This window comes from Jatropha curcas, chromosome 7 (genome assembly GCF_041381405.1).
Source record: "Jatropha curcas cultivar XTBG-Jc1 chromosome 7, XTBG_Jcur_1.0, whole genome shotgun sequence".
Classification (NCBI taxonomy): Eukaryota; Viridiplantae; Streptophyta; class Magnoliopsida; order Malpighiales; family Euphorbiaceae; genus Jatropha; species Jatropha curcas.
The window spans coordinates 15,263,602-15,318,908 of record NC_143157.1 but is presented as its reverse complement, the minus strand read 5'-3'; the positions used below and the strand labels follow the sequence as shown (position 1 = coordinate 15,318,908).

The 55,307-nt window shown below is 38.8% G+C and overlaps 2 protein-coding genes across 2 annotated transcripts; both read right to left on the bottom strand.

Moving 5' to 3' along the window:
• Window positions 1-8,472: 8,472 nt before the first annotated feature.
• On the bottom strand, window positions 8,473-10,331 carry LOC149494742 (uncharacterized). Its single transcript, XM_089724424.1, has 2 exons — window positions 9,907-10,331; window positions 8,473-8,476 (listed from the first exon to the last, which is right to left on the bottom strand). The coding sequence occupies exons 1-2, from the start codon at window positions 10,329-10,331 to the stop codon at window positions 8,473-8,475; spliced, it is 429 nt and encodes a 142-aa protein (XP_089580550.1).
• A 31,018-nt stretch (window positions 10,332-41,349) lies between these two features.
• On the bottom strand, window positions 41,350-43,216 carry LOC105644017 (exopolygalacturonase). The gene is made up of 5 exons (XM_089723661.1): window positions 42,978-43,216; window positions 42,581-42,889; window positions 42,205-42,494; window positions 41,885-42,101; window positions 41,350-41,801 (listed from the first exon to the last, which is right to left on the bottom strand). The coding sequence occupies exons 1-5, from the start codon at window positions 43,182-43,184 to the stop codon at window positions 41,559-41,561; spliced, it is 1,266 nt and encodes a 421-aa protein (XP_089579787.1). The 5' UTR covers window positions 43,185-43,216; the 3' UTR covers window positions 41,350-41,558.
• Window positions 43,217-55,307: the final 12,091 nt, after the last annotated feature.

The following is a 55,307-nucleotide window of genomic DNA, read 5'->3' as shown; positions in this document are numbered from 1 at the left end:
ATGTGTGAGTCGCCACCTTGTTTAATTATTTTAGGGTAAACTAGGAAAAAACCCTAAGTTGACTCCGATTTTAATTAACCTAATTACTAGATCAATTATCCCAATGTTCAAGGCATGGTCTTCGAACCCGAGGTGGATCCCGAGACTATGTCATGCTGATGAACTAACCTATGAGTGAATGCTTTGCAAGGCGAAAGATGATGTGATTTGGACCAATGAAAAATGTTTATGTGATTTTGACTTGCCGCTCGGGGTGAAATCCCAAACGTGCCTACGTACTTCCGTTTGAATGGAAGATCAAAGTCAACGTAGTTCGATAGGCCTCTTTTAGAGGGCTTTGAATGGGGATGCTTTATGCATGAGTGTGTGTATGCTTTGTGCATTTTGTTTAGGCTTTTTGCCAAAGATTGATTGATTTTTAGGCATTTGATGCCAAAAATGTTGATTGGGCAATTTATTGCCAAAATTGATGTTTGGGCTTATTCTTGCCAAAAGATGTTTTGTTGGGCGATTTGTCGCCAAAAATTGATGCTTGGGCTTATTCTTGCCAAAAGTGCTATTTGAAGGCTTTTAGCCAAAAGATTGATTTAGGCAATTTGTTGCCGAAAATTGATTGATTGGGCGTTTGTCGCCAAAATGATTAAGGCTTTTAGCCAAGAAAGAGAGTGATTTAGGCAATTGTTTGCCAAAAGGTGATTATTTAGGCGTTTGTCGCCAAAATGCTTGATTTTAAGGCTTTTAGCCAAAAGATTGATTAATTTGAAGGCTTTTAGCCAAAATGAGTTGATTTAGACAATTTATTGCCAAAAGTTGATGATTGGACGATTGTCGCCAAAATTGATTGACTTAAGGCAATTTATTTGCCAAAAGCAATTGTTTGAAGGCTTTTAGCCAAAAATTGTAATTTAAGCGATTTGTCGCTAAAAAGTAGTTAATATAATTTATAGGCAATTTGTTTGCCAAAAATTGATTGAACCGTGGGCAATTTGTTGCCAAAATGTGGTTGATTTAATTGTAGGCAATTTGTTGCCAACATGTGATTGATTAAGGCTTTTTAGCCACAATTATTGATTAATTGGACTTAAGCCAGACTGTTCGAAATAAAGGCAATTAACCGTAGTTATTGATTAACTAGGTCTTTTTAGGCCAATATTGTCGGATTTTAGGCTTTAATACCACGATTATTAATTAACCGGGCATTAGCCTAAATTTATTTATTGAGGCAGCTTATTTGCCTAATGATGACATGTAATGCATTTATGCAGTTGTAGAATTATTAGGAGTAGAAGAGAAGCATGCATGAAGTGCTAAAATTAAATAAGCAGAGTTTAGTTCATGTACCTGATTTAGTCGACGGCCACTTCTTAACTCCAGGTTAAGCTCCACGTTAAGGGAATTTTAATTAATTTAATTTTAGTGACCAAGTAACAAGGCAATAAAGCGATAAAATCTAAAATTAAAAATGCAGAAAAGCAATAAAGAATCGCAAGGAGCATAGGGGAGAAGGAGCGTCCGTCAACACAGACTGAGTGCCGAAAATAGGAGGCCCGGGGCTGCTATTTATAGCAAAAATCGGACTGTTTCGGCGGCTGGGCCTCCGGAGCTCGGCGGCTCGACCGCCGGTGGCCGGCGGCTGGCCCGCCGGGCCTCGGCGGCCCGACCGCCGGACCTCGGCGACTCGGTAGCTGGTGGCCGGCGGCTCGGCCGCCGGGTACGGTAGCCGGCCGCCGGCGATAGCGGCTACCACCGCCGTGAAGGGCGGCTGCTGCCACCGCCGCGGCCGGCGGACTTTCTAATTTTACATTCCGGAGGCTTTTTCGGGAGTTTCAGACCTCCAAAAAATATTCCGGGACCAGTTCCGCGATCTTCGCGACGTCCCGGACGTTTTAAGTACCATATTGGCATACTTCCGGTAAATTTCCAAAATGGCCTCCGGTCCGGCCGGACTATTTGCAGTCCGGGAAAACTGGCTTTTCGAGCCTCAAAATTTCAGTATTCACAACGCCCGGAAAACTGGCCTCTTTTAACCTACAATTTCTAATTTATTTTATTTTAGAAAAGCAAACTTATTTAATTAAACCCAACCCGAATAAATCGAATCGAGTTCCTATGTGGAAAATTAATTAATCGCCCCAAATACGTTCATTCATAGCATTCATAACCATTCATAATCATATCCATCATCCACCCATAGCAAAAATAATTAAAAGACCCGCTCTTGCCTTATGGTTAAAGGCAGGCCACAAACCGGGTTTAATAATACAATTTAAACAATATAAATAACAAATCCTAAAATCTCAAAATCATAGTAAATTAACTTGTTTGATTTGATTAGAACACAATCTGCCCATTATTGGTCATTTCTTGAATTAAAATTAAATATTTATTTAATGATATGAAATTAAAATAAAATAAATAGAAAAGATATTCTAGAACCTTAGAAAAGTTGCGTCACGCAGCTGTTCTATGAAGAACAATTGCGTGACGGAACTCCTAGCTGTGTGACGCATCTGTTCGTGACCTTATCAAAATTTCCAGTTTCATTAATTATTTACTTAAGACATAACATTAAATAAAAACATAAAAACAAAATAAAAGTTACGCCCACGAACAGTTCCGTCACGCAGGTGGTCCAAGCAAAGTCAAGTTCTTTTGGACATGAACAGTTGCGTCACGCAGGTAGTAGCTGCGTGACGCAGTTGCTCTGGTCTGTAACTACCTTTCAAACTACTCTTTTTACGTGTTCTTTTTATTAACAGATGTTTAATATAACTCAGAAATACTCAATAACAGGCAGAATGTTACTTAATCAACACCAAACTAACCAAACACTAAGAAAACAATATATTTAACAAATAAATAACTAAAAAATAAAGAGGAAGTTTAGATAGTTACCTAACCCTCAGATTCGAGGATTGCATACGGTTTAGATGATTCAAGAATAGAACTTCACGATTCTAGAAGTGTTTGTTACCAAGTTTTAACAATAAAAACTTTTCTTTTCTTCTTTTCTCTGTTTTTCTCTTTTTTGTGAGTTTTGGTTTTGTATTTTCAATCTATTATCCCTAATGGCTTGATCTTCTTTAAGGTAACTCACTGGAGTTCCTGGAGAAAACCCTAGCCACACTAAACTCTTAAAATCTCTAAGTCCAGATTATCAAAAGTCTAGAGAGAAAAAGTCCCGTTTAAAACACAAAAAGTTGTATTTATATGGGTAGGGCAACAGAACAGAGCTGCGTCACGCAACTAACAGCTGCGTGACGGACCCGCGAGCTGCGTGACGCAGCTTACTTTTCATACAGTTGCCGCGTATCCATACAAACAGTGCAGACCGTTACACGGGCCTGTCCAAATGATGTCGTCCTGGTCAGAGTTGCGTAACACAACTATGAGTGCCGTCACGCAGGTGGTAGCTGCGTGACATAACCCTAACACAGGTCAGACTCCTTGAACTGGTTTAAATCCAATTTTTGCTTTACAAACACTTCTGGTTGACCGTGATTCCTTATTCCGCATCCTTATATCCTCATCGGGTTAGGCGGGGACATAAAAACACGCGTCAACACTCAGAAACACTCAATAATGGGTAGAATACTACTTAACCAATATCAAACTACCCAAACACTAACAAAATAAGATATTTAATAAATCAACAACTAAAAATAAAAAGAGGAGTTTAAATGGTTACCTAACCCTCAGATTTGAGGATTGCATGCGATTTGGGTGCCTTAGGAATAGTTTTTCAGGATCCCAGAAATGCTCTTTGTCAAGTTTTAACAAGAAAAACTCTTTTTTCTTTTCTTTTCTCTCTTTTCTCTTTTTGGTGACTTTTTGTTTTCAATCTATTCAATCTCTAAGGCTTGATCTTCTTCAAGATAACTCAATGGAGTTCTTGCAGAAAACCCTAGCTGCAGCTTAGTTCTTAAGAATTTCTCTCAAAACTTAAAGAGTTCAAAAGTCCAAAAGTCCCGTTTTAGAGATAAAAATGCTGTATTTATATGGGTAGGGCAACAGAACAGAGCTGTGTCACGCAACTAACAGTTGCGTGATGGACCCGAGAGCTGCGTGACGCAGCTCACTTTTCGTACAGTTGTCGTGTATCCACACAAAAGCAAAACCGTTATACGGGCTTTTCAAGGTGACGTCAGCCTGGTTAGAGTTGCGTGATGCAACTACTACTACCGTCACGCAACTTATAGCTGTGTGACGCAACCCTAGCGCAGGTCAGACTCCTTGAACCCATTTGAATCAATTCTTGGTTTAAAGGCTTCTGGTTGACCCTGATTCCTTATTCCGCATCCTTATATCCTCATCGGGTTAGGTGGGGGCATAAAAACACGCGTCCACAAATGGCGAGGCCATTCCTCTCGATGCACGGTACCAGACAACTGCATTGGGGGCTGAGCTTGTCGGTACCTTACTTGGCGTTCCCACTCATACTAGGTACACTGCCCAAGGGTACGTCTCTTACGAGGTGGTCTACAAGTTTTGGGCTGAGCGGATTCGCACGAGATTGGCAGCATGGAGAGAGCTACCCACGGATGCCAGACCTACAACTCCTGCTTATACTAGAGAGGAGAGGGACCAGGCGGCGCGGTCCTTCGTTTTCTACATCATCTCATCTCAGCTCATATGCACCTCCCAGAATAAGGGAGATCCCGCTGTTCTGGCTTGCCTACGGGATTTGAGCTGTATCGGCTCATATGATTGGGCCTCTCTCGCATTGGCTTATCTCTACCATGGTCTAGATGTATGGACTAGGGGTAGCAGTGAGTCTAACTGACAGTTCCTTCGCCCGCTTGAGGTAAGTCACCTATCCTTCTGACTTTCTTACTTTATTTTTTCAATCACTCAAATTTACACTTAACTGTTGGACTCTTGTCACAGGTATGGGCCTATGAGTATCGGATCTATCCCGGTGGTCTGGAGGGTGATACTTCTACTGAGGCTCGGCGGATTCCTCGATACTTGGCGGATCGCCATCATACTTATTCGAGTTCTGACGATCCACATTACTGGAGGTGCTATCTTAACGATAGGGCCTTGGCTGATGTAAGTACAAGGAACCTTCTGAGTAGCATGTCTTCTTTTATTTTTTACTGCTGATTTACTGACTTTTCTGTTCTGTAGCTCTTTCTGACTCCTTGGGAGGGAGATGCTTGGGCGGCCTATCCTCCTCGTGCTCTAGCAGAGGCCCTTACCCGGTCCAGAGTCTTGCTTCAGGGCTATTAGGTGGACCGGTATTTCTTGGGAGAGAGGGTCCTCGAGATCCGTGTTGCCACGGCCCAGAGGCGAGTGCACGTTGCTCCCCCTCGCCACATGTGCATCTTGGAGGGGATGACTCCGGAGGACAAGTTGCTGGAGTATGATGGCTTCCTAGCCGATGACTATCTAATACCTGGCGATTTTGCCTTTTATCTGACCACCTGGCTGCAGGCCAGATTGCCAAAGGTCCGAGAGTACTCTCAGGTAACCCTTTTACCCTCAGTCTTGATTTTTCCAACACTCTGACCAAGTAATTTACTGCATTTGTTCTGACTTGTTGCAGGATAGGAGGAGACATCGGACCCCTGCATTTTATAGAGCGCAGGCGGAGGCTGATGTTCCTGCTTGTCCTCAGGGTGCCTTGTTGGGTGATGTCCCCTTCCCTCCGAGCATGGAGGTTGCTTTGGACCCCACTCTAGGCCTAGGACCGGCCATCGCTATTCCTGTTGACCTCAGACAGGCTCCGCCACAGCTACAGCTGGATCCTGAGCATGCCACACATGTGAGTAGAAAAATGAATTTATTAAGCCAGAGACATTTACTTGGAGGATTCTTTATTGAGTGCCTTTCTGCGTTTGCAGGTGCCTGCTCAGAGATATCAGGAGCTGTACCAGAGGTTCTGCTTCGCTCGGATTTACATTGCCAGGCTGTATCCAGAGCGCCACGATATGGTATGACTCCTTTACTCTTGACCTTTTACTTTGCATATTTCTTCTCACCCTTTTTCCCCTTTTTATTTCCACAGGAGTTAGAGATTGGCAGACTGCGGAGGCATCAATCCCGTCAGGCCGCCACTGTTTCTCGTCTCCAGATGGAGGTTGACAGGCTCCGGACTAGACTGGAGGTGGAGGGGATTCCTTTTGACTTCTCTGAGGAGGAGGATGATGATGATGATGGCTCTTCATCTAGCGATGCTCCGACACCTCCACCATCTTCTGTCAGGCAGGCGACAGCTGGTCCCAGTCGGAGGCGACGTTACCTGGCCCTCTCCATTTTTTACCATACTTTTTATGACATTTTGTAGCTCTTTGAAGCACATTTTCAGTGTTATTTACATTTCTTTCACGGTATTATTTACATTTCTTTTTATGACAGTATTATTTACATTTCTTTTATTACCGTATTATTTACATTTCTTTTATTATTTACAATTTTTGAGACTTCACTTTATTCCTGCATAATCAAAGCACAAAAACGCAAAAAGGAAGTACCCCACTTGCTTGCAGGAGTGGTCCATCTTGTTAATGTGGGCGTAAATGCCCAACTAACTTATTGCTAAATGGACAAAAGAAAATGAAATGAAAATTAATCGAAATCACAAAATTAAAAAGGCAATGTCTTACTCACCTGCCAAAGCAGTCTACCTTGTTAATACGGGCATGAATGTCCATCTACCTTATAATGAACAAAAAGCAATAACGAGATTTAAACAAAAACTGGAGAAAGAAAAAGGATACATCCCGCTCATTTGCAAGAGTGGTCCATCTTGGTTAATGCGGACATAAATTCTCAACCACCCTATTGCAGGAGCGATCCCTCTTATTAATGCAGGCATAAATGCCCAACTACCGGAGTGGTCTACGCACAAATGCCCATCTACCTTTCACTCGCAAAAGTGGTCCCCTGTTTTATGACGAATCCGTGCCCTATCACCATCGATAGTAGATACCATGCCAGCTGGTGATAGCATCACATTTACTGAAGCCTTTCCACTCCTATAAATAGAAGTCCCCTATTCGTTCTCTTCATTCCACAGCATTCGACTGTTCTAAAAAACGCTTTTTCTTTAATAACCCTTTTCCTCTATGGCTTTCAGAAATCAAGTCTCATCCTTTGTTCAATCCATTCCTGACGACCTGTGGCAGATTCACCCCATGAATCAACTGGCCTGGCTGAAATACTTCAAAGACTTGAAGCCTGATCATAGTTTCTTGTCTTGGCTCGTGGGGTACTTTAATCCCAACACCATGGTTTTTCGATTTGAAGATTCTGAGGTGACTCCAACCTACGAGGGGATGTGCGCCGTGATGGGTCATCACCCTGAACAAGATGAAGCTCCCACTTTGCCCCCAGGCCTGAGATATGATCTGGCTGAGATTACGGCTCTATGCCCGGTTTACCTTCCTGACGGAATAGACCCGGATCAAGGTCTTCCTTTAGAGCCTTTTCTGAATAGGGTTCTGTCCATGGATGCGAACCTCTCTTGGGCTTGGGCTTGTTGTTTCTTATTGCTTAATATGTATGCCATGAAGAACCGTCAACCTGGAATTGGAGATTTTCGACTGCTGACCGTTGTCCGAGACATGCAGGTGCATCGACGCACCGTCTTCATGATGATCATGGGAGAGACCATGTGCTAGGTAAGAGACATTACCCTTCATGTCTCCAATTTCAACATTCACCATCGAGGTTGCCCGATGTTATTGCAAGCCTGGGCTTTAAATAAGCTGAGCCTGATTCCTCCAGTCCCAGCTCGTTCAATTCCTACCTATGGCCCTGCCCACTTTCGCCCACGCTCCCGAGGACAGTTTGATTTTGGAGATAACCCCGTGATCCGATGGACTTGTCCTTGGTGGAGGATTAGACTTGTCACTGCTGGGAGCATGAATCTCAGTTATGTGCTATATGCTAGTCTTCATCGTTCCATGGCCTACTTCCCAGACAGGATCAACCGCCAATATGGTGTCGTTCAACGCATTCCCAGAATCCATAACTTCGAAAGTGGTCCCATGACGCAGAGTCTGTTGACCAATCTAGCCGATCATTGGCGAAACCGAAACACCTGGTACATGGGTCAAGGGGCGATGCAGGACACCGTGACACCCGAGTATATTGACTGGTTTTACTCCTAGTGATGAAACTAGGTCTTGAAGGGGTTGGCGTCTGATGATTCAACCGCTGGAATGAATGTTGTTGCTACTTTTCTTTCCTTCAGTTTCCTGTATTCCGGGGGCCATGAGCTCCCAATCAATGTATCCCTCTCTCTTTTTCAATGAATACTTTTAGTAGTTCCGTCTTTATTGATTTCTGCTTTCTGCACTTAAACAAAACAAAACAACAACAAATCTTTTCTCTCGAAACTATTTGCTGGATTAGCACTTGGGCCTTCTGCCCTTGGATTAAGAAAATGAAAGCACATAAAAGTGGATTATTCGAATAAAGACAGAGACTTACATCTGAAAATAAAAAGATGGGGTGACCATTTTATCACCTGCCACATTCAGAAAGAAATAACATATGCAATTCCCTTATGTATGCATGAACCTACTAAAGTGTTAAGGATTTTATCCATGGTTTTTTATCGATCCTTCCAAGGAAACCACTGAGAAAATAGCAACTGACCTCCTATCATCATCTAAAAGAATATGATACTCAGGAAGGATCAACAACCAACACATCTTTAAAACTAATGAGCAAATTCTGACCAAATAAGCAGAGAGGAAGGTCTTGTAATCGACAATCATACCCCAGAAACAAAAGGGAAAAATTTGAAACTTAAGCTCATTATTGATCCCACTTCTTTCAACATTATACAGAAGTAAAGAGAAACCATTTTAATACAATGGTCGTTTAGTCTAACTACTCATTCGCCTATTCTCCTTCTAGTCAGGTTGATGGCATTCAGCAACCAGTCGCAAGTTTGTCACTAACGCATGGCATAGATTTCACATTTAAACTGAGTACCATGCGTGAATTTCAACAGATTTTTTTATATATACTCTAACTTTTGCCTAGGCCGCCCTTTCGGGTTTTCCGACCTAACGAGCTCATTTCTTGCCTAGGTCGCCCTTTCGGGTTTTCAACCTAGCCCCCTTTTTTTTTTAAACCAAAATCATCATTTCAGACATAGAACCTTTTCATCTGATCTTGATTAACGATCCGATTAAAAGGCTTCCCTTCCATAGTGACCAATTCAGCAGCACCTTTGGCTAATAGCTTCTGAATTCTGAACGGTCCATGCCAGTTGGGTCTGAATTTTCCTCCAGGATGACTCTGGGACTCGTGGTCTAACAATATGACCAACACTAAGTCTCTGTTCTTCAAAGCTCTTGGATGTACCCGCTTATTGTAGAAACGAGCAATCCTTCTCTTTCTCATCTGATCCTAGAATCTAGCATTTAATCTTCTGCCATCCAACAGCGCCAGGTCTTCATATCTTTTCTTGACCCACTCTTCTTCGGTCAAACCAGTTTCCATAAGAACCCTGAGAGACTTCTTTTCAAGCTCTACTGGTAACACTGCCTCCATCCCATATACAAGCGCGAAAGGAGAAGCTCCATTCACTGATTTGAAAGTAGTTCGATGCCCCCAGATCGCAAAAGGAAGTTTCTCAGCCCAACCTCTATATCTCTACACATTTTAGATAGAATTCTCTTAATCTCCTTATTGGTGGCTTCTACTGCACCATTAGCTTGAGGCCGATAAGGAGAGGAATGATGATGCTCAACCTTATATTTGTATAACAACTGGCCGAAATCTACTTGGAAGTGAGAACCATTGTCTGTGACTATGTGATGGGGAATATCATAGCGACAGAAAATGTTCTGCTCAATAAATCTAGCCACTTGTTTGGAAGTCAAAGTTTTGTAGGATTGAGCTTCGATCCATCTAGAAAAATAGTCCACTGCGACCAAAATATACTGATGACCATTCGATGCTGCTGACGTGATCTTGCCAATGATGTCTATACCCCAAGCTGAAAAAGGCCAAGAAGAAGTTGTTGGGTGGAGTTCAATAGCAGGCAAGTGATTTTTATTATCGTGGTACTGGCAGGCTTTACAATGATGAACATAATTGACACAGTCACATTCCATCTGCACCCAAAAGTAACCTTGCCTCATAATTTTTCTGGCCAAGCTCATGCCACTCAGATGAGTACCACAAACTCCCTCATGGATCTTCTCCATTATCTCTTCTCCTTCCTTCTTGCCTACACATCTTAGGAGCATTCCATCCCAGGCTCTCCTATATAGTTCACCATCGGCTAGGACATAGTTCAAAGCCATCTTTCTTAGAACCGATTGGTCTTCTTTTATTGCATCATCAGAAAAAGTTCCATCTTTCATATACCGTAAAATATCTGTAAACCAAGGTTCTTCCTCTAACTCAACCTGGTTCACAAAATGTTCTTCATAGCATGGGATATTTGCTGCGGTAATGATAAATGGCTTCTTTGGGACTTTGCTGAAATCCTGCCATGCTGATGCTAGGTTTGCCAAGGCATCTGGGATTCTGTTATGAGTTCTTCCTATGTGAGTAAAAGTGATCTTGTCAAAGGGTGCTGCTTTCTTTAACAAGTACTCAACATAGGGCTTCAGCCTATCTTCCTCAACTTTCCATCTTTCATTGGCATGTTCAATAACCAACAAGGAATCTCCTATCACTTCAACCTCCTTAGCGCCTGCTGCAAGAAGAGACCCAATTCCCATGATACACGCTTCATATTCTGCCATATTGTTGGTGACTGGAAACAACAACCTTTTGCACATTGTTGTCACCTCGCCATTGGGTGCTTCTATCACAATACCAGCTCCAGCTCCATTCCTATTGGCTGATCCATCAAAGTATAGTTTCCAAACCCCTATTTCAATGCATTGCAAGTGTTCATCCAGAAATTCCACCTCCCATGTTTCATCATCTGCAATGGGATTCTCAGCCAGGAACTCTGCAACAACCCGATCTTTGACCGACTTCTTCGAGACAAACTCCGCATCTACATTGGACATCTGAATTAACCATTTGGACAGCCATCCTTCTAGAGTAGGTGTCTTCTGAAGATACTTCATAGGATCAATTTTAGAAACAAAAGTGACCCTGAAGGAATCAAAGTAAGGCCTCAATTTCTTGATCGACCACACAACTGCCATGCATGTCTTTTCTATCAAATTATACTTTTCCTCAATAGGCAGTAATTTCTTGTTGATATAATAAATGGCCTTTTCTACTCCAGCAGCGTCTGGCTGTACCAACATAGCTCCAACTCCTGCATCCTCTATAGACAAGTACAGAATCAGAGGCTCTCCCGGTCTAGGCGAACTCAACACTAGTGGATTCATTAAGTATTCCTTGATATGGTCAAAGGCTTTCTGATAATCCTCGTTCCATCTGACCGGCTGGTTCTTCCTGAGCAACTTGAAGATCGGAGCACAAGTGATAGATAATCTAGAAATGAATCTGCTGATATACTGGATCTTCCCCAAGTAGCTTCTCACCTGACGTTTTGTTTTAGGCGGTTCCATATCTTGAATGGCTTTTATTTTATCTGGGTCAACCTCAATCCCGTTAGGTCCTACAACAAAACCTAACAACTTCCCCTTCGTGACTCCAAATACGCACTTTTTGGGATTGAGTCTTAAATTGTACTGCTTGACCCGCGCGAAGAACTTTTCCAACATCTCCGTGTGTTCTTCTTGCGTTTTTGTCAGGATCACCATATTATCTACATATACCTCCAAACCTTTATGGATCATATCATGAAACAAGGTTGTAGCCATTCTCTGATATGTTGCTCCAGCATTCTTCAACCCAAACGGCATCACCCTAGAACAGAAGGTCCCAAAATCAGTAGTGAAGGCAGTCTTATGCTTGTCAACTAAAGCCATCAGGATTTGGTTGTATCCAGAGAATCTGTCCATAATGGAATAACATCCCATTCCTGCAACACTGTCGATCAAAACATCTATATATGGAAGTGGGAAGTCATCTTTGGGCGAGGCTTTGTTTAGATCCCTGTAGTCAACACAGACCCTTAGTCTCCCATCCTTTTTAAGTACAGGGACTATGTTTGCTAACCACTCAGGGTAATGTACTACTTCCAGGAAACCTGCATCTAGCTGCTTCTGAACCTCAGCCTTGATCTTGTCTTACCACTCTGGTCTGACCCATCTCCTTTTTTGCTTTACTGGCTTAATGTTCGGATCGGTAGGAATGAAATGTTCTACAATTGACCTGTCGATCCCCGGCATATCAGCATAACTCTAAGCGAAGACCTTTGAATTCCTTTTGATACATTCTTGGAGATCCTGTCTGAGTTCAAGCTTAAAGTCCGATCCGATTTCGATTATTTTGGGATCTTTGGTGGTGCTTAGGTTAAATGCAAAATGATGCAATGCATTTATGTCAAATATGGGTTATGTCAAATATGCGTGTGGTATAATCAATGCCATGAACATAACAATCAGGAAAACAAGAAAACAAGTAGTCAAAATTCACTTACATTGATTGAAACAATAAAGGGAATCCATCCAAATCGTTCTCAAAACAATAATTCGAAAAACAAAAGATAGGATTGATAGCCTGTTCAATACATTCATCATAACTGTCTTTGATGGTTTGAACCACTTCATCAGCATCCTGAGCATCCTCTGTTTCTGGGGCAGCTTTCTCTTCCTTCTCTTCGTGATCTGACATCTTCATCACCTTCCTCTCAGCTTCTTCTGCATCTTTCGCTGCTAGTATTGACTCGAGGATCCTTGCCTTGGACTTTTGCTCTTGCACCATCCTTGAAGCTTCGTCCCCAATCCTGAGAAAGTCTTCAAATTCTGGTATCTTCTGTGACCATTCTGTACCACTGTCCGATTGAATCATGCCAATCATGAATTGTGTGCCCTCTACCAGCTGCTCAAAGGAAGGCTCTGGAGACTTAATAAGCTGCTCCTGTGAATACTCAAATTTTGAGGCTCAAAAAGCCTATTTTCCCGGACTGCAAACAATCCGGCCGGACCAGAGGACGTTCGGAAAGTTCACCGAAAGTATGCCAATATGGTACTTGAAACGTCTGAAAAATTACGAGGATCGCGGAACTGGTCCCGGAATATTTTTCGGAGGTACGAAACTCCCGAAAAAGCCTTTGGAACGAAAGGCTAGCAAGTCCGCCGGCCGCGGCGGCGGCCGCCGTCCACGGTGGCAGCTGCCGCCCCGGCCGGCGGCCGCGGCCGCCCTCCAGCCCGATTTTTCCTATAAAAATAGCCCCGATGCGACTTTTTTACTCACTCAGTCTGTGTTGACGAACGCTCTCTTCTCCCCTACGCTCCTTGCGGTTCTTTTATTGCTTTTCTGCATTTAGTGTAGGCTTTTATTATTCTGCTGTTGTGATACTTGGTCACTTAATTAAATTAACTCTAATTAATATTCCCCAAACGAGGAGCTTAATCTGGAATTTTCAAGCTGAAGCTAAGAAGCGGCCACCGATTAACTCAGGTAATAACGAAAACCTGTCTATTTAATTTCAGCATTTTGTGCATATTCTCTTCTACTGCAATTATGCATTAAACTGCTACATAAATGCATTCACGTCATCAATTAGGCAAATAAACTGCCTCAATTAAATATGATTAAGCTTAAATGTCCGGTTAATTAATAATCGTGGTGTTAAAGCCTAAATCCGACAATATTGGCTAAAGTATCTGGTCAATTAAAGACTACGGTATAATCGCCTTTATTTCGAACAGTCCGGCTTAAGTCCAATTAATCAATAATTGTGGCTAAATAGCATTAATCAACCACGTTTCTTTTGGCAATAAATTGCCTATATTGCAATTCAATTGATCACTTTTGGCAAACAAATTGCCTATAAGTAAGATTAACCATCTTTCGCGACAAATCAATTAAAGCGAAGCTTTGGCAAAAAATGCCTTGAATTAATCAACCATTTTGGCAACAAAAAGCCCAAATATCAATTTTTGGCAATAAATTGCCCAATCAATTAATTTTGGCGACAATCGCCCAATCAACACTTTTGGCAAACATATTGCCTAAATCAACCCATTTTGGCTAAAAGCCTTCAAATAATCACTCTTGGCAAACCAATTGCCTAAATCACATTAACTTTTGGCAAACAAATTGCCTAAATCAATCTTTTTGGCTAAAAGCCTTAAATCAACACTTTTGGCAACAAACGCCTAATCAAATCAATCAATTCTTTGGCAAAATGCCTAAACAAAATGCACGAAGCATACACACACTCATGCATTAAGCATATCCATTCAAAGCCCTTTAAAAAAGGCCTATCGAACTACGTCGACTTTGATCTTCCATTCAAATGGAAGTACGTAGGCACGTTTGGGATTGAACCCCGAGCGGCAAGTCGAAATCATCAAAACACTTTATTGGTCCAATTACATCATTACCTTGCAAAGCATTCACACTTAGGTTAGTTCATCAACATGACATGGTCTCGGGATCCACCTCGGGTTCGCAAACTATGCCTTAAACATTGGGATAATTAATCTAGTAATTAGGTTAATTAAAATTGGAGTCAACTTAAGGTTTTTTCCTAGTTTACCCTAAAATAATTAAACAAGGTGGCGACTCACACATTCACGTGCATTTCTGCCCTTAGTCATATTCATTATATGCCTATTTTTGGGGGAGGGGTTCACAGTTTGGCGACTCTGCTGGGGAATTCATGTAATCGTTTTACATAAAGTGGACTACAATTGTTGTGTAAACTAACCTGCCCTTCTTTAGGGTATTATTTTACTATGCTTTGTTTTGCAGGGTACCCCAACAAAGATTAAGTATTCTTTCTTTAAGAATGCTTCTTAATAAGGAGAATTTGCACCTAATTGAAATTTACTTTAAATCACTTAAATTTGTTTATTTATTTGCACGAATTGAGAATCTTTTTTCTCCATTGCATAAAAAATGAATTTCAAATGAATTTCTTCTCTCTCTATTCAAACTTCTGAGTCTGGATAGCAAGTAGCGCTGATCGGCAGGTCTCCTTGATTATGTCGACGGACAGCCAAAGCGTCCTCCCTGTTATCGCAAACCATCCCTAATCCTTTTAGGGGTGGCCCATGAGTATGCGTATTGTCGGACCCACGCGAAACTCCTTATTTCACATGTGGTTAGGTATATCCATGCTCAAGGTTCAAGGGTCCCTTTATAAGCCTATTTTCTATTTGTGTCATAGCCTATAGTACCTATCCTTTAGGGCTGTATGTACCCAATGCTTGAAGCATCTCATTAAAACGGATTATGACGTGTTGTTGTGCGCATTCACGACATATCATAAACATTGAATAAACACAAAAAGAACACAAAACATTCTTTTGTTTTTTTTTAGTCATGCACAGTTGGACAAAGAGTCGATCTACTTCACATCAGCTACACTGATACACGAACCACTATACCCTAATCCAATTACCCTTATACTTACCCACTATTCAAGTGCCAACATCAGTGCCAGTCACACCTACGGTACCATCCCCAACATCACCAGCTTCACCAACCTCACCGGCTTCACCAACCTCACCAACTTCAACTGCACCAATGGCATCACTTACTGACATCCAAAATCTCATGGAACAACTCGAAGCCAGAATGGAGGCTAGAATGAATGAGGCATTGGCTGCCCAGAGAACTGCCCTAATAGCCGAACTAGGTAGTGGCAATGGAAATGGGGCTTCAGCTGGGGGAAGTGATCCCGCTGCCTCCAATCATGGACCTGGTGCTGCAGCGACGTCCTCAAACCCTGCCCTGGATGACATGCCCTCCAGAACTGCTTCTGAGCTAGAAGCTCAGAAGATGAGAGAAAAACTGGAATTGTTGGAAAGGTCTATTACTGCCCTTAAGACACACAAGGAAGTAGTGGACATGGACTCCTTGTCCTTGTTCTCCGAAGCAAGACTGCCAACAAAGTTCAAAATGCCCAACATGGACAAGTTTGATGGAACCACTTGTCCCAAAACGCACCTGAAAAATGTATGTGGGTGCCCTCAACCCGTTCGAACTGAATAGCGAGCTCCTTGCTCAGTTGTTTCAACAATCACTCACCGGTGCTGCTTTGAGGTGGTTTGTCAGCCTGGATCGGTCTAAAATGAAGACCTGGGAAGACATCTGTAATGCGTTTAATACGCAATATCATTATAACATAGAGGTGGACGTTACTTGGAGGGAGTTGGAGACCACCAAATAGTAAAGCAATGAACCCTTTTCCTCGTTCCTTACGAGGTGGAGGGCCAAGGCCGCCCAAATGATCAACCGGCCTTCTGAGCAAGAACAGGTAGACATAATCATCAAAAATCTGCTGCGTGTCTACCAACAACAACTGCAAACTCAGTACCTACCAACGTTTCAGTCGCTCATTGCTACTGCAACCAAGGTAGAGGATTTAATCCAAATGGGTCAACTGAAAGAAGACTCGGGTACCTCAAAATATAAGAAGCCTAGCAAGGCAAGCAAAGTTCACAAAGTGGCAAGTATCACCTCCACGAATCCTTTACGTGTGGGGAATATGAGAAATGGCAGCCAGTCGAGGAGGACTTACACTGATCTCGGGATGCCAATCCTTTTGGTATTCCAAGAGGCTGTCAAGGCAAACTACATCAAGCCTTTGGAAGCAAGGCCGCCACCCAACCCATTACCAAGGAACTACAGAGCTGACGAATACTGTGAGTAACATCAGGGTAACGGGCACAAGACTGAAGCGTGCTGGACGCTTAAGAACCGCATCCAAGACCTGGTGGACAACGGTTCAATTATTCCAAGGAATAAGCCAAACATTAGCACTAATCCTTCACCAAACCACAGGATAAATGCTATCGTTGCTGACTAGGAATTGATCGATCCTTTCGAACTATTCCTAAAAATGAATGACATCTGTGTCCTGGAAATATTTGCTGATGCCTGGGACAACAAGCCAGAGGCAATAACTGAACTGGAAGTGGAAGACTTCATGCAGCCCAGTGTCTTTGACGAGGTTGCGGTCATTACAGGAAATGATGGGAACCAAGACCTGCTGAGCCTGATCAAGCCGTACAAAGGGCCTCTCACCAACTGGTACGCCGAGGAGGAACGCGTTGCTGATAAACTCCCTCCCGAGTCAAACCTAGAGTCAAAGTCTGTAATCAAGTCCTGTACTGAGTCTGAGTCTGACCCCGAGTCTGAAACCGAGTCAGAGTCCAGTTCCAGTTCTGAGTCGTCTGTGTCGGATTTAGAAAATCCAGACTTCAAATTTGATGTAATTTTTGAGGACGATTCCGTCCTAATCAATAAGAGCTTGCAAATTATTGGCTACCCCGCGTGTCTATCTTTCCAAGCATTTCCAAGCAAAAATAATGAAAATCAAATAAACGAAACAAAAAATGAAAAAGAAAAAATAATAATTGGCAAAGAAGAAAATGAACATACATACATTGCATCTGACTGTGTGAACAGGGAACAGGTCATTGAATGCTTGAAGAAGTTTGCCAATTGCTTCATGTGGAAGGCAAGTGACATCACGGGAATTGACTCGGCAATAGCGGTGCACAAGATTCCAGTATACCCTGAGGCTAAGCCGGTAAAACAGAAGCTAAGAAGGCTAAAAACAGAATGGTCCTTGAAAATCAAGGAGGAAGTAGCCAAGCAACTGGAGAATAAGTTCATAGAACCCATTGCCTACCCAACATGGTTAGCGAATATTGTGCCGGTGTCGAAGAAAGATGGCAAAGTCAGAATGTGTGTGGATTACCGGGATTTGAATAAAGCATGTCCGAAGGACGACTTCCCCCTGTCGCATATTGACTTGTTGGTGGACCGAATGGCTGGACACGAGATGGTCTCCTTGACCGATCTTGTTGTTGGATACAATCAAATAATGATGCATTTGCCAGACAAAGAGAAAACGGCATTCATCATGGAGTGGGGAACCTACTGCTACAGGGTTATGCCTTTTGGGCACAAAAATGCCGGGGCAACCTATCAAAGAATGGCAATGACCATTTTCCATGACATGGTTCACAAAGAAGTAGAAGTGTATGTGGACGATATGGTTGTCAAATCAAAAACAGCTAAAGAACATACAACAGCACTTGAGAAGTTCTTCCTTAGACTTCGAAAGTACAATTTAAAGCTCAACCCGGCGAAATGTCTGTTTGGAGCTACATCCGGAGTATTTCTGGGGCATATGGTCAGTCGGAAGGGCATAGAGATTGACCCTTCAAAAGCCAAAGCCATTCTGGAAATGCCAGCACCGAAGACGAAAAAAGAAGTTCGGGGTTTCCTGGGAAGGCTACAGTACATCAGCCGGTTCATTAATCAATTGGCCGATACTTATGGTCCGATCTTCAAATTACTCAGGAAAGGGGTGTCCGTCAAATGGAATGAGGATTGTCAGAAAGCTTTTGACCGAGTCAAGCAATATCTATTATCCCCGCCAGTTTTACAGCCACCAAGGCTAGGAAAGCCTTTGCTATTGTACCTATCAGTGACAGAAGAAGCGATGGGTGCAATGCTAGTTCAACAAGCAGAAGATACAAGTGTAGAAAATGCCGTGTCTTACCTCAGCAAAAGGATGCTAGACTACGAGCTAAAATACAACAAGATAGAGAAGTTGTGTCTGGCTCTAGTTTGGGCTTGTACAAAGCTGCAGCACTACCTCTCGTCCTACACCACATACGTTATTTATGAATCGAACCCCTTGAAATTCCTAATGGAGAGGCCGGTTCTTGACAGTAAGATGGCTAAGTGAGTGTCGGTGCTCGCAGCCTATGATTTAAAATTTGTACAATGGAAGGCAGTGAAAAGCGTAGCCTTGGCGAATCAATTAGCAGAATTACCGGTCGAAGACGAAATGCCGGAGGTAGAATTTCCTGATGAGGACTTGTTGAGCTTGGAAAGTGAAGTCTGGGAGATGTACTTCGATGGAGCTTCAAACCACCATGGAAATGGGGTTGGAGTCGTATTCAAAACTCCTTGTGGAGAATACGTCCCAATCGCAGTCAAATTAGATTTTGACTGCACCAACAATGAAGCCGAGTATGAAGCTTGCATAAAGGGGTTAGAAGCAGCCCTGGAAAAGGAAATAAAGGTCCTCAAGGTTTTCGGGGATTCCAATTTAATAGTTGTGAATACTCAAATTTTGAGGCTCAAAAAGCCAGTTTTCCCGGACTGCAAACAGTCCGGTCGGACCGGAGGTCATTTTGGAAATTTATCGGAAGTATGCCAATATGGTACTTAAAACATCTGGGACATCGCGAGGATCGCGAAACTGGTCTCGGAATATTTTTTGGAGGTCCGGAACTCCCGAAAAAGCCGTCGGAACGAAAAAAACTGGCGAATGGACAGGATACGGCGGCAGTGGCCACCGTCCCCGGCGGCAGCTGTCGCCCTTCAGTCCGAATTTTGCCTATAAATATTGTCCCCGGCACTCCGTTTTGACTCACTCAGTCTGTGTTGACGGACGCTCCTTCTCCCTTATGCTCCTTGCGATTCTTTACTGCTTTTCTGCATTTAGCATAGGCTTTTATTATTGTGTTGTTGTGATAATTTGGTCACTTAAATTGAATTAAATTAATTAATATTCCCCAAACGAAGAGCTTAATCCGGAGTTTATCAAGCTGAAGCTAAGAAGCGGCCGTCGATTAAATCAGGTACATAAACGAAACTCTGCCTATTTAATTTTAGCACTTCATGCATGCTTCTCTTTTACTCCTAATTCTACAAACTGCATAAATGCATTCACGTCATCGTTAGGCAAATAAACTGCCTCAATTAAATAATTTTAGGCTAAATGCCCGGTTAATTAATAATCGTGGTATTAAAGCCTAAATCCGACAAAATCGGCTAAAGGTATCTAGTCAATTAATGACTATGTAATAATCGCCTTTATTTCGAACAGTCCGGCTTAAGTCCAATTAATCAATAATTGTGGCTAAAAGGTCTTAATTAAAACACGTTTTCTTGGCAATAAATTGCCTACATTGCAATTCAATTGATCTCTTTTGGCAAACAAATTGCTTATAAGTGAGATTAATCTTTTTTAGCGACAAATCGCTTAAAACAAAGTCTTGGCGAAATGCCTTTAATTAATCAATCTTTTGGCTAAAAGCCTTAAATCAGTCATTTTGGCGACAATCGCCCAATCAAACACTTTTGGCAAACTAATTGCCTAAATCAATCATTTTGGCTAAAAGCCTTCAAATAATCAATTTTGGCGACAATCGCCTAAATCATATCAATTTTTGGCAACAATTGCCTAAATCAATCTTTTGGCTAAAAACCTTAAATCAACATTTTTGGCAACAAATGCCTAAATCAAATCAATTAATTTTTGGCAGAATGCCTAAACAAAATGCACGAAGCATACACACACTCATACATAAAGCATACCCATTCAAAGCCCTTTTAAAAAGGCCTATCGAACTACGTTGACTTTGATCTTCCATTCAAACGGAAGTACGTAGGCACGTTTGGGATTTAACCCCGAGCGGCAAGTCGAAATCATTTAAACATTTCATTGGTCCAATTGCATCATTTACCCTGCAAAGCATTCATTCATCGGTTAGTTTATCAACATGACATGGTCTCGGGATCCACCTCGGGTTCGAAGATTGTGCCTTAAACATTGGGGTAATTAGCCTAGACTTAGGTTAATTAAAATTGGAGTCACTTAGGGTTTTTTCCTAGTTTACCCTAAAATAATTAAATAAGGTGGCGACTCATACATTCACGTGCATTTCTGCCCTTAGTCATATGCTTCATATGCCTGTGTTTTCGGGGGAGGGGTTCACAATAGTCTCCCAAGCTTTGAGAAAATGGAAAATTAAGGAAGAGCGTTTGGTTCCTTACCTACAACGCTTGGACGAATTGGCTCAGCAATTTGAGGATTTATCCTTCCACTACTTGCTGCGAGCCAAAAATCAGTTTTGCTGATGCTTTGGCTACTTTGGCCTCCATGGTTAATGTAGGGGGAGACCAAGTCATTCGACCTCTGACAGTTCGGCTACAGAAACAGCCAGCACATATCATGAATTTGGTGGATGACAAGCCTTGGTATTGGGATATACAGAATTATCTTCAGAATGAAGCCTACCCGGAGGGATCCACCAAGACTGATCAACGGACATTGAGACAGTTAGCATCCGGATATTTCCTTACTGGGGGAGTTTTGTATAAAAGAAGTTGGAATGGCCTGCACCTAAGGTGCGTTGATGAGGGAGAAGCTAAAACCATCATGGATTCCTTACATAATGGGGAGTCTGGTCCACACATGCACGGGATAGCCTTGGTTCAGAAAATCGTGAACCTGGGTTATTACTGGTCAACCATGAATGCAAATTGCGTGAGGCACGCGCAGAAGTGCCATGAGTGTCAAATTTTTACTAAGCTGCAAAGACGGCCTCCGGTCAATTTGAATCCTATTACTTCACCATGGCCTTTCGCAACTTGGGGCATAGACGTGATCGGAAAAATCCACCCAGAGGCTTCCAATGGTCATCAATTTATCCTGGTTGCTGTTGATTATTTCACTAAGTGGATTGAGGCAGCCTCCTATTCGATCTTGAATGCCAAGAAGGCAGCACAGTTCATTCGTACTAACATCCTTTGTCAGTACGGAACGCCATTCGAGATCATTACTGATAACGGGTCCCACTTTCAAAGTGAATTTTCTGACCTGCTGAAGCAAAAGAGAATCCAACATCATAAGTCCTCGCCCTATCGTCCACGAACAAATGGGGCTGTAGAGGCTGCAAATAAGGCTATAAAAGTTATTTTGCAGAAGACAGTTAGAAAGCACAAAGCTTGGCATGAACAGTTACCAAATGCCCTATGGGGATATAGGACTTCAATCAGAATGCCCACCGGAGCAACTCCATATTCCTTAGTATATGGTATGGAAGCAGTGTTGCCTATTGAGCTGGAAGTTCAGTCGGCCAGGATTATCCGGGAAAGCCAGATCAGCGAAGCAAATTGGGCTAAGAATTATCATTTGCAACTCTTGGGTATGGACGAAAAATGATTGCAAGCGATCCACCAAACTCAAGTTTACCAGAGAAGAATGGCACGACATTTTAATAAGAAGGTCAAAGACCGAAAACTGGAAGAAGGTTGTTTGGTCCTGAAGGAAATTAGACAGCCAATCATAGACCCATGTGGGAAGTTTCATCCTCATTGGGCTGGACCCTATGTGTTGAAGAAAATATTGTCCGGCGGAGCCGACATTTTGGCTGATTTGGATGGTTTGGAATTCACGAATCCATGTAATTTAGATCAGTTAAAAAGATATTTTGTATAATAAGCATTGCATAATGTAAAAAAGAACTGTGAATACCCAAATTTTGAGGCTCAGAAAGCCTGTTTTCCCGGACTGCAAACAGTCCGGCCGGACCGGAGGCTATTTCGGAAGTTCACCGAAAATATGTCAATATGGTACTTAAAACGTCCGGAATATCACGAGGATCGCGGAACAGGTCCCGGAATATTTTTCGGAGGTCCGGAACTCCCAAAAAGGCCCTCGGAACGAGGCACGGTGTCCACACCGGCCACGGCGGCGCCGGTAGCCGGGAACCGCGGCAGCAGCCGCCCAGCCTGGGCGGCAGCAGCCGCCCCACTTCCTGGGCAAGGCCTGCCGCCCAGCGCGGGCGAGGCCTGCCGCCCCGCGCGGGCGGGGCCTGCCGCCCAGCGCGCGCGGGGCCTGACGCCCCGCGCGGGCGGGGCCTGCCGCGCGCGAGCGGGGCCTGCCGCCCACCGCGCGCGCGCGAGGCCAGCCGCCCAGCGCGCGCGGGCGAGGCGTGCCGCCCAGCACGCGCGGGGCCTATCGCCCCGCGCAGGCGGGGCCTGGCCCCCCCACGCCCCTGGGCGGCACCTGCCGCCTAGCTTGGGCGACACCTGCCGCCCAGACCAGGCGGGGCCTGCCGCCCCACCGACTGGGCGGCAGCTGCCGCCCTCCCAGGCGGCACCCCCCGCCCAGCGTGGGCGGGGCCTGCCGCCCCACCGACAGGGCGGCAGCTGCCGCCCTCCTGGGCGGCACCTGCCGCCGAGCCAGGCGGCACCTGCCGCCCAGCCCCCCTGGGCAGCAGCTGCCGCCCTCCCGGCGGCACCTGCCGCCCGGGACCCGAAAATGGCCTATAAATAGGCCATTTTCAGCCATTTTCTGGTGCACCTCTGTCTGTTTTAACGGACGAATCCTTCTCCCTCTCACGCTCCTTGCGTTTTCTTTACCGCTTTTTGCATTTAATTTAATTTTTATTGCATTTTTATTGTGATATTTGGACATTAAAATTAAACAAATTAAAATTAATTAATATTTCCTAAGCGAGGAGCTTAATCCGGAGTTAAGAAGCGGTCGTCGATTAAATCAGGTATGTAAACAAAACTCTGCCTATTTAATTTTGGCACTTCATGCATATTTCTCTTCTACTCTTAATAATTCTACAATTGCATAAATGCATCCACGTCATTATTTTTGGTAAATAAACCGTCTTAAATTAATTTGATTAAGCTTAAATGCCCGGTTAATCAATAATCGTGGTATTAAAGTTTAAATCCGACAATATTGGCTAAAAGAGCCTAGTTAATTAATAACTACGGTTCAACTGCCTTATTTCGAACAAATCCGGCTTAAGTCCAATTAATCAATAATTGTGACTAAAAGCCTAAATCAACATTTTTTGGCAAAATGCCTACAAATCAACCTTTTTCGGCTAAAAGTCGTAAAACCGAACCATTTTGGCGAAACGCCTTAAAATCAATCTTTTTCGACTAAAAGTCGTAGAATTGAACCATTTTGGCCAAAGGCCTCAAAATCAACCATTTTGGCGACAATCGCCTAAATCGCACATTTTGGCAAACTAATTGCCTAAAACAACACCTTTTGGCCAAAGGCCTAAAATCAATCATTTTAGCGACAAATCGCTTAAAATCGACATTTTTGGCAAAATGCCTTTAAAATCAACCATTTTCGGCTCAAAGCCGTAAAATCGACATTTTTGGCAAAATGCCTTAAAATGAACCAATTTTCGGCCAAAGGCCTAAAATCAACCATTTTAGCGACAAATCGCTTAAATCGAACATTTTGGTAAATTAATTGCCTAAATCAACTCATTTTGGCCAAAGGCCTTAATTAAAATCAACCATTTTGGCGAAAATCGCCTAAAATCAACATTTTTGGCAACAATTGCCTAAATCAAATCATTTTGGCTAAAAGCCATTAAAATCAACATTTTTGGCAACATGCCTAAAAATCAATCAATTTTTGGCAAAACGCCTAAACTCATGCACAAAGCATACACACTCATGCACGAAGCATACGTGTCATGCATAAAGCATACACACAAAATGCACGAAGCATACACACAATCATGCATAAAGCATACATACAAAATGCACAAAGCATACACAAAAATGCACTAAGCATACACAAAATCATGCACTAAGCATACACACACCCATGCATTAAGCATATCATTCAAAGCCCTCTAAAAGAGGCCTATCGAACTACGTTGACTTTGATCTTCCATTCAAACGGAAGTACGTAGGCACGTTCGGGATTTCACCCCGGGTGGCAAGTCAAAATCACTCAAACATTTCATTAATCCATCATTTACCTTGCAAAGCATTCATTCATCGGTTAGTTTATCGGCATGACATAGTCTCGGGATCCATCTCGGGTTCGTAGATTGTGCCTTAATCATTGGGATAATTAATCTAGTAACTAGGTTAATTAAAAATGGAGTCACTTAGGGTTTTTTCCTAGTTTACCCTAAAATAATTAAACAAGGTGGCGACTCACACACATCACGTGTATTTCTTCTCATTCATCATATGCATCACATGCTTATGACATTTGGGGGAGGGGTTCACAAGAACTACATTAGACCTGGTTCTCTTCGGAAAAAAGAAATTATGTATCGGAGATATGTAGGCAACCCTCTTTGGGCGCGGTCTAAACATTAATGAGAAAATCATTTCATAATTCATTCTTCTTTGCCAAAAAAAAAAAGGAAAAGAAAAGAAAAAAAAAAAGAGAAAAACCCGCTAAGTTGAAAACCCGAAAGGGCGGCTTAGGCAAAAGTCGGGGCCCGCTAAGTTGAAAACCCAAAAAGGGCAGCTTAGGCAAAAAATGGGTAGCTCACTAAGTTGAAAACCCGAAAGGGCGGCTTAGGCAAAAATTAGAGCTTGAATAAATAAAGTTGGAAAATGCTTGGAAAGCTTAAAAGTCAAATGACATTCCCAATTAAAGCAATAAAGTCAAACAGTCCGAAGTCAAGCAGAAAGCAAAAGAGTCCAAGAAAAATAAATAAATAATGAAGTCTAAGTCCAAATCCAAAAAAAAAAAAAAAAAAAAAAAACATACATCCAAAATCCAAAGTCAAAGTCCCGAATAAAAAGTCAAAATAAGGGAAAAACAACAAAAGTCCAAAAGCCTATAAGAGTCTAGGTGTCCCGTCGCCTCCGTGGGGCAACATCCTCCGAGTCATCCCTAGCTGCTGAACTCTCTCCAACCTCGCCTATCCGAGGAGCCAACACATCCTCATCAGTCCCGTCAGCATCATCGATATCAACCTGAGCCCAACCCTCAAGTGCACTCAGCAGTGCAGTCCTCCTTGGCCTCTCAATCGGCCAAACAACGGCAATGAACCAGGTTCGATACTCAGGAGAAGTCTGAACACCGGCAGGATTAGGTAAAGGCCTAACCATGTGATGGTCTCTAACCCAAGCCCTAAGGACGGCTCGGGTAACGCCCGGAGTGATGGCTGAATCAGCTGAAGTGCCATCTACAATTGGAACAGTCTGGTCTATCCCCATCTGCCTCAAAACGCGCGAAGCGCAGTACCAAGTACAGTGTGTAAGGCCTAGCAGGTAAACTCGGGTATGGCGGAAGCTAACCTGGATAAAGCAAGTGATGTCATACCAGGAAATAGACCGTACCTCCCCAAATTGATCTTTTTCTACCTTGGAGAGACTCTTAGTCTAATTGTGCATGCTGTGTTATAAAACGGATTCATTTTTGAAAAAAATTGAAAATCGAAAATTGAAAGAAAATCCCGTTTTTTACAAGTCAAAGTGGATAATCATGCATACATATAAAATTTTTAGTACTAACCAAATGCAGGTACCAATAAAGTACAGTACAGAAAATACAGGCAAAGAAACGTTCACATTTTGGCCCCTAAGGCCCAAAAATTCTCAATTTGGCCCCAAAGGCCCAAAATGCCCAATTTGGCCACAAAGGCCCAGAAGTTCACATTTTGGCCCCTAAGGCCCAAAAATTCTCAATTTGGCCCCAAAGGCCCAAAAATGCCCAATTTGGCCACAAAGGCCCAAAAATTCTCAAATGGGCCCCAAAGGCTCAAAAATGCCCAATTTGGCCACAAAGGCCCAGAAATTCACATTTTGGCCCCTAAGGCCCAAAAATTCTCAATCTGGCCCCAAAGGCCCAAAAATAGCCAAAAGGCGGGTCTTCTGGATACGTCCAATTTTCGCCTTCAAAATTTATTTTTCAGATAACCACCGACTCCCATAAATCATTTTTATGGTTGCCGGTGGGAGGCAACTGTGAATACTCAAATTTTGAGGCTCAAAAAGCCTATTTTCCCGGACTACAAACATTCCGGCCGGACCGGAGGACGTTCAGAAAGTTCACCGAAAGTATGCCAATATGGTACTTGAAACGTCCGAAAAATTACGAGGATCGCAGAACTGGTCCCAGAATATTTTTCGGAGGTACGGAACTCCCGAAAAAGCCTTTGGAACGAAAGGCTAGCAAGTCCGCCGGCCGCGGCGGCCGCCGTCCACGGCAGCAGCTGCCGCCCCGGCCGGCGGCCGCAGTCGCCCTCCCCGACGGCAGCGGCTGCCCTCCAGCCCGGTTTTTCCTACAAAAACAGCCCCGATGCAACTTTTTTACTCACTCAGTCTGTGTTGACGGATGCTCTCTTCTCCCCTACGCTCCTTGCGGTTCTTTTACTGCTTTTCTGCATTTAGTGTAAGCTTTTATTATTCTATTGTTGTGATACTTGGTCACTTAATTAAATTAATTCTAATTAATATTCCCCAAACGAGGAGCTTAATCTGGAATTTTCAAGCTGAAGCTAAGAAGCGGCCGCCAATTAACTCAGGTAATAACGAAACCCTGTCTATTTAATTTCAGCATTTTGTGCATATTCTCTTCTACTCCAATTCTGAATTAAACTGATGCATAAATGCATTCACGTCATCAATTAGGCAAATAAATTGCCTCAATTAAATATGATTAAGCTTAAATGCCCGGTTAATTAATAATCATGGTGTTAAAGCCTAAATCCGATAATATTGGCTAAAATATCTGGTCAATTAATGACTACGGTATAATCGCCTTTATTTCGAACAGTCCGGCTTAAGTCCAATTAATCAATAATTGTGGCTAAATAGCCTTAATCAACAACGTTTCTTTTGGCAATAAATTGCCTATATTGTAATTCAATTGATCACTTTTGGCAAACAAATTGCCTATAAGTAAGATTAACCATCTTTAGCGACAAATCGCTTAAAGCGAAGCTTTGGCAAAAAATGCCTTGAATTAATCAACCATTTTGGCAACAAAAAGCCCAAATATCAATTTTTGGCAATAATTGCCCAATCAATTAATTTTGGCGGCAATCGCCCAATCAACACTTTTGGCAAACAAATTGCCTAAATCAACCCATTTTGGCTAAAAGCCTTCAAATAATCACTCTTGGCAAACCAATAGCCTAAATCACATCAACTTTTGGCAAACAAATTGCCTAAATCATCTTTTTGGCTAAAAGCCTTAAATCAACACTTTTGGCAACAAACGCCTAATCAAATCAATCAATTCTTTGGCAAAATGCCTAAACAAAATGCACGAAGCATACACACACTCATGCATTAAGCATACCCATTCAAAGCCCTTTAAAAAAGGCCTATCGAACTACATCGACTTTGATCTTCCATTCAAACGGAAGTAAGTAGGCACGTTTGGGATTTAACCCTGAGCGGCAAGTCGAAATCATCAAAACACTTTATTAGTCCAATTACATCATTACCTTGCAAAGCATTCACACTTAGGTTAGTTCATCAACATGACATGGTCTCGGGTTCGCAAACTATGCCTTAAACATTAGGATAATTAATCTAGTAATTAGGTTAATTAAAATTGGAGTCAACTTAGGGTTTTTTCCTAGTTTACCCTAAAATAATTAAACAAGGTGGCGACTCACACATTCACGTGCATTTCTGCCCTTATTCATATTCATTATATGCCTATTTTTGGGGGAGGGGTTCACAGCTCCTCAAAATCTGTCATGAAGATCCCCAAACCGGGATATGTCTTTCCTTTGCTTTGAATTTCCCCGGAAGCCTCTGGGGTAAAAAAGATCCTGTTCAGTCCCGGCTCTTTTATCGGAGACTGGACTTCATACTTCCCTTTCTTTCTATTTTCTGAGTACCCCAATCCGCGTCAACCTTGCTGACCATGTGATGATGGCACAGGTTCAAATCTTCCTTGTAAATCTCGGCCTAGCCCCTTACCATATTTCCATTGCATCTTCTTCATCATTTTACGAGAGAAAGGGCTCATCCTGTTGACCGCACTTTTGTCTTCGGTGATTACAGCATCATCAATCACAGCCACCTGAAAACCAGATAAAGGCACAACCGCCTCTAAACCTTCTAGAGCCGCCACATTTAGATCTTCTTGTGCATTAATAGTTACCACATCAGTGCCCCAAGGTACCTTGACTCTTCTGTGTAATGTGGAAGGAATTGCACCCAAAGGATGAAGTCATGGCCTTCCCAGCAGCAGAGTATAATTGGCCAAGATATCCAAAACTACTATGTCCAACTAACTTTCTATCATTCTTGTCGAAATCTTTGCCCTGAAGGTTCCCCTAGCGCTACACATAGTGTTATCATAGGCTTTAACAACCATGTTAGATGGCTCGAGTTTCGACTCTTCGATCTTAAATTTGGACAACATTTTCAGTGGGCATATGCACAATGCCGACCCATTATCAACCATTACATTATGGGTCTCTCTTCCATTGACAGCAACCTAGATGTACAGAGGCTTAAAGTGATTCCTACCTTCAGGAGGGAGATCGGAATCAAAGAAGGTTATCTCACCAATCCTGCGTTGCAGCACATTAATCATATCCACGCTCTGGATTCTTGCAGGAACTCTGACAAATGTCATGGCATCTAATAAAGCTTCTTTATGTTCTTTTGAAGCTATCAATAAATCCCATAGTGAGATGTCAGCTTTAGTTCTCTGTAGCTGACTCAGTACTGAACTTGTTGTTACGCCTCTTGGTGCTCTGTTTTGACTACTTTCACCAACTTCAGTAGCCTTCTTTTGTGCTTTCCCCACTTCATCTTCCTTCTTCTTCTCCTTGGGCTGTTCTTCACCCTTATTTGATGCTTTCTTCCTTGTCCCATCGACAACAACTCCTTTTCCTTTGGCCTGGGAATTATTGTCCGGGTTATACACGCGGCTACTTCGGGTCAAACTCTGAATGCCAACCTCATTTACATCCTCATCGCTGCTATAATACCATTGGTCTACTTGATCAGCCAAACTTCTTTGAATTGCAAGCTGAACCTGCTCATCTTCGCTTTCTGGTACTTCGCCAATCTTAACTGTGATGCTTTTCTCAATTTCAACTTTCACCGGTTTCTGCCCTGCTTCCTCCTCACTGCTACAGTCATCCCAGATGTTCAACATGGCACACATCCTTTCTTCCCATTCGGCTTCTACCAATACCAATTCTTCCGGTAAACCACTCCCAATTGCATTAATTGATCCACCTGCTGAAGGCTTGTGAGGTGGATAATTATACTAGTATTGTGGTAAGGGGTTATTCTATGTGCTCGGCTTATTGCGCTCAGAAGGTTTGGTAATCTTCCCACTGTCTATTAGATTCTGTATATCGTGCCTGAGCTTGAAGCAGTCATCAGTAGAATGACCCTTACACTGGTGATACTCGCAGTCCCGATCCAGAAATCGACCCCGAACAGGCTTAGCTGGATTAACTGGTAATTTGGACAGCACGCTGTTCTTGATGCAGGATCTCATGACTGTGCTTAAAGGTTTGCCCAAATCAGTGAACTCCCTTCTCACCTTCTCGTTAGCAGCTCCAACCATGTTGCTACTCCCCGACTGGTTTGCAGCAGTATTTTCAGCGTTTCTATTTTGATCATTGTAGGAAGACCGGTAGTTACCAAACCCCCGGCTTTTCTTCTTTTCTTCCTTATACAGCTCTTCAATATTCAGGCCAGCCCTTTGCACTAGAGAAAAGGCAGTGAGAGGTTAGGCCAACATCCTCTCCTTGAAGTAAGGCAGCAAGCTCCGACTGAAAATCCTGATCAGCTCTTGGTCCTTAGGCCTTGTCTGGACCATGAACAGTTTTGTCCTCCATCTCCTGTAATAATCCGAGAAGCTTTCATCCTTCTCTTTCCTCAAGCTCTCCAAATCACGAAGGCCAAATTCATCACTGTCATCTGTTTTGAAGTGCCTGAGAAAAGCGGTCTGTAGCTTGACCCAGTCTCTTTGTACTTCCATCTCCAAACTGTCATACCATCTCCGGTAGCTGTTGTGCAGTGTTTGAGGAAATGCCTGTAACACATCTTCCTTGTCATACCGGTTCATTTGGGCAACCCGAATGAACTCAGACAAATGGGACCGCGGCTCATTGTCTCCTTCAAATAAGGTGTGCTTGAAGGTCTTAGCAGAAGTACAGCTTATGGGCTTCAGGATATACTCAGTCACATGGAAATTGGTGACTGGGTCCTTCTCTTTCGCAACAGACATTTTCTCTATCTTATCTTTCAATTCCGCCAACTGCTTAATTAGATCATTCTCAACTGGAGCAACATTACCAGCAGAGGCTTGGTTACCCGAGGTGGGTTCTGGAATCTCCCTTTCCTCAACTATGGGCTGATTACTTGAAGCAGGAGGAACCTGATTCTGGGCCCTCTCTTGGGCAAAAGCAGCGGCTATTATCTCAGTAATAGCCCTTAGCTGGGCCGAAGAGAAACCAGTGTCATTCACATTACCGTCAGCCATCTCAACCAGATTTGAATCAGAAACCGAATCCGACGAACTTGAATGAACCACAGGACTAACCAGAGCAGGCTCGGGGATTGGGGACACTCTGAACAAACGTTGACCAGGACGTCGATGCCAAACTCCCGAAGTGATTTCTCGGGATGGATCAATTCTGACTGATAGATAAAAGGACCTATGTTAAAGTAGGTTCTGCATGTAAGCATGAAGAATAGAAGCACATAGGATGAGGAATGCAGATCTAATGTGCTAATGACCGGTATGGAAATAAGATCTCAGTTTTAACGACTGGACCCAAAATTCGATATGAATAACATGGCAATAATTTATTTCGTACTCTAACATTTCTGGCATTATCTGTTGTCGACCGTCCCTTTTGGATTTTACGGTCGGCTATTTTCTCTCAAATCCCTAATTTTTGCCTTGGCATGAAAGAATTTCCAAGCGGGATATTTCTTATTTTTTTATTTTTGTATCCTTACTTTTTGCCTTGGAGCAGATGGTCCCAAGCAGGATCTTATTTTGATTAGTTACAAATTTTGTAATCTCACGCTTATTTTCAGATAATGCGAGAAATGTGAAAATGCAAAGGAATCGCAACCCCCTTATAACTTCCTTTTCTTTTGGGTATTGATTCACTATAAACAATTACATTATGTTATTCAAAACAAACTTGAGGTCCAGTCTCAAAATCAAGATCAAACGTCCATACCGAGAATTAGCCCTTATAAATGCATGGCTGAAACGAAGAGTATTACGTGGTGCATGAATGTCACAGCAGATGAGCAATTTATAACATATAGGGGAACAGGAGTTGGGAAATGCATGCCTTCCAACCTTATCTCTCCCAAACACGAGTTTCATTGGTATAAATTCCGACATCTATTTCCTAGGATTTGGTCTAATCTCGACAACCAGTAGGGGGTTTTGAGATTGACGATATAAACTCTCGAAAATGAATGCGGCAAAATAACAGCAAACAGAATCAGGTGTTCCTTAGGGGAAGTATCTAAAGCTTTCAACTACATGCATAGGCTTCAGTCCATTGGGCTTACAAGGTCCGGGTCCCATAAGTAGGATTCAGGCTTTTACATGGGCTTACTCCTTTTGACGCACCGTTTAAGGTACTAGGCTTGCGGTTGGTAACATTGCTAACCCTTGGGTGGATGTGCCTAAAACGCAAGGTTTAGGCTAATCCACCTCCGAAATTATCAATGATACTAAGGGATAATTAGGGTAGAAAGTGGTGAGAAGAGAGAAATACAGTATGAATGCAAGAACTTAGAAGAAGAGAAAGAAAGTAAACAAACATGGACGATTAAAGAATTTTCCGCGGCTTTCTAACCGATTTTATTTCAAATTTTTAGAAAAAGTAGGTTTAGAGTTAATTCCTAATTGCAACCATCTAGTTATTTAAAAATAACCGGGGATTAGTGGATGCTTCCCCAGCGGAGTTGCCAATCTATTTTCGTCGACCGCCCCCAAGCGACCCGAAAAACTCATCCTTTTATGTTTTTGATTGGAAAATGTGATTTTTATTATGAATATTGGTGACAAAACACTTTATTGGATACGATGCCGATAAATCGGTCTTATAAAACATTTTAAGTCGCCACCCATTTTTTCGGCAATGGGACCATTTCCAATTTTATTTAAAAATGACTTCATATTAAACCCAATTTTATTTAAGGCCAAATTATTTTGAAGACTGGTTAGGCGCACCAAGGCGATTTTGGGTAAGGGAATTGGGTACGTCGGCCCGTTGGAAGCCGACGCCCGGAAAAACCGGCCTCTTTTAACCTACTATTTCTAATTTATTTTAGTTAGAAAAGCCAAATTATTTATTCAAATCCAACCCGAATAAATCGAACCGAGTTCCTATATGGAAAATTATTTAATCATCTCAAACAAGTTCATTCATTGCATCCATAATCATTCAAACCATTCAAACCATCCAGCCTAAAGCAGTTAAATCAAAATAAATAAAAGACCCGCTCTTGCCTTATGGTTAAAGGTGGGCCACAAACCAAACCTAAAAAAATACATTCTACCCAATTAAAATTTTTAACCCAAAAACTAAAAATCCAAAATCATGCATAATTACATTTTAATATTCTAAACTTGATTAAACTGCAATCTGCCCAATTAAACTACTAAAGCAACAATAAAATAAATAACAATGAATAAGTAAATAAAAATACAAAGGAAAGTTTAAGGGGATTACCTAACCCTCAGGCTGAGGATTGTAAATAGCTTGAACGCCTTAAAGAATGAAGGTTAAGGGGCTCCAGAAGCTTTTTTCCACAAGGTTTTAACACTCACTCTTTTCTCTCTTTCTTTTTCTTCTTTTTTTTTTTTTTTTTTTTTTGATTTTCATTTTAATCTAATTGATGTCTAATGGTTGTTTTTCTTGAAGGGAACTCAGAAGAGTTTTTGGAGAAAAACCTAGCCGCAAGTGTGTGTTTTTTTACGCCCTAAAAATCTTATCCCGAATAAGAGATAAAATGATGTATTTATAGAAGTAGGGCAACAGGGGATAGCTGCGACACACAGCTATCGGGTCCGTCATCTTGTCCCGAATAAGAGATAAAATGATGTATTTATAGAAGTAGGGCAACAGGGGATAGCTGCGTGACGGACTCGGTAGCTGCGTGTCGCAGCTCACTTTCTGGACCGTTGCCACGTACTCAAACAGAATGAAAAGCCGTTATGTCGGCATTCACGGTGACGTCATCTAGATTGGAGTTGCGTGATGCAACCGACAGTGCCGTCACGCATCTAATAGCTGCATGACGCAACTCTTGTGGAATCCAGACACATTTAAATTAGTCTGATTTTAAATCCTTGGATTAAAAGACTTCTGGATAACCGTAACCTTTCATTCCGCATCCTCGTATCCTCGTATCCTCATTGGGTTAGATGGGGGCGTAAAGACACACGTCAACAGAAACTGCCTTACTAGGAACCCTATTAAGTAAATATGTAGCAGTCTTTAATGCATGCATCCATAATGATCAAGGTACAGTACAATTATTTAGCATACTTCTGTGAACCCCTACCCCAAATATCATATCCATGTTATGCATTATGACAAAGGACAGAAATGCACGTGAGTGTGTGAGAGTCGCCACCTTGTTTAATTTTTTTCGGGTAAACTAGGAAAAAACCCTAAGTTGACTCCAATTTTAATTAACCTAATTATTAGATTAATTATCCCAATGTTTAAGGCATGGTCTACGAACCCGAGGTAGATCCCGAGACTATGTCATGCTGATGAACTAACCAAAACAAGGAATGCTTTGCAGGGTAAATGATGTAATTGGACCAATAAAAGGTTTAAGTGATTTCGACTTGCCGCTCAGGGTTAAATCCCAAACGTGCCTACGTACTTTCGTTTGAATGGAAGATCAAAGTCAACGTAGTTCGATAGGCCTCTTTTAGAGGGCTTTGAATGGGGATGCTTTATGCATGAGTGTGTGTATGCTTTGTGCATTTTGTTTAGGCATTCTGCCTAAAAATTGATTTTTAGGCATTTGATGCCAAAAGTGTTGATTTTAATGGCTTTTAGCCAAAAAGATTAATTCAGGCAATTGTTGCCAAAAATTGATAATTGGGCGATTGTCGCCAAAATTGATTGACTTAAGGCAATTTATTTGCCAAAAGCAATTGTTTGAAGGCTTTTAGCCAAAAATTGTGATTTAAGCGATTTGTCGCTAAAAAAAGATCAACTTCACTTATAGACAATTTGTTTGCCAAAAGTGATTATTTGAATTGCAATGTAGGCAATGTATTGCCAAGACAAAAACGTGTTTAATTAAAGCTTATTAGTCTCAATTATTGATTAATTGGACTTAAGCAGGACTGTTCGAAATAAAGGCAATTATACCATAGCCATTTAATTAACTAGGTATTTTAAGCCAATATTGTCGGATTTAGGCTTTAATAACACGATTATTAATTAACCGGGTATTTAAGCTTAATCATATTTGATTGAGGCAGTTTATTTGCCTAATTGATGACATGAATGTGTTTATGCAGTTGTAGAGTTATTAGGAGTAGAAGAGAAATATGCATGAAGTGCTAAAATTAAATGAGCAGAGTTTTGTTTATTTACCTGAGTTAACCGATGACCGCTTTTTAGCTTCAGCTTGAAAAACTCCGGATTAAGCTCCTCGTTTGGGGAATATTAATTTAGAATTAATTTAATTTAAGTGGCCAAATATTAAAGCAAGGAAGCAATAAAAGCTAAATTAAAAATGCAGAAAAGCGGTAAAAGAAAACGCAAGGAGCGTAGGGGAGAAGGAGCGTCCGTCAACACAGACTGAGTGCGTTGAAAGGTCACACCGGGGCTGTATTTATAGGCCAAACGGACTGTTTCGGCGGCTCGGACCGCCGGGTTCGGCGGCTCGGGTCGCCGGATCCCGGCGGTTGGGCCGCCGGAGCCCAGCGGCATGGGCCGCCAGATCTCGGCAGCTGGGCCGCCGGAGCTCGGCGGCCTAAGCCGCCGGATCCCGGCGGGTCCACCAGGGGCCGCAGTGTCCGGTGGCCGCTGCCGGTGAGGGCGGCCGCAGCCGCTGTCGCCGGCAATAGCGGCTACCGCCGCCGTGAAGGGGGGGGGCACCGCCGCCGCAGCGGCCGGCGCACTTTCTAGTTTTACGTTCTGGAGGCTTTTTCGGGAGTTCCGGACCTCCAAAAAATATTCTGGGACCAGTCCCGCGATCCTCGCGACGTCCCGGACGTTTTAAGTACCATATTGGCATACCTCCAGTAAATTTCCAAAATGGCCTCTGGTCCAACCGAACTGTTTGCAGTCCGAGAAAACTAGCTTTTTGAGCCTCAAAATTTGAGTATTCACAGTTTCTAACTATTTCCATAAGAGTACGATTCCGCCTTTCAGCTACACCATTCTGTTGAGGTGTGCCTGGCATTGTGTATTGCGCACAAATGCCATGACTTTCAAGAAACTTTGCAAATGGACCTGGACATTGTCCATTTTCATTAAATTTACCATAATATTCACCACCTCTATCAGATCTCACCACTTTTTCTATTTAATTGCCTTTCTACCTCATTAATGAATATCTCTCCACTGATTGAGTCTTTTCATGCAGTAAATATACATAACCGTACCGTGAGAAATCATCAATAAAGGTAATAAAATATTTTTCACCACCACAAGAGGGAACATCAAAAGGGCCACATATATCAGTGTGTATAAGTCCAAGCAATTCACTGCTTCTTGTGGCTGGATTCTTTAATGTGTGCTTAGTTTACTTACCTTTAATGCAATCTATACACACATCCCAGTCAGAGAAGTCCAACTGAGGTAAAATTTCACATTTCACTGACCTCAAAATCCTTTCTTTGGATATGTGACCTAACCTTTGATGCCACAAGAAAGTAGAACATTCATTATGTGCACTACATTTATTACCTATATTGTGTTCAACATTAAACAGGGATTCAATAAATTCAGAATTAAGATTAAAACGATACAAACCATCAATCAAAGTACCAGAACCATAATAGTACTTATGTTTGTATAATGAAAAAACACCATTACAAATCTTAAACCTGAAACCAACATTATCCAACCTCCCTACAGAAACTAGATTTCTATCACATTCAGAAACATAGAGAGACTTTTCAAGATCCAAATAACAACCAGTGTCTAGGATCAATCTATATGTCCCAATTCCTTCTATTCGTGCCTTCATTCTGTTTCCCATGAATAGGAACTTTTCAGTTTCGTTTATGGGTTGGATCGAAAGAAATCCCTGTATAATATGAGAAACATGAGTAGTTGCACCAAAATCTAGCCACCAGGTATTATTAGGCACTTCAATAAGATTTGAATCAAAACATACTGAAATATAAAGTATACCTTTCTTTCAAACCAAATCTTCCTTTTAGGACAGTCCTTCTTGAAGTGACCATTCTTCCTACAGAAGTAGCACTTCAATTCCTTATGGATTTGGCCCTAATTAACCTTCATTGGGGCACTGTCCCTTTTCTTGCCTTTCTTCCCTGATTTGTTGTTGCTGCTACTAGCTCCATTATGAAATATGAGATTAACGGTGTGTTCCTTCAATTTCTTTAATCTCCTTTCCTCTTGTATCAACATGGCCTTGATTTCCTGAATGTTCCATTTTTCCTTAAGGGTGTTGTAATTCACCTGGAATTGACCAAACTCAAGAGGAAGTGAGTTAATAATAAATTGAACTAAAAAAGGATTCACTCACATCCATTCCCATTGATTTCAGTTTGGCTGCCAAATTCTGCATGCCAGTCACATGATCATGAATGGATTGTGACCAGTCAAACGTCTTGGTCGTCAGCTCACTCATCAAGGATCCTACGATGGACGTGTTAGCTATGTCCTATTGGGAGTATTCCTTAATTTTCAGCATGTACTCTCTTGCATTGTTTGTTCTGGGCATTGATGGCTTAACATTTTCAGCCATTGTCATCCTCATTAAGTTCAAACTTAGCCTGTTAGACTGCTCCCAAGCCTCATAATGAGACTTGTCAGCTTCAATGCTGGTCTCTGTAATGGCTACTAGCTTTTCAGAGACTAATGCCATATCCAGGTCCAGAACTCCTAACTGATAATGGATTTGTTTAGACCAATCAGCATAGTTCAATCCATTGAACTTAATCAACACAGTGCCCATAGCAAACATGTTAAAGAAAGCTTCATCCATTACACATATACTCATACGTTAATGCTTTGAGTAATTATAAAATGGATTCAAACAAATAGCAACTTTAATTATGCATTTAGATTCACCTTTGGGTAATATTTAAATGCATAGCTTTAATCAATAATGATGCCAAGAAGAAAAATACTTTAATAGACTTTCATTATGGAGCAACTTGCGAGCCTTTATGCAAGTCATAGAGAAGCACGCCTGTGCTTCTCTCTGGAAGTCCATAGCATGCCCGTGCTCATTGCAGCACGCCCGTGCTTCTTTCTGGAAACCAGTTACCTTTTTTTTTAATACCATTCAACTATTCAATAATACTCCATACAATATGTATGTTATCTTTGGATATACTTCCATATTAATTAGTACAATGATAAGTCTCTTTAATGCCATTGATTATAATTAATGGTCTACTTTTGGGTAACCTAACAAATTATAATCAATGATCTCAATTGTTCAATTTTAACTTTCATATCATTTAAGGCATTACACAAACATGAACAATTGAAAATTGCATAATCAATGTCTAAAACAATCCAAACAAGGCCACTTTGGTGACCAACAAGTTTTCCATTCATTAAACATTGATTTATGCAAAACTTTTATGAGATTAAATTAAGATCTTAAAACTTTAACGACATAACCCAATAATATGTCAAAACCATCCTCTATAAATAATAGCATAATAATTTATAGAGCATAAAGAAAACAAACAGTTTTCAAATTTCTATAATTTTGGCTTCGTTCAATCTTCACAATCCGAAATTAATTTTCCATAAATTAAGCCAAACAAAACGCTATCAAACAAATATAGAACAAGTACAGGCTCTGATACCACATGTTGAATTAATCTTTAATATAGCCCAGATCTATTGTTCATAGAATTTGTTTGATAGAAATAGATAATAATCGAAAGCGTACCTTGATCCATAACAGCAGATCTATGTTATGGGTTATCTCGTTGTGGCAATTCGATTCTCACCATAATAGCAAATCTATGTTTCTTCCTCTGGCCTTTTGTCCATATGTTTTCTCTCAATGGTCAGAGAATAATCAACAGCTACGGGAGTTTCTTTTATGAGCTCTCTCAAATAAGCTATCACCGTATGTGTTTGAGGCAGCCGTCACACTCTCTATTTTGTTTTCTTTTCTGTGTTTCACCCTAAGCTGTCGATTCCTTTTACTTTTAGAAGGCAGAGGAAGGGTATTAAAATCCTAACTGGCTCTTATCCATTAAACCCAATAACCATCATCTTGGGCTACCTTAATTAGAACCAGCCCTTTAATCACATGGGCCACATATAGATTATTAAATAATGTAACAATTATATCTAATTACTAAATCAGAACACTAATGATGAACGAATATTAATTAAACTAATAATCATACATTGAAAGGTTAAGTCAAACCACTTTAACTTTCCAAATATTTGGGTAGTCATGACATATTGCTAGATAATGTACTTGAGCTTCAGATATTAATTAATTAATTTAATTTATATTTGTTGCCAACATATTTGGAACCTAATAGGTCACACATATATGAATGGATATGAGAGAATGAAAACGAGAAATTGAATCAAATATGATTTGATTACAAATAAGTTTTGGGACATTAAGGACAAAATTGTAAGTTATATTTCATTACAATTTTACCTAAATTATTAAGTATTGACTCAATTGATTTATGTCTAAAATAAATTTTAGATTAAATAAACCTAATATTTTAATTATGATTTATTTATTTAAATAGTTAAATAATATAATTTTGGTGAATTAAAGAAAAGTTACATAGTGGCAATTAGTTGTGGCCTTGTTGGTTGTCCTGGTCATACAGAGAGCGAGAGTCTCAACTTCCAATTCTTTCAACTGCAAGAGTTTTCACCAATTTGGTGAATAAAAGGGATTGCGCTTTATTGTATAACCCACAATGTTCTTTCAACTCGTTGAACATCATAATGAGTTTTTTAAAAAAAAAATACTACACACATGCATATATACGTTTTCTAAACAACTTTGTTATCAGTAAATATACATAAAAGTAACTATTCTACACAACACTATATATATTCATTTAAATGTGACACCATACAACATTACATTCATCTAAATATGAGATGCCTATATGCAGTGATAGAACTGGGATTTTTTAGGAGGTAAAAATACATTTATCATTTCATACTATGAAGAAGAAATAAACTTAGCTATAAGTAGACGTTTTTAAGTTGTGGCATGAGGCAGTTCATGCTAGTTATTTTTGTTGCATTTCATGCATTTGTAATTTGTATTTCAAAAGTCAAAATGAATGGGGGTAATATTAAATTCATATATACGATTTGATCTTAACGTATTATTATGGAAAATACTTAATATGTTGTAAAACTACATAAAGTGATAATTTACTATCTATACTACGTATAAAAGTGGGAATGAGAGTGAATAATGGGATTACTTATAATAATTTTAATGAAATTTTAGAAATCCTAAAATATCATTTTAGATATTTGATAATAATTTTAGCTTACTAAATAACATGAGTTTTTAATAATTGATAAATTATGATATCAAATTATTAATCAATTGACTTTTTTTAATCATTTTTTATTAACTGATGTAAAAAGTTTACATTCGATTAAATCTCGGCTACATTAAATTATTTCACAATTTCAAAAAAATTTAATAACTAAATCAATCAACAATCATATTTATCTTTAATGGTGTCCATGAGTATTTGTTTAAACTTTAATTTCTACAGTACATTAATTATTTATTGTATTCTAATACAGAAGTATGTCCCTAACTTTTTCTTCTAAAATTTGTGTAAACTAAATTATTATATAAAACAATATAAATATTCCAAATATACAAGAAAAAACAATGAAACAATAACTTAAGAATTTTTAATATCGAAATAAATTTATTTTCTCAAATATGTAATGTGATTAGATATTTCATATAACACATGATATTGTTTTCAAAAAGAAAAACAGTGTGAATATATTATTTTTTCATAAATATATGCGATAATGAGACATTTGAAAATTTCATATCTTATTTTATAAATTTGTTTTTTAAAAATCTGATTCTATTTTTATTATAATTTAAAATATTTTATTTAGAATAGAGATAAAAAAAAAGTATATTTTTTTGTAACAAATTTTCAAATAGAATGAATATACACAGTTAAGTCTTTCAAAATTTTTAATTTTTTACCTTTAAAATTTATTTTTAAATAAAATGAACATATCTGTATGTAGGATAAAAGACAGTTAAAAATTTTAATTTTAAAAATATATGTAATATTTTATTCTTATATCTGTGTATCTATAAATAGTGAAACATATTTATTAGGTGACATTATAGCGATAATGAATTTTAGATAAAAGACGATATGAATTAAGCTGAAATGTGCGTGTGTATAGACACTACTGTTTTATTAATTAATCGTTATATTCACATTAATCTTATATGAAATTTTATTTCAACATCATAAAAATTTAAATAATATAAGATAAAAATTATAATCAATATTTGATATTAAAAAATAAAAAAGAGTATAAATAATAAGTAAAAAAGGACATAAAAAATTGAATGAGTACGAATAACGAGTGTAGTCAACGTGCAACGCATGTCATAAAAAGACTAATCATAAAAAAGAATTACACTGCAATTAGCAGCATGCAAAAATCTTGCAATTAAGTAGGCCACAGAGTGACGTAAAATAAGCCTCAAATTTGTTGCTTACACGTAAAATGATTTTCTAAGCTCAAAATTGAAAGGTAAAAAGCAAGCAAAAACAATCCAAATATATATACGCATTAAGTGCAAGTAATTGCTGGATTTTGTTTGCCGCCACAGGTCACTTTGGCATTGGAACATGAAGCAGATTCAGTTGAAGGTTTATCGCCTATGTAGGTCAAATCTATATCAGAAAGTTCTACTCCTTCACAAGGAAATGATGAGCTACATTGTAAATCGACTGCTACAGCTGAAACTGACGTGCCCTTAATGTTTCTGAAATGCACATCACTAACCTTCACCTTAGAATTAGATGGTTGCGCCTGCATAATATTACACAACACTTTAAATAAACGTTGTCATAAGAATTCATCTTTTTATTGATAGGATTCCCTGAATTAATTACCTCCTTATCTTCGATACCATATTTCTGATCTATGATAATCGGGTTCTTTACATCGTTCATGATAATATCCTGGTAAACGATGCCAAAAGCATTGCTGGGACCTGAATCGGAATATGTTTTGATTCTAGCACCGTTTGTAGTCTTTGAAAATGTGCAGTTAATCACAGTAATCCCGTTCACATCGTCCTCATTAGGATATTTGCCAAGGCTTCCGACACTAGACCACAATGACGAAAAAAGAAATTGAAAATTTCATAATATTATTCTTAAAAATTGGAAGTACCCAAGAATAGAAAAGATTTAAAGAAAAAGTTAATTACCTGATGCCATGTCCCGGGCCACAAGTAACTTTGGAAACTGTAAGGTTTGTGGTTCCATCTCCGATTGAGACGCAATCATCACCAGTTCCAATCATACTGTCAGTGAGACTGATAGAACTAGAACCGCTTATATGTATGCCATCGGTGTTCGGACTCTCGTCTGGAGCCGTTATGGTGAGATGGTGGAAGGCAACATTCTGACATTTTACAACGTGGTAGTGGAAGAACATGCTATTGAGGGAGGTGATCTTAGAAACTTCTGAATTGGTCACTTTATGGAACCTAAGCGACTAAAACGATATCCCAAAAAATCAAAAAATCATTTCAATACTATATAATTAAAAACAACAACACAATTGATTAATTAGATGCTTACAGCAGGAAGCTTCTGGCAATCCTCGTTTGATTTGCAGTCATTGTATTGCCAAACAACGGGTCCTTGGCCGTCGAAAGTTCCTTTACCGGTCAAAGTTAAACCGTCGATAGATTCGAAGGTCATCCATTCTGGTGAAGTATATTCGCTGAGATCAGTGCTGGCCTTTACATACCCTTGCACCTCAAAAATCACAGGCCCTGCGCACGGCCCTTGAAATACTGTAGGGCCTGTTAAAAATGTTCCATCTGGAATAACAACTTTTGCAGGAGCAGTGGATTCGCAAGCTGCCTTCCACGTTTGTATTAATGGCTACATCACATTTCCATCGTTAGTGCTTAATATAAGATATGGCTACATTGAAAACCCTGTTAGAGTTTAAAGTTCTGATATGTCTTACCATTGCATTGTTCGTTTTATCGTCTGCCTTAGCACCATGTTCTGTGACGTCAAAAACTGTAACTGCAGCACCGCTCGTTCCTCCAAGGGCACGGCGATTACGGAGACCCACAGCGGTGTGGCTGAGTGCACCATTGGCCAGACAAGAAAACAAAGCTAAGACTAGCACAGCTATAGCCTTAACCTTGAATGATCCTGTGCTGGCCATGGTGACTTAAGTATCCAGACAATTACTTTTATTTGTTGCTAATGTTTACAAAATCTCATGAATTTATACCTCCTTTGAATCTATCTATAGTAATCTAAAAGAAAATAGACTTAGTCCTACTCCTTTTCCTTCGATGCATTGTTTAAATTTAGCGCTACTATTTAGTCGATCATACATGGAAAATCCATGTCATTTCTCCTCCTTGGCTACCAGCCACCTCCTTATTAATCGGAAAGAAATGAAAGGTTGAACCACTCCCAATACAAGGCCAAAATTATACATGGGTTCTATTCTTATGAGTCTAAGTCAAGAGCATATTTTGGCTAAGCACAATGAAAATATTACATTTCATCTTCCTACATCAATATACATATAACATGTATGTACACACGCAACCAAGCTAATAAAAATAACGAGGTGGTGGTATAGCCGGTGCTCGCACTGCTAGCATTGATTTGTCGGTACGATATTCCGCAATTATGAAATCACCATACGTGAAGGCTGCCTCGCGGTCAATAGTTTTCTTGCCACTATAATGATTTTGCGAATTAGCAAGCTAATTAATATGATGGTTATGAGGCCTCGGCTTTCTGCTTTTACTGCAGTCATTAAATAATGTGAATGCTTCTATTCCAATTTTTTTTTTATGTTGCTTCAAAAAGCCATGTTCACCAAATTTCTACACCTCTCCCTGCTTACGTAAGGCCATAGAGGCATAACCCATTTTATAGAATTAGAGCTTGTGATTCCTTTTCTTTTTTGTCTGATGCATTTTCGGTGGCCACTTCTAGGAAGCTGCAAGTTTAAATTCGTATCTATCTTGAAAGGATGAGCATCACGATGTGTGTTGTTAAGTTAGAACTGCTCAATATTTCAAATACACAAGAAAAAACCGTGAAAAAATAATTTAAGAATTTTTAATACCAACATAAACTTATTTTCTCAAAGATGTAATTTGATTGGATATTTAATATGACATGGATATTTCATATAACACATGATATTGTTTTCAAAAAGAAAAACAGTGTGAATATATTATTTTTTCATAAATATATATGATAATGAGACTTTTGAAAATTTTATGAATTTATTTTTTAAAATATTTTATTTAGGAGAAGAGATAAAAAAAGAAAAAGGTATATTTTTTTGTAACAAATTTTCAAATAGAATGAATATACACAATTAAGTCTTTCAAAATTTTTAAATTTTTATCTTTAAAATTTATTTTTAAATAAAATGAACATATCTGTGTGTAGGATAAAGGACAGTTAAAAATTTTAATTTTAAAAATATATGTAATATTTTATTCTTATATATGTGTATCTATAAATAATGAAGCATAGTTATTAGGTGACATTATAGAATTAGAGCTTGTGATTCCTTTTCTTTTTTGTCTGATGCACTTTCGGTGGCCACTTCCAGGAAGCTGCAAGTTTAAATTCGTATCTATCTTGAAAGGATGAGCATCTCATTGTGTGTGGTTAAGTTAGAACTGCTCAAACTTAATTATTCACTTTTAAATTTTGTGCTTTGACTAGAAAGCAAAATGTGGATCCATAAGGATAACAAAATTTTTAGTAGAGTATTTGGCAGTTGGCACTTGATATAAACTCCAAGGTTTTCTCCAAGACATAGTGTCTCCAGGCTAAAACAGAGTACTCTGATACTTTTGAATTAATTAACAAAGAGGGAGGTGACTTGAAAAATAAAAGAATTTAGAGTGTAAATTTTAAATTGAGAGTTATAATAGAATTAAAAAGTATCGAAATGACTAAAATTGTTTCTATAAATTATTTCTTCTCATAGAAAAAAAGAAAAAAAAATTCTTAACTATAACCTCTGTGGGATAGGAACTTGTGTAACATTGTTATATGCTAACATTATTTTTAAGAATTCTCCATGTGACCAAATGCTTAATCATATTGTTTCAACATAATAAAACCTATGAAGTATGAATAACTAGAGAATATCAATTTGGTGACTAAAATGATTCAAGGTTTTTCTCATGCTTGAGTTTTCACGAAATTAGTGAATGTTATTTGAGGTAGAATGATATCATTTCATCTCATTTGTCTTCATTAAGTTATCTCAGTTTGACAATAATCATATTACCATAAATTGTCCTTTCACTCGCACAATCTATCTATCTATACTATATATAAAAGTGGGAATGAGAGGGAATTGAAACACCCCGTAATTTTATTTTCAAAACTTTTGAATTTTTTTATTAAATGAAAAATCAAATATTTTGACTGTATAGGTTGCTAATACCATATAATTTCGATCCGAACCCAAGTTTACGGGGTTGGGCTTAACCCCAAAAGAAAATATTAGAACTTTTAGTTAGAAAAAGTCTAAACTTCTTAAAAATTAATGTTGAATCACTCAAAATAACCATAAAAATTATATTTACTACTTGACTTGATGATCTTAAACTCTAATATTATTATAATGCAACTATTGGTGAATAAATTGAAGAAAGGTATAAAATTTGATTAAATCAATTAAATAAATTGACCAGTAAGAATAAAATGAGAATATACAGTAAATATTTAATCATTGTTAAACCAGAACCGTAAATCGGCTTAAAATTTCTGAAAACCAAGTGAAGAACTCAAAAACGAAATAAAAATCGAGTTGAATTGCTAATTTGGATCAAACCGGTTCGAATCGAATCGGAATGATCAAGAAGCCCCTAGAATAATGATCATTGGCCCCATTTTTATCTCCTCTCTCTCATTCCTCTCCTGCCTCGCGCGACACCCCCCTCCCTCGTTGCATTATGTTTCCGACCATCGCCTGACGAGAGCAAGGTGGCGGTCAACCCTCCTAGAGCCGGTAGTCCCTTCACCAGTCACACAGAACGAGCTTCAATCGTCGTGAATTGGTACAGCTTCCGTCGACAGCACCCTCTCCTTCAATTTTCCGGTGAAATCTCACCGTTTCGTCGATCTCAAATGCCAGGAAGGGTCCCAATCGACTCCTACTCACCTTCAAAACGTTTCCCCTCTATTAACTTTGAAGATGGAGATCGTATGGTGGAAGTGCCATTGAAGGTGATGGTGGAGCGGCTGTCGAGCTTGATTCCAATCGATTGGCTCACCAAATGCAAAAACAAAGCATGGATTCGAATTCCTGGTGAATTTTTGAGTCTAGGGGTATAAGCGCCGCTCAAATCCAACAGAGGCACGATTTTTCGACCACCGTGTACGGCAGCGGCAGCGACGGTCCGATGAGGCTCCGGCGAAGCTTCAAGATGCAAAATGACCTCCTCTTCGCATGGATTGTGGAATTGTAGTTTGATTCTTAAGCGGTACCCCTAAGACCTATTCTCCTATTTTCAGTATAAATTTCGAATTTAAAATTAATAGTTGAATAAATTGAATTCTAACAAATAATTAGTTAGATATAATTCTTGCTCGGAATTAGTCAGGGGCGTATTGTAAGAAGCAATTTATTTTGAATATTGCTAATTATATTTCATGCATATTAGTTATTATTAGAAGATTTGATATTGAAATGAGAATTCTTAGCTAATGTTTATGTTCGTTAACCGAGGAGTTTTATTAACATATTGTTAGGGGGAAATTAAAATCTAAGACTTAGACGAGTAAGTATAATATGGAAACTATCAATGCCAGTACGTGTATTTAACTTGGCGAATCAAATTTTAATATAAATGTTTAGTTATTTGGTAATCAAATATAGAACACTTATTAATATCATTTGAAATATTCTCGAAGCCTAATATGACTTATTAATTAGTTGGTTGGGACTTATTAAGTGCATATGTGTGTGTGTGTGTGATGGATGACGATGTAGCCTAAAGCGAATGGGTTGGTTGAATTGACTGCCCGTTGAATGGGCTATGTGAATTGAGTAATCGAATGATTGATAAATAAGGTTATGGCGGACGGGATGAGTTGATGTGAATTGCCCGACGGATGGGCCTTGATATTATATTGTTGAATCATGGTTTAGTCAAATTTTAAGGGAGGTTCCACTGGAATTTCGATAGAATCTAGGCTAATCATAATTAATAACGATGTTATCAGGTTTATTTAGATTAATTCTTGAACTTGATATATAATAAATAAAGTTCTCTATTTTATTATTTATTTATTTATTCCGAGAATCAATTATTATATTATATTGTTAAATTACTACTCCTTTACTTAATTGTAATTGAATGTAAATGTCTAATTGTGCAGTTGCATCATGATATTTACTTGTTTGTTATGCTTATATTAAATTACAGTGTTTGATTAATTGTGATGTGATAATGGTATGCTTTGTTCGTGTGGAGTTGTGATGAAGTGGGTCACCATAGGTTTGTGAGGGCGATCTATGAGACCGTTGGCCGCATGGGAGATCGGCGTCCCCGTGTGCACCTGATGATATGATATGGATAATATGGATAAACCACAGGGTGGCCTCCTGTTAGTATGGAAAAGAAAAGAGAGAATGGAAAACCAATGAGAGGGCTGGTCAAGTGAGGATTAGACCGGTCGGCCATGTGTGGGGGATCGGCTCCCTAGTGCACACGTCATGAGAGGATGGGCCATGTGGGAGGATGGCACATTGGGGGTTTCGGTGACGCCACTGACTAATTTCCATGTGATGTGATTATGTGAAGATGTTAATAATTTTGAGTGCTGTTGTGATGCCATTTGTGTGGCTATCTGCGTGAGCATATAACTAGTCAGATGACTAGATTGAAACATTTGCACGTTTGTGTGAATGCATATGTTATGCAATAACTATTTTTCATTAATAAACTCGCATGTCTTCTGTTTAACCTTTCAGGAAGTAGATTCTTCTAAAATCTGTTAAAGCTCTGTCTCTTTCCTCGCAGAGCTAGAAAATAAATTTTAGAGCTAACAATTATTTAAATTATGTAGCCATATATACAAGAATCTATCTGCTTATGAACTCCGCGGTTGTAGAATTTATAAACTTTTAGTCCTGTATTAATATAGAAGAAATAATTCTGTGAGCCCATATTATGAAAGAGATGTATTGCAAATTGGGCTCGATCTGTGAAATATTTAAGATGTTGAATTTAGGCCGAGATATAATATAATTACGAGATTTGTTTTGCATAGTTATATGGGCTTAATGTTTGAAATTTATATTGAGAAAGTGAAATTTTAGTGATTCAGGCTTACTACGGGCGTCAGGGGCCTTAAGCTTACCTGGGCCCTAGTGCCGGTCTAGCCCATGGAAATGGGTCGTGACAAAGTTGGTATCAGAGCTTAGGTAAGAATCTTAGGACACAACTGCGGAGTATAGAGAATTTCTTTATGTTGGGATCAACCGTAACCGACATAAGGAAAGAAACTTTGTGATTTTCCTCTCTAGGGATGCTAGACGCACTAGACCCTATGAGGTGGAAAAACCCACACCGATTGTATGGATCAATAGACTGTAGAAGAAATAACTAGGGGTTTAAGTGAAAGTAGTGTACAATATGATAAACTTATTGTAATACCCATAGGAGATAAATCAAATATCAACCCTTAGGCTAGAGGATAGAGTAATACCTGGACAGTAGTGGATTGGCCTGATCAACCAGTGCACTACTTTTCATGTGAACTCTATTCGTCTCAGTGAGGAGGATTGTGTAGAGTTTAATAGGATTTTCATTGATATGGCAGATTCATGAACATAGATAATAATTTTAAGGTAATTAGGAATATGTGATCAAATATTCAGCACAGCTACTGAATTTCTTTAGAGCTTATTCAGAATATAAACTTTGTATCATTTTATCTGCTTGTTAATTGAATTTAAAACCCCATTTTGATTTTGAATTTAAATTATGTTATGATGAATAATTTGAAATTGATTATATATGTAGAAAGTTATTTTCGGAAGTTGTCTATTCATATCATGGGGTTAATTAGATGAGATAACAAATTGAAATGATCATGAGTGTAGTTAGTACTTAAAAAGAAAGTTTTAAGAAGAATAAGATAAAGGGGAGCAATGATAAATGGTGATGTTAATAATAAGTAGGTAGACAATTAGTAGTCAAGTTAAGAATGTAAAACGTTGGAAAGGTTTGAGGAGACAATTTTGGTTTAGAAGCTAGGTTGCAACTAGATTTAGAATGCAAAACTGTTTAATGTAAGAAATGGAAGAAATAACATTAGGAATGGACTTGAATGGTTTAAGGGTATAGGAATGATATATATCACCAGTGGTAATATATGTTAGGAGCAAGTGGTAGACAAATCAAAGTAATTTATAAATACCTTAGTAGACTTGAATAAAGAAAGGATTAATTGATTAAAGATAGATGAGGTAAGTAAGTTGACATATGGATTGAATTCTTATTGTAAATATAATTGATAAAGATATAGAAATAGGTAGATTGTTGCTTCTATTGGAATTTTTAGTACTGTAGCAACTGTTTAGCCATTAGTTTGAGTGGTGATATAAAGTGAGGGAATTGATTTCATATTTTAAAACTTTGATGGAAAATGAAATGATCATTTTATGTATGGTAGATGCTGATTAGAGACTTGTTATTTTGTTATAATTGAGGTATAAACTGAAATTCCATATAGAAATAAATAAATTATTTAGTTAAATACAAAATTTGGTAAAGAAAGTTGAGTTATTGAGATCAACTTGATGTAATATTTGGATCGTAAGGTAGTATTAGGTCGAGAATTAAGGAAATTTTTTTTTGAAAAACCTTTGTATTGATAGTTATTAGATAAAGGTGAATATTTAAGGTAAGTAATAAATACGAGGTTGAATTATTGATGATTAGATAGAGCATGATTAACGATGATTAGTAGACGAAATAATTTATAAGAGTACTCAAGTATCTTTACAATAGACTGATAAGCAACATAGGTGGAATGGAAGGATATTAAAAAGAAAAGAGTTAAGAGAATTGAAAAGGAATTAGCAAAAGATGTTATTATGAAGATCAATTTTGATGACAAGTTTTAGAGTAACTTAAGAAGATTTGAGGGAGATTGATGGTTTAGTAGAAAACATTAAAATCTTTGTAGCCGTAAGATAGCTACAGAGCACAGAGAGGTCCCTTAGTTTAGGAACTAGATGTACTAGTGTATGGTAAAAGATGTTATGAGGAGAATAGGACTTTTATAGATAAGAACCAACAGAGTGAGCTCAAATTGCCCTATGATACTATAGACAACAAAAGTTACAAGACTATTTTTTCTTAAAAATTTGGATTTAAGTAATGGTTTTCAAACTTTTGATCGAGACGAGTTTTAGTAATAGCATATGTGAATAAAATGGGTTAAATCTTATCATGAATAAATTAGATTTCATTCGTTTTTTTTTTTTTTTTTTTTTTTTGCAAACTACATGTTTTATCTTTATAAATATGTATTTTGCTTTTATTAAATATGTGTTTTTGTTAAATTTATAAAAATATATATATACATTATGTATTTTACTGCTAAACCCGATTTTATTATGGAATTTTACCAAAGAAAGATTTTCTAAAGATTTCAGTAGCTAACTGATGATAGAAATTGGAGGATATGGTAATAGACTTAAGTTTCCTGTGAGTTTTAATCAAGTGATAATAGATGTAACAGATGGTTGAACGAATACATTTTGAGTGTGATGGAACCTTGTTTACTAGTTTTAGGGGTTTGAGTTATCATGAAACCTCTCATTCATTTATTCTTTGATATTAATAAAATGATGATCTATCTACTAAATATCTTTATATGCTTTCTTCCTAGTTGTATCCCTATTTCTTGCTCATTTCTAAAATTCGAGGACGAATTTTTATAAGGCAGGGAGATTGAAACACCCCGTAATTTTATTTTCAAAACTTTTGAATTTTTTTCTTAAATCAAAAATTAGAAATTTTGACTGTATGAGCTGCAAATACCATATAATTTTGATCCGAACCCAAGTTTACGAGGTTGGGCTCAAGCCCAAAACATAATATTGGAACTTCTAACTAGAAACAATCTAAACTTCTTAAAAATCAATGTTGAATCACTCAAAATAACCATAAAAATTATATTTACTACTTGACTTGATCATCCTAAACTCTAATATTATTATAATGCAACTATTGGTGAATAAATTGAAGAAAGATATAAAATTTGATTAAATCAATTAAATAAATTGACCAGTAAGAATAAAATGAGAATATACGGCAAATATTTAATCATTGTTAAACCAGAACTGTAAATCGGCTTAAAATTTCTGAAAACCAAGTGAAGAACTCAAAAACCAAATTAAAATCGAGTCGAATAGTTGATTTGGACCAAACCAGTTCGAATCGAATCGGAATGATCTAGAAGCCCCTAGAATATTGCCAAATTATCATTGGCCCCATTTTTCTCTCCTCTCTTTCATTCCTCTCCTGCGTCGCGCGATACCCCCCTCCCTCGTTGCATTGTGTTTTCGGCCAATGCTGACGAGAGCAAGGTGGACCCTCCTAGAGCCAGTAGTCCATTCGCCGGTGCCTGGCGTTCGGAATGAGCTTCGATCGACGTGAATTGTACAGCTTCCATTGATAGCACCCTCTCCTTCGATTTTCCAGTGAAATCTCATTGTTCTGTTGATCTCAGACACCGAGAAGGGTCCTAATCAACTCCTAGTCACCTCCAAAATGTTTCCCCTCTATTAACTTTGAAGATGGAGCCCGTATGGTGGAAGTGCCATTGAAGGTGATGGTGGAGCAGCTGTCGAGCTTGATTCCGATCGAACGGCTCACCAAATGCACAAACGAAGCATGGATTTGAATTCCTAGTGAATTTTTGAGTCTAGGGGTATAAGCGCCGCTCAAATCCAGCAGAGGCACGATTTTTCGGCCACCGTGTACGGCGGCGGCAGCGACGGTCCGATGAGGCTCCGGCGAAGCTTCAAGATGCAAAATGACCTCCTCTTCACACGGATTGTGGAATTGTAGTTTGATTCTCAAGCGGTACCCCTAAGACCTATTCTCCTATTTTCAGTATAAATTTCGAATTTAAAATTTATAGTTGAATAAATTGAATTCTAAAAAATAATTAGTTAGATATAATTCTTGCTAGGAATTAGTCAGGGGCGTATTGTAAGAAGCAAATTATTTTGATTATTGCTAATTATATTTCATGCATATTAGTTATTATTAGAAGATTTGATATTGAAATGAGAATTCTTAGCTAATGTTTATGTTGGTTAACCTAGGAGTTTTATCAAAATATTATTAGGGGGAAATTAAAATCTAAGACTTAGACGAGTAAGTATAATATAGAAACTATCAATGAGAGTACGTGTATTTAACTTGGTGAACCAAATTTTATTATAAATGTTTAGTTATTTGGTAATCAAATATAGAACACTTATTAATATCATTGAAATATGCTCGAAGGCTAATATGACTTATTAATTAGTTAGTTGGGACTTATTAAGTGCATATGTGTGTGTGTGTGTGATGGATGACGATGTAGCCTAAAGCGAATGGGTTGGTTGAATTGACTGCCCGATGAATAGGCTGTGTGAATTGAGTAATCAAATGATTGATAAATAAGGTTATGGCGGACGAGATGAGTTGATGTGAATTGCCTGATGGATGGGCTTTGATATTATATTGTTGAATTGTGGTTTAGTCAAATTTTAGGGGAGGTCCTGCTGGATTTTGGATAGAATCTAGGCTAGTCATAATTGATAATTAAGTTATCAGGTTTATTTAGATTAATTCTTGAACTTGATATATAACAAATAAAGTTCTCTATTTTATTATTTATTTATTTATTTCGAGAATCAATTATTATATTATATTGTTAAATTACTACTCCTTTACTTAATTGTAATTGAATGTAAATGTCTAATTGTGCAGTTGCATCATGATATTTACTTGTTTGTTATGCTTATATTAAATTGCAGTGTTTGATTAATTGTGATGTGATAATGGTATGCTTTGTTCGTGTGGAGTTGTGATGAAGTGGGTCACCATAGGTTTGTGAGGGCGATCTATGAGACCGTTGGCCGCATGGGAGATCGGCGCCCCCGTGTGCACCTGATGATATGATATGGATAATATGGATAAACCACAGGGTGGCCTCCTGTTGGTATGGAAAAGAAAAGAGAGTATGGAAAAACGATAAGAGTACTGGTCAAGTGAGGATTAGACCGGTCAGCCATGTGCGGGGGCTCGGCTCCCTAGTGCACACGTCATGAGAGGATGGGCCATGTGGGAGGACGGCTCATTGGGGGTTTCAGTGACGCCACTGACTAATTTCCACGTGATGTGATTATGTGAAGATGTTAATAATTTTAAGTGCTATTGTGATGTCATTTGTGTGGCTGTCTGTGTGAGCATATAACTAGTTGGATGACTAGATTGAAACATTTGCACGTTTGTGTGAATGCATTTGTTGTGTAATAACTATTATTTATTAATAAACTCACATGTCTTCTCTTTAACCTTTCAGGAAATAGATCCTTCTAAACCCAATTAAAGCTCTGTCTCTTTCCTCGCAGAGCTAGAAAATAAATTTTAGAGTTAGCAATTATTTAAATTATGTAGCCATATGTACAAGGCCATAGTGTCGGTCCAACCCATGGAAATGGGTCGTGACAGGAATAATGGGATTACCTATAATAACCTTAATGAAATTTTAGAAATCCTAAAATATCATTTTGAATAATTGATAATAATTGTAGTTTATTGAATAACATGAGTTTTAATAATTGATAAATTATGATATTAATCAATTGACTTTTTTTAAATAAATTTTTTAAATTGATGTAAAAAGTTTACATTTGATTAAATCTCGGTTACATTAAATTATTTCACAATTTCAAAACGAATTAATTAGTAATCAATCAACAATCATATTTATATTCAATGGTGTCCATGAGTGTTTGTTTAAACTTTAATTTCTATATTAAATGTAATTATTTATTGTATTCTAATACCGGAGTATGTACCTAATTTTTTCTTTTAACATTTGTGTAAACCAAATTATTACATAAAACAATATAAATATTTCAAAAACACAAGAAAAGCAGTGAAAAAAATAATTTTAGAACTTTTAATACGAACATAAATTTATTTTCTCAAAGATGTAATGTGGTTGGATATTTAATATAACACGGATATTTCATATAACACATGATATTGTTTTCAAAAAGAAAAACAGTGTGAATATATTATTTTTTTCATAAATATATACGATAATGAGACATTTGAAAATTATATATTTTATTTTATAAATTTATTTTTTTAAATATTTGATTCTATTTTTATTATAATATAAAATATTTTATTTAGGAGAGAGATAAAAAAAGAAAAAAATATTTTTTTTATAATAAATTTTCAAATAGAATGAATATACGCAGTTAAGTCTTTCAAAATTTTTAATTTTTACCTTTAAAATTTATTTTTAAATAAAATGAACATATCTGTATGTAGGATAAAGGACAGTTAAAAAATTTAATTTTAAAAATATATGTCATATTTTATTCTTATATCTGTGTATCTATATATATTGAAACATATTTATTAGATGACATTATAGCGATAATGAATTTTAGATAAATGATATAAATTAATCTAAAATGTGTGTGTGTAGACACTGCTGTTTTATTAATTAATCGTTATATTTACATTAATCTTATATGAAATTTTATTTTAACATCATAACAATTTAAATAATATCAGATAAAAATTATAATCAACATTTAATATTAAAAAAATAAAAAAGAGTGTAAATAATAAGTAAAAAAGGACATAAAAAATTGAATGAGTACGAATAACGAGTGTAGTCAACATTTTTTTTTGCTGATATAAAAAGTTTACATTCGATTAAATCTCGGTTACATTAAATTATTTCACAATTTCAAAACGAATTAATTACTAAATCAATCAACAATCATATTGAAATAATCCGAATTTTTATTTTCAAAAATTTTTCATTTAAATTTAATAAACCGACACCCTAGAAAATTTATTTAATTAGTTAAATGTAAATCAATAATTTGAATAATGATAAATCGAACAAAACCGGCTGAAAAATCAAAAATCAAATCAAAACCATGATTTGGACCAAACCAAACTTGAATTGAACCGAATCAGCCCAAATTCACCCAAAACCACTTCTAGAACTCTCCTCTCTTCCCTTATTT

Coding starts and splice junctions, on each gene's coding strand:
- LOC149494742 (XM_089724424.1), bottom strand. CDS start 10,331: ATGAAAGATGGAACTTTTTCTGATGATGCAATAAAAGAAGACCAATCG.
- LOC105644017 (XM_089723661.1), bottom strand. CDS start 43,184: ATGGCCAGCACAGGATCATTCAAGGTTAAGGCTATAGCTGTGCTAGTC. Junction 42,495..42,580: donor ATTGCCAGAAGCTTCCTGCT/GTAAGCATCTAA, acceptor ATATCGTTTTAG/TCGCTTAGGTTCCATAAAGT. Junction 42,102..42,204: donor GGCCCGGGACATGGCATCAG/GTAATTAACTTT, acceptor ATTGTGGTCTAG/TGTCGGAAGCCTTGGCAAAT.